Here is a 72,089-nt window from a genome sequence, read left to right on the forward strand (position 1 = left end):
ATGTATCCAGTATAGTATACCATTGTCTCCTGTAGAGGATCAGAGATGTCCAGTCCTACTGAAACCTCTGGTGACATACATTCAGTTAAAACTGGGTGGAAACTGAAAATAATAATAATAATTAAAATAACAACTTCACAGAACCAATGCAAAGCCTTTAGGGGAGTCCTGGTATCAGGATTGATTTTTAAAGCCCACTGATAGATCAATTATTGTGTGAAAACATTTAGACTACGGTACATGAGCTTGCACACTAGTTCTGTGTAACTGTTAAAGATGGAGTGCCACAATTTTTGTATTTTTCCAGCTTTTCATGTGTCTATGGGGTGACAGTACTTCATTAGACACCCTGGAGTCGTTTTTATGTCCAATGGTGTAATAACTTTGTATTTAGGGTTTCTTCCTGGAGGCTGAACCCTTGACGGTCAAACGGGCCAATGAAGTAAACACGGATAGTGTGACGTAAAAATATTGCACGCACACACGCACCTCCCCCTCTATACATATTTTTTTAATACGACAACCTCTGTGGGCGGAGCTGCCTGCCACATACACACGTGTGAACTGAACAGCGCAGCCAGTTTGCTTTTGCTGCTCTGTGTGTGTCTAACTGTGTGGCAGATTTTCAAACAGTCATTTCACACATTACCAGTTCACAGCAGAGCAGACTGTTTTTCGTTAGATTGGAAGCAAGTAAATGTTCACGTCGGGTACGTCCTCAGGAAGGAAACCACAACAAACCAGTCTTATACCTGCTCTGCTGTATAGTTGCTCTTGTTGTTCTCAAGGAGTAGGTTGTTTCTTTTATAATCACAGTGGTCGGGCTTTGATACATAGTGTAGTGTCACAGTGTGCATTCTTGTTGGCTGTTGTAGTCAATATGTATGTAGGTCCTAATACTTATACGAGGCTGTAAAGTCAAGAATTAGAAGTATGTTGTGTCGCGCTGGATGTCATGTTGCCATGTCTGGCTATTACAAGCGACTTGGGCTTGTTTTCATATAAGTAACTTTCAGGGGAGATGTGGTTGACTTGACCAATGATTCATGTGAAGGACCCTCAGATTAATATGTTGTTAAAAGGATTGGTGTTGTTGAAACGTTTTCATAAATATTCACGGCAATTTCTGTGACTTATTTTTGTGGACCTGGCCGCTTGTTTCTTTAAATCTGGCGACTTTTGCTGAAACTCAACGCAGTCAGATAAAGGACAGTTTTAATGCCAGGGTGCTTAGCTGGAGGAAATCAATAGCCTACAATATATTGTAGGCTAAATGATCTATCAAACTAATTGTTTCTGCTGTTAAACTATGATCGAATTGGATGATGAGCTGAGCTGATTGCGACAATAGGGTCAATATAATTGGAGGAAATAAATAAATGATTATAAAAAATCAGAAAAAACAGATCTGATATGGTATGGATGCATGGATTATATGCCTATACATGGATGGTGGCAGTATAAGTGCATAATGGTGCCTATACGATATCTCAGAAATATTGGAAGTGTTCACTTCTAACATTCACAAAAACATGAGTTTTTGTTACATTACAGACACCAATTTGCCATTTTGTAAACAAAAGGGCAGAGCCATGGGCTGTCCTTTTATAAGGAGGGGGAGGGACTAGGACAAGTGGGTGGTCTTAAAGGAGGAGGCGGAGGGACTGGATTAGGTGGGTGGTGCTATGGTTAAACTCACGCATACCTAATGAACTGGTGGGTGTGTCCACATAAAACCATCATTTTAACAAATACTGTACACTTTTTTGAAAAAATTATACCTCATATACACCTAAATACACCTGATGATCATGTTTAAGTGTGGGAAAAAATCACGGCACTCCATCTTTAAGTGATTCCCAACAGATTTCCACACCTGTTGTTTTGAGAAGCTGCTTGTTTCGGGCCACTCAACATCCTGTGTATGAGGCTCGTTAGATGCGCCCTAGTCTCTGGAGTCAAAGTGTTGACTCACACTCAGATTTGCCTTCCGTCATAGTCTATGCAACGGAAGCGCTGAAAATGATCAGGACTAAAAGTTAAAGTCATACTGTGTAACAATTCAATTAAACAAAAGTTATCATGTTCATGTTTTGTATCCCTCTGGATCCAGGAGCACCACCGATAGTTTTACATCACTTTTTTCGCCATGAGAACCTGGTAATTCAGATATAGATTTGATATAACTGGTATATTTCTCCCAGTAACCATTTCACATAACACTATTTGTAGTCACGCCATAATGATGCAGGCACCGTAAATATATTTTTTATAAAAGTGAATAAATACCATTTCTGACAATATTGTTGCTTTCAAAATAATCTTGGTGCTGGCATTCATTTTGGAGGAACTTGTTTAAAACTGAATTCTGGGAATCCCAGTTCTAGCATAACACTTCTGTGTTATTAAAAGGACTGCTAATGGATGTTACACACAGTATGACTTTAACTTACTGTATCTTTATGGTGTCACCTTACATTTTTATCCATTAACCACTTAAACCCGTTGACATGGGGTCCTCCAGTGGTCTTGCTCTTGGCCCTGTCATTTTTGCCCTGCATACTAAATATTTTAGCTAAAACTAGCAGATAAAGCTCACAATATTGTAAGGTTGTAGGCCTGCTATTTTCACAGAATGTTAGCATATTATTATGAAATGAGGCTGGTTAACAGCTGGACTTGGACAGGGTCAAAACAACAATAAATGGAGATAGGTGAAAGATAGGCATTGTTTACTGTATATCCTGTTACCCAAAAATGGTTTATTGTACTAGCAGCACTGAAGCCTTGAAATGTCTTGGCTTGGACTAACGTAGGCTTTTATTTGATTTCATGAATGAATAAAAACAAAAACTAATATCTAAAAGTACCATAAACAGATTTAAAACAGGATTAAGTGTAAATAGTGATGCATCATGAATAATCCTATGAATGAACCTTAATCTTAACGCCCTGACACTGAACGCAGCAGGCATAAACCACACTCACTTTGAACAACCGCTGTAGCCACACATGACTCGCACAAAATGCTGTTACTTACATTCCTTATGATTGAAAATTGAGTACCTTTCAGGTTATTGTCATTGTTTAAATTGCTTCAGGAAGTCACAGTTTCGCTCCCTGAATTTGGTCTTATGATTTAGTTCAACTCAGAATTGACTGAGCACTTACTTTCCTCCTCAGTATATGTAAGGGAAGATCCTGTAAGGTACACGTCGACAGTATGTCTCCCACGCCAGACCATATTTGGTCTGACATTGTCTTTCATCCCGTGCTTCTCGGTGGATCAGCAAGATGGTAAAATACACAACGTAAAAGTAAGGCAGAAGATGGGAGAATCCTACAAACCAAATCAGAGAACAGGGATTAATGGTTTATGGTTTATGGAAGCGGCACAGTGGGTTAAAATTCAGGGACAATAAAATAGATACAATATAATGGATTATTTTTTAAATGCGATCTTTGAAATAATATATTATAGGATAACATAGCCCATGTTATCCTATAATATAACATTCTAGTGTCAAGTTCTAGCTCTAGTTTCAGAGCTAAAACTAGAAAAAGTGCCCTTCTGGGCACAGGTCTCCACCAGGATTTCTTCCTCAGCCTAGTGGGAATATGCGTGCACAGTTTCATCGCAATCGGACGCTGCGTTGAGGAGTTGTGGCGATTTGTACAGCACTCCTGTGAACTTTGGAAGCCAATCTTAACCAATCAGGATGGAGTGTGAGAAATCTGAAAGACCGGTTTCGTTGAATGGCTCTAGAGAGACTGTGTACCAATTTGCGTGATGTTTGGACAAAATCTGTAGGTGTACTGTGCAAAAACTTGTTTTGCACAAAGCGGCCTCCTGGTGGCGCTATAACAGGCCGTTCTGGAAAGTTTGGGGCAGAGGTTCATCGTTGGCATCCAGGGAGTGTGTGTGCAAAATTTGGCATCGACCTGGTTGTTTTGCACAAAGCGGCCTCCTGGTGGCGCTATAACAGGCCGTTCTGGAAAGTTTGGGGCAGAGGTTCATCGTTGGCATCCAGGGAGTGTGTGTGCAAAATTTGGCATCGACCGGGTTAACGGTGGCCGAGATTAGCTGCTCACGGACACACGGACGGACGGACACACACACGGACGGACGGACACACGGACGGACGGAGTGCAAAACATACTCTCCCCACATGCCTTCGGCCTGGTGGAGACAATTATGCCTAAGCATGTGCAAGTATTGATACATTCAAATAGGTATATGTATGTGTGATGGACAAAATGTGATTTTTGAATTGTTATCTAGGCCTGTCAAAATTATTACATAATCACCTAAATCACAATTATTTTAGATTTGTTTAAGTAAAGCTATTACTTTAAGTATAAAGTAATGTTATTTGTCCTATCTGACCTGTGCAAGTTTTGTTTACAAAGCCTAAGAGCCAAACAATCTTTATTTGTAATGTTCCAATGTTCAATGACAGAAACATAATTAAATAATTAATCACAATCAATCATCAAGTAAATGTGTGTCACATGCTTGTACAGTAGCAAATCTACGTAGTGTATGGTTTTGTGCTGACTCACCACAGGGTAGAGTCCACGCCAAGGCCATCAGAAGGTCACCCAGGTAGTTAGGATGACGAACCAGGCCCCACCAGCCAGACACCAACAGTCTCTTCCCTGTTGCCGTGGCGATTGTTTCCAACTCTACAAGGACACCATTGAGAGGCTGACCATCTGAATCGCAATCCGTGTACCAGGAGCTACACTTGGCGGCTCACATGTACAGCAAGCACAAATTGCACAATATCTGCTCACAGAAACCTCCTATCACCACGTTCTAACTTGGGTTTTTTTTTTGGGGGGGGGGGTTTTGTAAGTTAAGGCCCTACTTGATCATACTAGAGCATCACAAAAGCATCAAAAGTAGCAGATATGCAAGCTCGAAACGCTGTGCGAAGCGGCATGTTTTGGGGTTGTAGATCTTCTGATTTTGATTTGAATCTTCTTTATATTATAATTGTATGGTCCATTTTTATAACAAACTGTAAATGCATTTTCTACCATGCTACCGGGTTTGATGTGTCTAGGTAGGTTTGATTGATTGATTGATTGAAAATGTTATTACAGTTTATAGAATGGGTACGGTTCAACGAAAGTACAGATCAATACAAAATCTGCTAAGAGGATAAAACCAGAAAAGCACTAAGATCCGTTTACATAAGGGTCCTCCATATTCAACACATCAGCACATTTAAAGACATGCAAATAAAATATAAAGTTCTATGTGAAAAAAAGAAAAGAAAAAGCATCACATTTATGTGAAACTTTATGTGTAAGAAAGAACCTATAGAGTGTGTGACATCATCATACCCGGAAGTTATGCGGGGACACCTACTGAGTGGCAAAAAAAACTACTTTCTCGCCTTGACTGGCCAAACATCCAAACAGAAAAGTCCTATCTGATTGACAGCCCACACATCCAAACACAAAAGTCCTATCTGATTGACAGCCCACACTGTACATCCAAACAGAAAAGTCCTATCTGATTGACAGCCCACACATCCAAACAGAAAAGTCCTATCTGATTGACAGCCCATACATCCAAACAGAAAAGTCCTATCTAATTGACAGCCCACACTGTACATCCAAACAGAAAAGTCCTATCTGATTGACAGCCCACACTGTACATCCAAACAGAAAAGTCCTATCTGATTGACAGCCCATACATCCAAGCAGGAAAGTCTGATCTGATTGCATTAAACAACGTTAAACGACGTTAAACTCACTTTATGCATGCACATACCCTCTATTAGTGATTTTCCCAAGGTCTGAATAGCAGAAGATCCGCATCTGAATATGTTCAGTGTGAATGTATGAAAACCTGAATAAAGCAGTCTTCATGTAGAGAAGAAAGAAAAGAGGCATTGAGAAAGAGACTATAAAGATTCACTCACTAGAGACACTGGGGTGCGTGGGGTCCCGACGAAATTGGTTCTTCTCCGAGTTGGATTTTCTGAAAATATAATACCCGACACCTAGCAACAGGAAGGAAATATACTGAACGTTAACATGATTCTAATTGATGTAAAAAAAAAACGAATAAAAACAAATGCCGTCATGATAAAATGGTAGACCACTCACTGATTACCATTCAAACCAATTATGACTGCGGCTCCAAGTGCGCTGAGGGACTGCGGGTGCACGACTAGAAAAGCAGCCTGGAGGCTGTAGGTAAAGGGAACCCAAGCCAAGTCCCCAAAGGCCAGCATGAAGCCAAAGCCATCGTGTACAATGTCCATGGTAGTGAGAACAGCTTCCTGTTGAACACAGAGGTGCATGAGAGTGGAGCACGTCCTACATGTACCTGTATCAACACTGTAATGTATAAATACTCGGTTACAAGTAAAAATCTGGTATTACAAATGTTTGAGTAAAGGTATAAAACTATTGGCATCAAAATATAATTCAAGTACTAAAAGTAGAAGTACTACTCATTATGCAGAATGTCCCATTTCACAAAATGTATAAAAATCTTTTGAAAATAATAGATCTACAAGCTCAGGTATTTTCAAATAGCCAAAGCCATCATGTGCCCAATTGGCCATGTCATTATAGGTGAAAATGTTGTGAGCTTGTAGATCAGCTATTTTCAAATAGCCAAAGTATTAAATAGTTGTTAAAGGAAAACATAAATTAGACTTGGATGGGCCTCTCACCTCATTCCATAAAGCATCAGATACATACAGCAGCTGGAACAAATTTATCAGTATCATGGCCAGGGAGGGGGAATCCCTTAGCTCAACCTCCTTCATCAGCATCCCGAAGTTTACGACCACCTGATTGGAATAAAGTACAAGAGAATACTGTTCAATAGAAGTTAAGTTAATCAAACTTATCGATTTTCAAAAATAGCAAGCCTTCAAGCTCACAATGTCGCATCGCAATGAGAAATATACAAAAAAGTAAAAAAAATATGGCATAAATGATTAATCATACTAATACATTTAGTAGATTATAAAAAACTATTAGAATGTTTTTGCATTGATTTGCACTGGTTGATTATTTGATTGATCAAAAAAGTAATTGATAGAATCATTGCAAAATAATCCATAGTTGCAGCCTTACTGTTTAATGTATGAAAATAAAAAAACAATACATAGACTTGATTGTCAAGTGGACTTCTCTAGAAGACTGGTGGACAAAATGTTTGGAATACTTTTCAACACTACAACAAGCTATTTTCATGACAAGCAACTCAGCGGTCGATGCAGTGGCTGTTCAAAGGTAACTTTGAATGAATGAAAAACTTTATTCTGAACAAATAATTAAAATAAGTGCAATATAGAAAACAAAAATAATATTCCCAAAGTATAAACAAACAAAAAAACAAAAAAAAACAAGCCACACTGGCCGCAAGTATAATTATTTTTTTCTCTTCTTTTTTTATTATTATTCTTTATTTTTTTTAACTTTTGTATGTTCAGAAAGTTGAAGAAAGTTGAAGTAAAAAACGTATATAACCCTACCCCTTTATAGCTTAATTTCAGCGTCATCGCTTGACGTCATCTCATAACTACCAACATGGTATAAACTAAAAAATTCACAACAGAGAAACCAAGTACATTAAATAGTGTAATAGTGTAAGTCATTGTATATGCACTATAATATATTCTATTCTATATATCATATTATGATCAATAAAAAATAATTTATATATTTCATATAATACATACATATGGTATATTAATATACTAGTCCTTACTCTTACCCGTTCTGATATATTTCAACTTGTATAATATATTTGTGTGTGTGTGTGTGTGTGTGTGTGACTGTGTGTGTGTGTGTGTGTGTGTGTGTGTGTGTGTGTGTGTGTGTGTGTGTGTGTGTGTGTGTGTGTGTGTGTTTTTTTATGAATAAAAACAGCAGTATAACATTAAAGTATTCTTCCAAATGCATGGTAGGGAAACGTTTTCATGGCAAGAGCAAGGACCGCAACATTTACACTTATTAGCCCACAGAGCCCCATTTGAAAAGTATCAAGGACCCCCAGTTTGACATGCACCTATATATGGACAGTCGCACAGATCCAATTTGCAGGTGGATTTGCGTCCAAAACGGTCTCAATTGTGAGCTTTGGCTTGAGAGAACTCATGGCTTTTGCAACCTGTGATGTTGTGAGCTTGTAGATTAGCTGTTTTCACCGGAGCGTGCGCTGTAGCCACTTCACGCTGTGTGTGTGTGTGGCTTATGTTCAAGACAGTTGTATCTCGTGTTGTGTTTATAGCGAACTGAAAACGGCCACGCGATGACGCACGCGCACACATACGCACGTGCGCACTCACAGCTTAAGTAGTTTACACACACACATGCTCACAGCGAAAGTAGTCTGCACACACACACACACACAACCTCTGTGTTGGCTGGGGGCGGTGTGAAAAAGGGTAGGTGCGTGGAAGAATGCGCTAGGGTCCTTGAGGCTGTTCTTCGTGGCATGTTGTTTGTTGTATGTATGTAGTAATTAATTTGTGTCGATGCGTAGGCTACTGTTGGGTCCGAGTTGTTTTCCTTGTGTGGGTCTGATGCATAGGTCTGATGATGCCTGCCTGGGGGCGGTGTGAAAAAGGGGAAGTGCATTGGAGAATGCAAGGGGAATGTTGCGCCGGAAACTGTGTCCCAGTATATATACTCTAAGGTCCCAGTATTAATCTGTGTCCTCCCAACATGCATTTCACTGGTGACACGTGATTTGCGGGGAGATGAGTTGTTCAGTACCCCCCTTGTGGCTGCGGGGGGTACTGCGCCCAATTCACTAATAAATTCATTATTAATAATGAATGTGTCAAATCGAAAAAAGGGCTTCGTTACGCCCTCCATATTCATAATTATGGTCAATGCCTGTGTGAAAAGTGGGAGTGATTGGTGCAGGCAGTAAGGAGTTACGCCACTGTTTCTGACAGACAGACAGACAGACACACACACACACACACACACACACACACACACACACACACACTCAGACATTCGGTTAATTATAGTATGATATATATATATATATATATATATATATATATACATACATACATACAATCAATTAAGTACAATTATCTAAATGATAAGTCAGTGTTTTGTAACTCTTCCTCTCTATACCTCTTAACCCATTCTGACCTGAGATCAGATTCATACGAGGTTTCCCACTGGACACACACTGGTCTGATGAACCCATTCTGACCTGAGATCAGATTCTAGAAATGTCAGTCGCTCTTCGATTTTTCAAAAATAGCAGACCTACAAGCTCGTATCGCGCCACTCGGTGGCGCGATATGAGCTTGTAGATCTGCTATTTTTAAATAGCTAAAGCATTACGTAATGCTGACACCAAAATGGGTGCCCGTTCAGAATGGGTTAATAATGTATTCTTTATATATATTTTTTAACTGGTTCACACTTGGGCATTGCTTGAGTTCCACATGCAAACTGTTCCATAGTTTTACTCCACAGATTGAAATACAAAATGATTTAAGTGTTGTCAGAGCCACTCTGGTAACTTTAAACATAGGCAGGGAAGCCTGAAAGACTATCCGACCATCTCGGCAATTATAGCAGTTAAACGGAGAAGCTCTACTTGATGCTATCCAGTGGTGGACAAAGTACAAAGATAAAGGTAGATACATAAACTCCTGGTCAAATATTACTCCACAAGTGAAGGTTGCTCAATCAAATTAAAGTACAGGAATATTTGTATTTTTCATGTGACGATCACAGTCTGTCACAGTCACCAAGAGTTCAGGCTAGTTGAGGAGCTTGGGACCATTCAGGTATCACACTTCTTCATTTTCTGATAGGTTGGCCATTCTTTCTTCCTGTTCTATTATCTCTGTTGATGGCAGGAAATCATTATTGCGACCTTTGGTCGCAGATTACTATGAAAAACGGCAAAATTAAAGTCCTACCCTACCTGGACCCTCATCATACGCTGTACGCTCAAGACACTGCCCCCCGCTGCCACCCTTAGATCTCCATATATGGAGCTGACATTCCATATGTTGATCTGACCTCATCAAAGCATGTGCACTCAAGACACACTCCATAAATGGCAAGAACAGAATTCATTCTATATGTTGATCTGACCTCAGATGACAAAACGCCAGCGCTCGCCAAGCAGTCTGCCATCACCCAGGCTGATGCCCTTTAGGGTGAGTTCACTTCTCCCCCTCAGGGCGTCTTACTGGTTAAAAGAAGAGATTTAGAGTACATATTCACGCTCTTAACACCTTCCTGGCAATAGACAGATGGAACTAGCCCAGGCAGGGGTGAAGAGCTGGCCGATAAGGAGGTAAATTGGCCATCAAACTCTATGATGACATGGTCAAGAAGAGGCCAGACTAGGCATTTGTGTCTGAAATACTCTTCTACAGTTTCTACAGGAGCACTTGTCCTTCGCATGTACTGTATCTCCCAGTGACCCTCATGGGCAACATGACAGAATCCACATATTCATTATTGTCTTCAGCAGAAAGCAGAACTATTTGCTGGTAGATTCTGCCATCAGCAGAGATTCCTGAACAGGAGCAGATGTCACAGGAAGAAAGGCCAAGCTCACAAGCAACCAAGAAGTGTGATCCTTGAATGTTCACAAGCTTCTCAATTAGCCTGAATAATATCAGTTAATAGTCTGATGTATAATAGTATGTACATTCATTGAACAGAGGTGATTTTTCTGAGAATATAAACCAAGACATGGGATGTGTGGAATTGGTCATTAAGACATTACTCATTTCCGAGTTAGTGCGGGGAAGACAACCGTGAAACAGGGAATGACATGCATCATGAATCTTGCTCCCGTTTCAAACCAAGCGCCACATTTAAGGTCAATAATAAAGGCTTGCTTCAGGCTGCAGGCAAATCTGATTCTCAAATCTTATCTTTAGGACTGAATATTCAGTTATTTGCAATTGATTAGGACTGAATATCCACAGTTATTTGCAATTGATCAGATTTTTGTATTCAGGCATCATTGACCTACCATTGACCTACAGTATCTGCTATGGTTGCTGTGGTAATGAAGTAACGACATAGGCGTGAGTAAGGCTTAACTTATACTCTGCAGCACAACTGTGTGGCTCGCTGGAAATATCAATCTACAACAAGCTTCATCTGCCATGTTCAGAAAGTGACAGATTTTCAGCTTTTCAGAATTTCCTGCATTTTTACTCACCCAGCCAATCAGACCAGGTCTTAGCTCACAGAAGTATTTAAGGTCAAAGTTTCCAATGCGGGGGTTTAGCTCTCGTCCCATAAAGAAATCATACAAGGGGTTTCCTAGACAGGACAGGACACAGGGAATAGGAACAACAGAGAAGCCACATGCTGTAAATAACTAGTAATTTCCATTCTAAATTTCCAAACCATTACTTTCAAGACATATATAGTATTCATTTAAAACACCTAAAAAATGATTAGTCTGCTTTGCTATCAACTTGAATGAATGTTTGCCTTTATTTAACCCATTTAGACCATATAGAAGCAATTATCATTGCTGTCGACAGAAACCTCTATGTTTTTATGTTTTAACTTTTGTGTTTTTTCATAAATTAACGACCTACTTGATGATAATACAGCATCACACAAAAGTATCTAAAGTAGCAGATCTACAAACTCGAAACGCAGCATGCTGCGTATTTTTTAGCTTGTCGATCAGCTACTTTTTTTTATTTGAATCCCGAAAAGGTCTCCACCCGACACAGACGATATATACATATACTGTATATATTCAACTAAAATGACACAGAGGCTTGAAGGTACAGTATAACAACGTATAGGTGTAAGTGTAACAGGCCTAAATGGAATAAGTGTGTGGTCAGTGGTTTTCAAAGTATTCTCACCTGTGTTTCCACCAACAGCGAGTGCATGGTTAGGTGCCCAAAAGGAACGTATGTAGAGGTAGAAGGAGAGAAGGTAGGATGTTCCAATTGAACACACTGCCAGGGGCACCAGAAGCTCAAATAGATAACCCAGAGGTGCTCCCAACGACAGCAACAGCATCAGCAACAAAACAGTGATGCACAGGGCATGGAAGCCTGAGGGAGAGAGACAACATGTAACGTTAATGTCTATTATATTAAACAAATGCTAACGTTCTGACAAACAGCCTTATATAATGCTGTATTACATACCCTGAAAATGACACTGAAGACGACTGTCAAAATGTTGGTGTTTAATAAACCCTCATTGCATAGTGGCTACGAGTTGTGCGACTGATTTTTGTTTTTTATGGGTTTTTTGTGGCTTTCGCCTTTATTTTATATTTTTTATGGAGGGACAGACAGTAGGCTGACAGGAAATGGGGAGAGAGATGGGGGGGGGGGTGACATGCAGTAAAGGCCGTCGGGATCGGGAGTCGAACCCGTGGCACACTGCCAGACTGGATTACCTGCCAAGGTGCCTGAACCGCTGAGCCACAGCCCAGGCCTGTGCGACTGATTTTTGGCTTAAGAATAGTACTTAATAATTAATAACAATACATAAGGGTGTATATAGACATAACAAAACATGTTATATAAAAATTTAAGAAAACCTCCAGTGAATAGCATAGAAATTCTGTTGAAAGGAACCATGAGGAATTTATGTATATATATTTGGCACTGCAATGTTTAAAAGCATTACAAATATAATTAAAGCAGATCATAACAAACATCATAAAAGCACAATATCACCCCAAAACCCCACCATACCATTTATGGGATACTTGAGGCGTGTTCCATCCCTCAGTACTAAGCCCTCAGATACCTACAGGTAAACATAGTCAAATCAAATCATTGCATATATTACACTACAGTAATAACATACACACCACATGCAAAATATGCCCAAACTAATATTTTACACAAAGAACTATTGGTAAATTACAAAGTGTAATTTACAAATTAAATACTGCTAGCGTTAATTTGTGGGTTGTGATTTTAAGCAGAAACAACTTTATCTTAAGTAAATAAATGTAATCCCAACTTTTTATACCTTTCCCACTGGTAGCATATACAGGAAGGCATGCAGGGCCAACCAGCCCAGCAGCAGTTTGACTGCTATAGGATCCCAGAGGTAACTGGGAAGGACAGGGGGCCACTTAAGCACACTAGCCTCCGGTGATCGACATACGCTGAGCAGGTAGAGAACAGTCAGTGGGAGGAAGATAGGAATGCACGTTGCACCTGAGAAAGAACACAAGAGATGAATATGGGGGGGGGAAGTTCAATACGAGAATTCTGTCCTTCATCTCTCCCTCTTCGTCACACACACACACACACACACACACACACACACACACAATATAACTAAGGCAGCCAAGCCTATAATTATCCTAAAGCAGTGGTTCTCAAACTTTAATTTCACCTGCATAATTCTGAGTGTTACAGACATGTACGCCGGGTTGTCTCTCAAGGAACCCTGAGGGTCACTGGACCCTACTTTGAGAGCCACTGTCTTCTAGACTCTAGAGCAAAGATTGAGGTACTATAAAGCTGACATGTGCAGAATCTGAGGAAGCATCTTGTAGAGTGTAGACTCACCTAAAGTGCCTCCGAATTCCTTCTCTGTGGCATGAGAGGATCTGTGTTTGACCGATTGACTGTTCCTCATTATTGGTTCTCTGGGAAAATTACAGATTTCAAGCAACAAAATTAAGAAAAGGAAATAATGAGGAACTAATGAAAATAAATAGATCATATTTCACTTAGTTACAATTTGTTACAGCAGTGATAGTGCAGTGAAAACTAGTGCACTTCAGTTCTGAACAATCGCCTCCTTCAAATACATGTTTGATATATTAGGCAATGACCCTATTTTAATTCTAAAGAGATATGGCAAAATGTACGTTCCTGTCCCTGGTCATTAAAGAGCCCACAAAGAAATACCGTAGTCTTGGTTCCAACGCAACGTTATGTGACTATACTGCCTTATAGTTTAATACATTTGACTTTTCGTATAAATCTATCAATTTTGAACGCAAGGAGGCGATGTGAAGAATTCACTACCTTTACCTGTGGAGTTGAGCTGCTCTTTTTACAACGGTGTCCATGGACACGCGCATTTTAATAAATACACAGTTGTGGGTAAAAAGCCATATAGCCTACGCATTATTATTATTAAAATATTGCTTTCACAAGGACACTGCAATGGTGTCGTTGGCATTATTATTATTGATATATCGGTAATAATACCCACTGTTTGGACGTCTATATTATGCAACATATCAGATGTAGCTTGATCCATCACTTGAATGACGACACGGAAATGATCTCAGAGAGAGATGAGATCTCAGCGTGTAGCGAGCGATTGCGCTGCTTCCATACAGTCAAATACATTTAATTCACTGGAATAATCAGTAATGTGTGATTTTTAATAAAGCAATAAGTGGTGATGTCTTACCGGTGTAATGCATGCATGGAGCTGTGATCAGAGAGGAACTTGTGCAATGACAAAAACGCCCCCAAACAGACGTTGTCAGCATTGAATGGCCTGTAAGCCAATGAAATGCTTCCATGGTCATCAGAAGAGCGTGGAGGAGAACCTTTGGCCAATCATGTATGTATGTTGGATGACTGGCGAGGCTCGGAGGCTGTTTCACACTATATCTATGGTTTCACAACTCATGCTTCATAAATGTATTTTAAATCCTTTAACGCTGCGATCTGGAACTTATTTTGCTGAATACAATCTTATTTCAACCACTACGTACGCCTATTGATAAAGTATGTGTCATACAATTTTAAATAAGCACATCTGCAGTAGGCTGGAATGCTGGATATGGTCGCCCATACACTTCCATTGATAAATGTATAGCCTTGTGTCGACACCTACTGGTTGACAAGTAGTATTGCCTGAAGCAGGGATTGAGATTCTGTATGTCACCTACAGGCGACACTACAGTATACAGTATACTACGAATACTACTATACAGTCTATGACTATAGCAGTGACAGTGGTTCCTAAACTGGAGGTCCCCAAATTATTTTGGGTGGTCCCCAGATGATTTACTTAATGTACAACATTGTTTTCTCACTCAACAGTAAACACACCAATATACAGTGTTAAGTGTATACAGGGTACCGTTACTACCGTATCTGCACATTTCACAACAAAGTTCAATTTCAGACCTGAATACCAAATTGGCCAAAATGTTTAATATTACCTCGCACGGCATGGAGTAGATCGGCTATTTTCACAATATCTGTATCTGTAGGTGGGGGGTATTAAAATTACGTATTGCCACTTTAACTCTGTAAGGAAAATAAAGACCCCAGGAAATCATTCAGAATGTTGCATCACTGTATTATTAATATAGATTCATTGCACATGGTAACATTACTCCTTAAGGTATATATGTGCAAGAGATTTAAGGAATAGAGAATGCAATTATGCTCATGAGAGCACAGAATAAAGTGTGCAGAAATACAATACATAGTCTTGGAATAGTATATCACATCATTCAACAGCAGGACTCACCCAATAATTCATTAACAATTTCACTTCCTTTAAGGTGGAGTGTACAACTTCATTTCAGCTTTTCAATAGGTTTACCTGTTCAAAAAGACAGCTCAGTCTGTATTCATACAACTTCTACGTGAATGGAATAGATGGACATAGTGACTAAAATGATGACATAATGCATTAAAGCATAAGCATGTAAAACAACAGAACTGCACTGAGATGTAAGTCCAAACAAAAACTGGACCTTTTCCAAATGTTGGGCTTTAATTTGTTGCCACTGAAGATGCACTGGTTGAACAAATCCAACATTCAAAATTAAAGTTCATAAGGTGCCTGCTGATAAAGCATGAATTGAATAAAATGCTGCCAAACTTCTATCTTCTTCAACTCGTATAAGAGAGCTCTCGCAAGCCTCACAAACATTAGAACAAGAATAGTTCCCCCTTCTGCCTTACTTGAAGGTGAGATACGAGCATATACCCCATTGGGCTGAATATAAGACTACATTTACATTTTAATTCAATGTTATTTTTCCACAAATTAGTCTTGAAAATGGGGGTCGTCTTATAATCAGAATAGTCTTATATTCGGAACAATACGGGTACTTTATAAACTATTTATTTTCACATATCGGAGACAATATTCTTCAGTCAAAGCGTTCAGTCAACCTCTCTCACAGATAACTTCAATCACGCTTTGCTCCATGGGGGCGGGGTCTAAACAGCGATGGGCGGTGCTTCCCACAATCTCGTCCAGCAGGAAATGCACAAGGTTCTCGTCAGAGACGAAGCGCCACAGGTACATTTGTAGATAATGGCAGTCCACCTGGATCTGCTGCAGGCCGTAGCGTCCAAAGGTGCGCAGGCGAACACACTCAAGGAATGTCTTCAGACTGATTTTTATGATTCCTGTGATCACGGAGACCTGATCGTAGAGCGAGAGAGTGTGTGTGTGTGTGTGTGTGTGTGTGTGTGTGTGTGTGTGTGTGTGTGAGATATAAAAAATAAATACAGACGGGGAGTAAAAAGACGTGGGAAGATACAGACAAGTATTATTAAAGCACTTTACGTTGTATCTATTGCAAAGGTTAGTCATTACAAAGTTCTGAGTGTGCTCTAGATGGTGTGTGTGTGTGTGTGTGTGTGTGTGTGTGTCTACGCCGGTCTACCTATACAGACAGATTTAGCAAGGGGTTGCTATCGTAGGCGTTGTTACTGTGTCTTTAGCTTACTTGATTGAAGGACTCTTCAGAAAAGCATAAATCGCATCCCACAGCACTTACCTTGTTGAACTCCACCGAGCTGAAGATGTCAATCCTCTCAGAGAAGAGCTTATGGATGTTATTTAAGAGGTTGGTATCCATGGGAGCACTGTCAACAGACAAATCAAATACCACTGGTTCAACAATCACCGAAATAAACAAGACTAAAAGCCCTGCCAGCAGACCATAGATAGTAGATTCTATTCTTTGGCCGAAGAGTGGTGCTAGAGGAAAGGCTATGGGGCCACATAGATGGCTTCACCCTGCAAACTCCCCTTTAGATTATGAGATATTCTAATCTGGTGACATTTTGGCACTAGAGAAAATGTCATGGGGTCACTCCAGGGAGCATTAATGCACTCAGCAAGTTTCCTTGCAAACTGCCCATTAGATTTTGATATATTGTGTGGAAAGTGGAAGGTTTGGCCTAAGGGCAGCACTAGAAGAAAGGCCACAGGGTCAGCAAAATCAGTAGGGTTCATTCATCCTTGCTGAGTGCAGTACATTTCATGTGAATCTGCCCATTACATTTTGAGATAGTGTGCAACTGGAAAGCTTGGCCTCAGGGTGGCACTCAACCTAGGGAATTTGGTCACCAAATGAATGTGCTCAGCAAGTTTAATGCCAAGTTGCCAACCTTGAGATATTGTGTTTGCAAGTAGTTTTGGCCAAATAGTGGCAATAGGCACTGTGGGCCACATCTTGTGCCATCACTTACCCCTTATCCCTAAGGTTATTTGCATTTTTTACTATTTTGAAAAACATTTAAAAATACAACCAGCCGATCTACAGCTCCATCTCACTGAATTAGAATATTTTGTAAAAGTTAATTTTCTTCTTAAATATAATTCAAAAAGTTAAACTTTCATATATTCTCAATTCATTGTGCCTAAAGTGAAGCATTTAAAACCTTTTTTTGTTTTAATCTTGATGATTATGGCATACAGCTAATAAGAATCCAAAATCAATGAGAAATGTTGACCATCTGAAAAGTATAACTCATCCATCGCCACCAGGGGGCGCCAAAAGGCCCTGAACGCCAGTTTCTATAAAAAAAATATTTTATTTTTATTTTTATTTATTTTTAAACACGTGTTAAAAAGGCGTTAAAGACGTCGTTGGCAGTCTAGGACGTCATAAAAAAGTCCTTGGCGATGGATGAGTTGCAGTTACTACTTGGTCTGGGCTACTTTTGAAGAAATTATTTCATCATTGGGGTGTGGCATGGTGGTGATCAGCCTGTGGCACTGTTGAGTTGTTATGGAAGCCCAGGTTTGCTTTGATAACAGCCGTAAATTAATTTGTATTGTTGTTGTCTTATGTCTCACACCTTCCTCTTGACAATACACCGTAGATTCTCTGTGGGGTTCAGGTCAGGCCAGTTGGCTGGTCAGTTAAGCACAGTAATACCATGGTCAGTACACCAGTTACTAGTAGTTTTGGCACTGTGGGCAGGTGCCAAATCGAGCTGGAAAGGGAAAATAGCATCTCCATGAAGCTTGTCAACATACTGAAGCACAATCTACTCTAAAAAGATGGCCGTGTTGAAACCGTTGTTAACTTTTCACTGTCAGTGGTCCAACACCATGCCCATAACATGGCCTAAATCAGCACTGTGTAGTTTTGGCTCTGTGGGCAGGGGCGAAGTGCTGCTGGAATATCTATTATATTGTACAGCACTGTGTGCCTCCGTACATTGACAAGCTTTATGTTGATGCTGATTTTTCTTTTCCAGCAGCACTTGGCACCTGCCCACAGAGCCAAAACTACTAGTAACTGGTGTACTGACCATGGTATTACTGTGTTTAACTGACCAGCCAACTGGCCTGATCTGAACCCCACAGATAATCTAGGTTGTATTGTCAAGAGGAAGGTGTGAGACTTAAGACTGAACAATACAAATTAATTTACGGCTGTTATCAAAGCAAACCTGGGCTTCCATAACACCTCAACAGTGCCACAGGCTGATCACCTCCATGCCACACCCCATTGATGAAATAATTTGTTCAAACGTAGCCCAGACCAAGTATTAACTGCATACATTAATACACTTTTCAGATGGTCAACATTTCTCATTTAAAAAAAAAAATTAGTGGTCTCGTAAAATATTCAAATTTATTGAGGATATTTTGATTTGTATTAGCTTACGCCATAATCATCAAGATTAAAACAAAAAAGGGTTTTAAATGCTTCACTTTATGCACAATGAATTGAGAATAATAAGTTTCACTTTTTGAATTAGATTACAGAAGAAGCTCTATATCAACATTGTGATCTTGTAGATAGTCTATTTTAAAAGGTTTCTCGAAATAGTAAAAAGTGGCAAATAATTTTAGGGATAAGGGGTAAAGGGGTGGCAACAAAGTATGTGGGGGTAATCCTAGGAATCATGAAAGTGTACAGCAAATTCCATGCCTATCCAGTATCCAGCCAATAGTTTTCAACTCAAGATTATCTTGGACCAAAATGGTGGGTGGATGGAATGATGGAGAGAGGATGGAATCGATCTTGTGCGTAAGGGGCAAATTTGAATATTTCCAAAATTATTATGTCAAAACCAACATCAAAACTGTTCCTGTGTGGGGAGGAAGGGGAGGATGTTGCCTGTCACAAAGATGAAAAGTGAATCTGAATGATATTTATACCACTTAAATGGTGTAAAAGATCGGTTTCTCCAGAATTTGCCGATCACAGATATGGTAAATTGACAATCGGTGGCCGATTATCGGCAGAATCCACCCTCATAGGTAGAATAAAAGTGTAGTGTGACCGTGCCCTAGCTGGCACCAGTGTTTTTCCTGTCCCTGCAGACATTTCTGCTACTGGTTGCCATAACATCCAAATTTCCCCATTTTCATTTTATATGATCGAAACTTCAATAGATGGATGTTGCATTACTTTAAAGACTACTACTTTTGGATTTGTCGATGCAGTGTATTAAGGCAAAAAACTGAACTGAAACTGAAGTTTCAATTGCAACATGCGACAATGCAACATTGTTTGTTTCTGTTCGGTCTGTTGGAAAATACACCTCTAATCTAGAAGACGGCGCACAACCAAGGTATACCACATAAGCCATGAGTTGCATACTGTATGTACCTTGGAGTGTAGCTGGCTGCATAACGTGGTTGCTGTCTTGAGCAGACAGAAAAAGTTCTCTTGCTAGAGTCACTACTGTGCGCCTTTCTCACACCTTCCTCATACAAAAGACCAACCTATAAGGGAAGCACAATCAAGTTAATAAAGGATTTATTCACTTCAGTTCTATAGAGCAAAGCTGTAAGATGCAAAAAGTAGGACTTGCCTTGGACTTGTCTACTGTGTGACTTTACTTACTATACAGTACTTGCCATTTGACTTGGTTGATTGTACTTTATAAATGGTTTATAAAAGGTACAGGCAGTACAACAATTTAAAAACACGTAAAATGATGACAAAAAGCCAGAGGCTGGCCTGGGCCGTGGCTGAGCAGTCCAGGCACCTAAACTGGTAATCCAGCCTGACGGTGTGTCGCGGGTTCGAGTCCCGAGCCCGTCGGCCTTTGTTGCATGTCTTCCCCACATCTCTCTCTCCCCCTTTCCTGTCTAATTACTGTACCCTATCAATAAAGGCAAAAACGACAAAATAATAATTGAGAGGCTTGTTTCTATTATGGTCCACTGTGGACTGCAGAGTTGAACGCAAAAACTCAATCAGATTTGACCCGGTAGAAACACTGTCACAAAGCAATAATTTATGCAAACAATGCACTTTTTAAATGTTCACTATCCCAGGCCTAGTTTAGCTTTCTGTTTTTGCATTCAGTTATGCCTTTCTGTACTGTATAGAGTAAGAAACTGGCTGGGTACTGCCAAACTGTATATCAGGGGTTGATTCTCATCCTTTGTGAAACAGAGCAGATGAGGAGAGATAATTACACTATAGTAAATGACAGCAATGCATTCCAGTAGCAAAATCGTTTTATAAACATTTTGTTTCAAGAGTCAAAATAAAATACAAATGTCAGTTAATTATGAAACAGTGGCAGAAATATTATGGCGGACTACCACAGTCTAGTTAATTAATGGGAAACACTGCTCTATATACAAAGTGTCTTGAGACAACTTGTTGTGATGTGGCACTAAATCAATAAAATGGGTTGCAGTTATTGAAATTGATTAAAACATTTTTTATTACAGAGAAAATGCTACCCTCAGGGTAGCATTTTCTCTGTAATAAAAAAATGTTTTACAGGGCAGTACCCTGTAGGAAGAATCTCTAGATTTTATGAGGGAGGGAGGTGGTATACAATTACAGTCTTTCCTTCAAAGCTATTAGATTAGAAACACATTCAGTGTCAAGCCTTCTCCTGAAATGTTGACAGTCACATAAAAACGGTAAAGAAATAATTCACATCACAGCTGACGGCAGATAACATCAATACACATAAAAGGTCACCTGCACATCGATTGAAGTAGTATCTTCCACGACTCTCTTCATCACAGCACGGACATTTCGAGGCTCAATGGTGTTGACCCAGTCTCGTGTTTCCACGCTCTTTCTCAGCATCTGGGAGATGATAAGGCCCTGGACCTGCAGTAAAGCCAGGAAAAACATTACTAACATGAGGTGTGTGTACTAGATATCAATGGCAAATCCTTTTTTAGGCTTTATTGGACAGATCAGTGAGTGGAGAGATAAAGAAACGGGAGGATGTACGTTTATAGAAGGGTGATAACATCTGGACCTGTACACAGTATGTTGTGTTGTGTTTTAAAGCTGTAATCCGTAAGATTTATGGCCTACCCTGGATTCAAAGTCAAACCCATGCGAGCACCAATGGTTACAATCGTATGATATCTATATACTTTTATTTGTATTATAATTTTTATCCCACGATTTTGTAACCCATTTTTCACCCCCGTGTCAATTATCTAATGTGATCCTGGGCTCTACACACGCTCCGCCAACCTGGTGAGAGCAACGGACTTGAAATCATGCTTCCTTCATGCATGAGTGTCCAAGTTGCTCCTGACAGGGGGGAGTTTCCCTGGTTGGACGTAGTGTGTGGAAGGAACACGTTATTCCAACCAGTTCCATTCCCCTCCATCAGGTGCCCCGGCTGGCCAGGGGGAGGCAGTATAGAGACCAGGATTACTGCATGTTTTTGTGAGGGTACCTACTAGGGGACACGGGGAGAACATGCAAACTCCAAACAGAAAGGCCCTTTCGATATCTATATATTTGATATGGTTTGCATTCCTTTGAATAAGACCTACAGTACAGTACCTTGACATAGTGGTTCAGTAGTTTCTGTGCTGCTTCTCTGGCCTCAGTGCATAATGTTGTGACTGCAGTCACAGGGCTGTGGTGCTGGTAAACAAAAAGAAAATATAAAAAGTCTACATTGGTATTGTCAGTCACCACCATGACAATGACGTAGAACATATATATAACAATATAAAAGGCCCAGGCCGTAGCGTAACGGTCTGGGCACCGGACTGGTGATCCAGTCGCGGTGTGCCGCGGGTTCGACTCCCGAACCCGACACGGCCTTTACCGCATGTCATCCCCCCATCTCTCTCCCGTTTCCTGTCAGCCTACTATCTGTCCCTTAAAAAATCAATAAAAGGCGTAAGCCGCAAAAAAAATATCTAAAAACAAAAACAAAAAAAACAATATAAAATAGAATAGAATGTTGTGAAAATATCTCAACAGATTGTAGGTCCCTGTACCTACAGTACTCTACAGCATGAAGTGCAATGACAGAATAAGCATAAATTCCTCTAGCGATGCTCCTGTAATCTTAGAAGATCAAGTAGACCTAACTGGAAAGTGATGATATAAGAATAGGGGTAGAGGCTAAGAACGTTTTAATTAATAATGCCAAACTAAGCCAAAGATATTAGATTGACGACTAGAGCGAAATGTGAGTAACTGACCTCTTAACTAATTGTTCAGGCTTGCTTCACCAGTATAAATACAACCCCTTATGCATGCTTCTAAATGTATTCCATTCTTTACATATAAAGTCTATGGAGGTGAAAGGTACACTCATGTTTGGATTTCATCTAGCAAAACAATAAACATTATCTTTGGGCATTAATCCACTAAAATTAGGAAAGCATCCGTGTCATTTTAGATTTTTGCATTGGCTATTAAAAAATGGTTGAACATGACCAACTACTAATTTAGAAGGCCTTTGTAGAATTAAATATGTAGAAAAGGAATATTAATGGGTTAAAGACAGCAACAGTAAGTTATCATTTTTGTACTGTATTGTATGGTAATGCATTGTATTGTGTATGTATGCTGCTGGTCTGTGTCTCCAAGACAAATTTCTCCCAAGGGAGACAAAATAAAGTAACCTTGAAATTGAACAGCAAGAAATGTACCTGAACGAGGAACTGTTCGTCTGTGAGTGTGAGTATGTAGGAGATTGTAGAGGTCTCATAGTCCAGGCAAAGCCGAGACAGCAGCAACAGAAGAGCCGGTGGTGTAGAACCTCCCTTTTCTCCGGCGCTCTCACAAAACTGCCGTGAAGACTGGCATACAAACTTTATGAAGCTCACCACCAGATTCTCACGGACACCCTGGCTACAGAATTCTCCCTATGAGGGCAAAGGGGGACACAAATATTAGGCCTATTTTTAGGACTGGTTTTAATTAACATACTCAAGGCAAAAGAACAGTTCATTGAACTTCCTAGAACATAAAACCACTGTTGAGCAATCAAATATATCCAGTGATTAAATAATACACAAATTGATCTAACAACAAAAAAAGAAACTTAGCTTCCTGCTTCTGGGAGGGAAATAAAACAACATCATCATTATACTGCATATTGTTTATCATTATATAAATTCATAAATATAATATTCACTGACCTTAAAGTAAGGCTTGTTGGAGAACGTAATGTCTTTAGCTGTGAAGAGATGCACCGAGGCCAACACCGACTTAATCTGATTGAGGATGGATGCCGACAGAGAGGAGAGAAGCTCCGGTAGGCTATTGGGGCCGTCTCTTCCAGAAGCTGCGCCCCCTAGGAGAGACCCACCTGCGGTAGATGAGGTGCCGGCCACCGTGAGGCGTGGTGCGGCCAGGGCCTGCCTCACGTCTGTCAAGCTGTCCAGGTAGAACCTCTGGAGAGCCGCGAGGTACTGCTTGAGCCTCTCTGTGGCCGCGCGCACCACAATCTCAGTCCCCTTGTGTGGCACAGTGGAACCTGGCAACAGTTTGGTCACGGCCTGGAGCCTGCGGTGGAAGCGGTCCAATGCACGGACCAGGAGGGAGTTATCTCCAACCCCCTTCTCTTCCTGTATCCTCCGCTCCACTAGGGAGAAGTAACAAGCAGCCAGGTCATCTACGAAGGCATTGAGCTTGCCGTTAGCCATCTGAGGGATGTTCTTGGACGCCAGCTCTCCGGTCTGAGCGTGATTGATGAACAGCTCTTGATAAGACGTAATCACCAAGCATAAGCTGCTGACAAATTCATTGCAACCCCTGTCAATGAATTCCAGAATATCAGTCTTTGAGCTTGGAGAGGTCAGAGTGCTGGCTTTGGGGGACGAATCAGAGGGAGTTTCAGGAGCTGCAGCAGAAGATAGGGTGCCAGCGGTTGATGTGTCTGAAGCTGATGGATAAGGTCTTATCTCTGCTTCCAGGCCCTGGAGGTCCAGCTCCAAGCGGCTCTGAGCATGGCTCAGGAACTTATCACACAGTTCCTCGGCTGGTTCATCCAACTGTAATAGCAGCTCCACACACTCTGACAGGTCCCTGGCACTTGTCCCACCATCCCTATGATCAGAAAGGGTGATCTGAATGAGTGATCTGTAGGATAACAGCATGCTGTATGGTTGTGGATATTACTATTTTACGTTAGCTCCATGCCCACAAGGAACTGTTTCAAAAAATTACACTTCTCTCATTCAGCTACAGTATCTGATCGGGACCGGATTGGTGAAAATAAGCACTGAAACTCGACAGTAAACAAACATTCTGATTTGCTTGTGTATTTTCCTTCATTTAGACAATTTATTTCAACTAATGTTGAAAAACTGCTAAGCACATCTCCATCTGGTGCACAATTGAAAAAGTGCCTTCGAGAGAAGAGACAAAATCATGCATCTATTAAAACTGATTTCATATGATACATAAAACACATCCAAAATTGGAATACAAGTTTGCAAAATTGTCTCAGTCGGGTGTAAATGTCATATCTCCAACACAGTTACTTTTCAGGATTCAAAAGATTGAAAAGCTCAGTTTAAAGCTCATAGATCTACTACTTTTGTGCGTTAAGGAAATAAATAAATATGGAGATGGGGTAGGGTGTCGTTGTCGGACCAATAACCTCAACAACAACACATTTCTAAAAAGTAAGGAAATGGGCTCCTAAGCAAGCAAGGTAACGTGTGACCACTATGACCACTAGTACAACCACATCACTGGGTGTTCTTTTTTTGTTTGGTCAAATTATTAACCCATATGACCCATTACATATACGTTGTTATACTTTTCACACGCCTCTGTGTCACTTTAGTTGTTGCTACACATTGCTGTTGTGGGGCAGAAACATCTTATCTCCATAATCAAATTCGTCATAAATGAATGCTCTACTTGATCACTGCAGCAGCGTCATACAAAAGTAGCAGATCCACAAGCTGGAAACACAGCGAGGAGCGACACATTGAGCTTGTAAATCTGCTCTTTTTTTAATTTGAATCTTGAAAAGTAACCGGTTTCGTCATGAGACTCTTTTCACTTGACAGAGACGATATATATATAGCAAAACATTTTCTTTTTTTACTTTTAGTTTTTCAGAAAACATAGGATTTAGAACACGTTTTTAGAATCAAATGGGTTCACATGCAAATGTGCTTCCATTCCTTCACTGAAGATGGCATTATTTACAGTAGGTTCATTACCACAATACACACCTGAACTTCTGCCGAAGCTCCTGTGCCAGCTTGTCCATGATGGCATGGCAATCATCTTGAATGCACTTGAAGGAGGGTAGGTGGCTGTACTGTTGCAGCACACAGCGGGCGCGGCGATGGGAGCTCACAGCCTGGGCATAGGCCTGCAGCTCCAGACACTTATTCAGTCTCGCGGGCAGCTCAAACAGAAACTGCAGCTTACGAAGGAGAGTGTGCACGCCTGGAGCAGAGCAGGGCAGAGAAGAGGAGAATTAGAAATGGAGCTGAAGATAATAATACTTTTATACTACAATTATTACAACCAGGGGATTTGGAAATTGTGTTATAACATGAATGATGGAGTAGAGTCTCTCTGCTGTATATTGCACACGGATACAAGAATAAATCAATTTTAACAGCAAGGGAGACACAAATATATATATTGGAGTGGAACAAATAGGACAACTGCCTCTATGAAATACCAAACTAGAAAGGCAAATTGCCCTTGGTCTCCCTCACCTGACAGTTTTGTTATCTGTGTGTGCTGGTCCTGAAGAGTTCCACTGATGCAAGCACTGAACTCTGTGATAGCAGCCATGTTCGCAGAGAGGCAGTCCATTTCATCTTCCATCTTCTTGAAGTCGTTCTTCATCTTTCTTATCGTGTCTAGCAGGATGGATGGAGGCGTCAGGGTTTAATAATCACCCCTTAATAAAAGTCAGTGCCTTTGGTGTTTTACCAAAGGCAAAGTACCAAAATATAGAGGACAAACCAGAGGCACAGTAATAACACAAAGGATAGCTTAGAACAAGGGATAGGATAGCTACATAAAGAAAGGTGCCGATGCACGTTACTGTGGTGTGATATGAGCACATCAGAGACACGTGTGTTTTATATTAACATTACTAGCGGTCCAGGCACATGCCACATAATATGCTCTGGCCTGACATTGCATCATGTGTTCGAGTCCCTTTCATGAGGACCTTTGCTGCAGGTCTCTCCCCCCTCTTTCCTGTCCATCTTCACTTGTAACTACAATATCAAGGAAACAGGAGGGGGGGAAAAAAGAACAAAAAACATTGCTGGATTTTTGGACAAGCACATGTCACCAGCACTAAGGCATTAAAATAGTAATACTATTCTCACAATGTTTACAGTGGAAAGGGTTTTCTCCCTTAACATAAATCATTATCATCTAATAAGGAGACCCAGAGCGAGACAGCTCAAATCTTTGGTATGAGAAAACATTCCAAGGAACCCTGTTTATTGCAAACGCTTGTGGCAAACAACGAGGTGCATTAAAAAGCATTGTGTCCCACACCAAACATAATAAAACATGTTCTTGGAACTTAAAGGATGACTTCACTCATTTTCAAGTTATCTTCATATAATTGGTCGGTCCTAAGGCCTCTTTTAGACGGCAACAGTCTCCATATAAAAGTCCCGATGCGTTCTCATTTTTTATTGACCCTTTACACATAGGGTACACACTACACAGTACACACACTTTATGAAAACGCTATGTCGCTAGGTGGCAGTAACGGGCTGCCAAATAGACCAGTCACCCACGTACAAGAGTACAAGAAGAAGAACCAGGTAGCTTCACCTTCACGCAACCCTATCGGGTAATAAACATATGCGTTGTGAGCCAACATGTCATAGGTTTTACGGGTTCACCGTTTTGCCTGTTTACATGGAGACGGGAGGAAACGCCGTTATGAAAGATTTCCACTTTGTTTCACCTCCTGAAAACACCGCTCTCGTCTATAGGGACATCAGGAAACGATTTTCTATGAACACCGTTCTCATGTAAAGACCACCCAATACTCATAATATGGTACCATTTCTGTCTACCCCGTCTGTCTGTCTCTCAGAGGAGGGCTGTGGACAAACCTGCCTACCAGTGACATCATCAATGGAGAATCCAAGCTAATAGAAACTGCATGCTATCAAGTCGGCCGAGCTACACAGATCGATTTTGTGTGTTTGTGCGTGTCTGTGCGTATGCGTTTACGGTGCGCGTACAGCGCGTTTGAATAAATCCAATATGTCAATGATGTCACTCAGCTACACCAGACCAGACACACAGATAGTCAGATACCACGGGCCACGGATACGCATGCTAAAAAAATAGGATTGGTTCTATTTTTACAAGCGTATGCCCTCATGCGCGCGTATATTGTCTCCCAATGTGTATTTTCCATTGGGGTCCTCTTGTACTCATTTCATCAAAATAGTACAAAACTAAATATGAATATCTATAAAATATGAAGTAGGATCCCAATGGAAACAATAGAAGAACACGCACACACAACACTCATCTGCTCCAATAGATTTATTAAATATAACAGTTTTGGTTGTACATGCCATGTTATAATGTATGCACCCACTCACTGGAAATATTTTGATATCAAGAGCACTAACATGCACAACCAAAAATGTTATATAAGAAATGCCCGTGAATGTGGTGATTGCGGTCTAGGTTATGTTGGTAAGACCAACAGGCTTTAAAGACATGCATTGCTGAACACAGAAGCAGTTCTAGTATCCAGCATCCATTTCTGATTAATTGAAAATGGCAGACCCTGTTGTAAACAAGTGCTTTATGATGGTGTCATCCACAGTAACAGTTTTTGTATTGACTTGTCCTTCAGTTTGTAATGTACGTATATGCATACCGTTAATAAATCAATCAATCCAAAGAGCCCCATTGCAATGCACTTCATGTCCGCTAAACATATGTGGGCCCCTCTCATATATCAGGGGAACATGTAAAATGCCCTAGAGACGAGGAGATGTCAATAGATTGCTGCGGTTGTGATTTAAGGGCAACAGTCTATGAGGCATCCATTAGTCTCCATATAAACCTTGGGATGGTGGCGGGTGTGATCCGTCGGGTCGCAGGCGTGGAGAACATATGCCAAATTGCCACCACACAGTGATGTATTACACATCTTCTGGAGTTTATTACACACACACACACACACACACACACACACACACACACACACAAAATGATATACACGTATACAGTAGGAACTAAGAACAGTGTACAGTATGTAGTAGATTATATGGATAAGAACAGAAGGAGCAGGAACACGCATGCATTTCATATTGCACATAGCCAGTCCCTCTGCAGTAGTAGACAATTATTATGTCATGGTTATCAATATGCTTATGCAGATAAATGTTATGTCACTGAGTCAGGCAGCTGAGGCCATTTATGGGGGGGGGGGGGGGGAGATTTATAAACACGAGGTCACGAATGTCTCCTGAGAAATTAACCAGGACTTAACTGCTTTATATATAATTCCATTATTGTAACCATTATTTAAATCTCATTGCACAAGATAGGCACAAGTATAGGCTAGCTGATTATTTAAATTATTTTTCCTAGATTTTATTAATCATGATGTCCATTTGTGCTTTTCCCCCCCACTGTTGTGGATTATGTAAAATGTTGAACACTGTAGCCTATAAGCCTATGTATTTGATTATTTGACCCGATTACCATGTTGCGTTTGTTCCAGCCACTGATTGATAACGTGACCTGTGGGTGTATTATTTAAGTGGGTGAGAGACTCACTCACATCTTGAGTTTGACGAGAGATGTGGCTGAAGAGCATTGGCTTCAAACGATCGTCAATAAATTGTATTGGAGCAGATGAGTGTGCATGTTTATTCTTCTTTTTCTGATTCACTTTCCAACCCAGGACCTCAGTGATGTGCATATTCTATTAGTTTACCGGGTAAACGGCCGATTCTTGGAAAGTTAGCATGCTATAATTTAAGCCATTGTTCTCACATAAACCCATTCAAGACGGAAAACCTGTTCTTGTTGCCATGTACAGTATAGCAGCATAACATTTCTGTAATTTTTTCATAAATAATAAATGTTTTTCAGAAGGGGTTTTTAGAATCGGATCAGTCCTAAATGGGTTAATAAAAAAATACTAATAATTATTGAAAATTTGAAAACCTGCCTAATGACGTAGGAAGAAAATTGTACCATTGAATCATGAGCATTAGTGACGACTAATGATATGAAGATAGGTTGGAAATGGTTGAAGTCATCCTTTTTTAGTTTTTACTATAATTTTTATCCCACGATTTTGCAACCCATCTTTTCACCCAGTGTCAATTATCTAATGTAATCCTGGGCGCTACACTTCCTCTGCCAACCTGGGGGGGCAGCGGACTGACCTCATGCTTCCTTCTATCTAGTCCAAACTTCTTCTTTTCACCCGACAGGGGAGTTTCCCCAGCCGGACGTAGCCCGTGGAAGGTACACGTTATTCCGACCAGTTCCTTTCCCCTCCATCAGGCGCTCTGGCTGGCCAGGGGGAGGTAGTTTAGAGACCAGGATTACTGCATGTTTTTTGTGAGGGTACCTATCCTAGGAGACACGGGGAGAACATGCAAACTCCACACAGAAAGGCCCTTTCGCTAACCCCGCCTCGGGTATGGGCACTGATGACGCAGAGGAGAGAACACACCCCTAGCGCCCACAGCGTCCCCAGCTGGAATCAAACCCAGGACCTTCTAGCTGTGAGGCGACAGGCGACAGCACTACCGACTGTGCCACTGTGGCCCCCTGTTGAAGTCATCCTTTAAGCATCTCTGGTTATTTTTTTTAGGAGTGGATGAATGGAACTTAGGAGTGGATGAATGCCAGTCTTTCTGACAGGTTCTTAAACTATGGGTCAGGAACCTAGTGGGGTCACAGGAAGGTGATGGTGGTTTTTAAAATCGAGTTAGTCATTCATTTTTGTGAAGAAACGGCAGGTGAGGTGGGTTTATGAATATGAAGAAGACTTTCTTCATATAATTGGTCCTCACTAATGTTCATGATAAAATACCACAATTTGATTTCTTCTCCGTCTGTGTCTCATAGGACATAGGCAGTTCAGAAACCTGTCCACCAGTGACATCATCATTAGGCAGATTTTTGAGTGGTGCAACCATTCCATTACGGAGCTATGTTTGTCCCTGGGTCCCTGCCTGGGTCCATCTGTCCGAGCACGAAAATACCCCACAACTCTGTCAATTCTCGACCGTTTCAGACGTGGAGCGGCTCGCTGGAACCAGGCTGGCACCTTGGGAGCGTTCTTGGGGGTCTGGAATGTTCCGAGGACCCCCACACGCTAACTGTCATTTCTCGACCGTTGCGGACACGTGGCGGCTCGCCAGAACTGGGCCGTTCCTCTGGGTCTGGAAGTTCCGGGGACCCCCACACAGAGTTGCACCACTCACTTCACAAGGGTGTGATTTTCTTTTTAATATTTCGATTTTTATTATCGTGAGAACAATGGCTTCCATTATCACATTGCAACTTTTCAGGAATAGAAAGCCTGCCGTTTCAATTAGCTTGGATTCCCCATCGATGATGGGTGGACGGGTTTCTGAACTGCCCACAGCCCTCCCATGAGACACAGACAGAGTAGAAAAAGATTCTGGCATTTTATCATGAACATTAGTGAGGACCAATTATATGAAGGTAGGTTGAAAAGTGAGTGAAGTGGTCCTTTAAAGCTCAAGCGATAAACAGTAAACCACTAGAGTCATGTCACCTGTAGCAGATATGAACTTGTTGTAGTTTTCGTACACCAGTGTCTGCATGTCACTGTCCAAGGCTCGGATCTGCTTGACCATGCAGCTCTCCTGGTCCATGAGCTCTCCAAGGGAACACTCTCTTCTAAGCTGTGAGGCAGGCAAGCAGGCACACACACACACATATGCATGATTAAATATAGTCACTTTTTAACATTGGCAACAAGAGTGCAAATGTACAACTGGACCATGTATTTAAAGCTCAGTCAGAAATGAATATACCGTCCTGCACATTATATTATCACTGTAAAAACATAATCAGGTATTGAGAGGATTTTTGTATTGAGAAAACAATCAAGCTCAGCTGACAACTGTTGACAATCTTTTGGATTTAATTTAATTGTTTTCTATATAAAATATATAGCACACAATGGGTGCCACTGTGTCCCCTATTTGGCTGGTATTCCATAATGGAATATGAGCCATTTTAGGGCTATATAGGTTTTTGATTGATTGATTGAAATATTTATTAACAGTTTGCAGAATTACAGTACATTTCAAGTACAAACTCAATACAAAGACTGTTAACTGTGAGTGGACGACCCAATTAAGCATTACACTTGTTTACAACAGGGTCCACATTGTTCAATTCAGGTGGCACCCCCAAGTGACGTCGACACTGGTATACTTACCTGTATACAGGTAACCTGTATACCCGTCTATAATGCAACCACGCCATACTTGATACTATACTTTCAACATTTAGCCATTAATAACATTACCGTATTTAGCCCTGGTCCAGTGGGTCAGCGAGTCTCGCCCTTAGTCGAGTAGACAATTGTTGTACTACAGACTATATTATACACTACTAAACATTTATGTTGGCTACATTGTAGTAGTAGATATCAGCTGGTACTAGCTACCTTATTGAGATAAACATCAGGGTCGAAGTGCGGCCCGTTGATATCACAGGGATCCAGGGACTCTGGTTGATCCGCGGCCTTTCCTTCCTCGTTCAGTCCGTAGTAGAGCTTCAGCATTCCGTGAACTCTACGCTTTCGTGATTCGGCGTCGACTTCTGTCTCCATCGTGATCTAAGTGAATGAACTGAATGTAGCTGACTGGGTTAGCTACTGTATTCCACACAGCAGATGACACAAAATTGTCAGCCAAAAAACTGCGAATTTAACGTAAAAGGCTAGTTGGCTTTAGATAACTATAGAAAATCTACAAAAACTGCTTGACATTCAAACACGTCTACTAACCGCTACCAGGTCGTTTCAATACACCATTTAAAAATATGTAAGCAACATCTTGCATCTTAGCTTGACTGACCTGCAGGATGTTACTTCCGGGTTTGTCACGTATGGCAGCGTCACCAGTCATCACAAAGAGGGCGGCTACAAAGAGGGTGTATGTAGATCGAGTCGACTGACTGTCTGGTACTGTAAATTAAATTCTGAAACACTTGTAGTTCTACTTAGGTAAAGGGCTAATCTGTAAATCTCTGATCGATACATAAACACAAACATGCATCTGATCAGGGCATATCAAACAACGTTCATTAATATTAATTAATTTCTTATAAACAAACCACAGCACATCATTTTTACCAGTCAGTTTTAATAAACAAGGATATTAAATATCAGCAACAAGAGTTCATTGCAAAGAATTTTTTGGCAATTGTAAAAGTTCAGTATTGCCTTGAGCAGTCCAAATGTCAATGAAGGAAGTTTTTTTCCCTTTCAGGTTTATTTCATTGTACTTTTTTAATTATTATATTTCATACAATGTTCCATCGAGAAATAAAACTCAACACAAAAAGCATCCCATCTTTCTGTCAGCTAAAATAACCAGCCCACCGGTCAGTTTTATTTCAACAAAGGTTTAGTATACTACTACGTAGCCTACATTGTATATTGTTGCAGTAGTTTAAATGACAACTTTGGGTTTCATGGTTCATGTTTTAGGTTGTTATTAGAGAAAGTAAAAGGTTAGTGTTAATTTATTTTCTTTCATTTTAAAGATTTGAGCCATTTCTTCATTCGGAACAAGTGCTAAATATGTTTCTTTTTAACAACATTTTACAGTGATTTCTTTAAGAAATTACATCAGACCACAAAATATTGCAGGGTCTATTGAATGTGAAGGAAGGTGACAAACAGTACGACAATAGTACGACAGCCCCCTAGGTTCCAGGTGTTCAAACACAGAAAAAAACTACTGTGGCCAGATGTAATTTCCTGGGGTCTAGTATAGGACTATAGTAAATAACAATAAAGAAATCTCCCTACATTTTTGTACAAAGACACATATTTAGCCACTTGTTCGAATGCCCTCGGCCCGTCAAAAATAGCTAAAAACACTAAAACGAAAGAAAGCAATAAATGAAAAAAATAAATAACTCAACTTTTATTTTCTCCAATAAGCTAAAACATGAACCTTGGTTGGAAAACAAACAATTTAACTACAGTAGCTGTTTAAGTTAACCGAAGTATTTGGGTTATTTGAAAGGATTTGGTATCCCTTTCTCTCCTACCCAAAAGGGTTAAATACATTCGCTAGATAATATAATTAGAATGATTGATAAGCCAGCACTTGTGTGATGAATATTGTGGTTTAATATGTGGAGTGGACTATTTTATTTTGATATTCTCCTATGTATAATTAACTCCATGGTTTAAGCGTAATTCAAATATGTTTTCCTGCCCGATAACTTGGGGGGAATTGATTGCCTTATGTGATGTATACAATACAATAGCTTTACAATAGGAATTTGAAAGTAGTGTCCTTGAATCAGTTTGATGCATCATTTGATTGAATATGTATGGCAGGTAGCGGCTAAATTTATTTTCAGTAACTAGCACCTGCAAAGATAATCCCTGGTTCATGGGCATGAAAACAGTCCCATGTCAGCCAGAATTGGTACAAATAAAAAGGCACTTTTTTATATTTCTGTAAAATGACAGCTTTTAGAAAAGGATCCATAAAATGACCATTTTATGAGTAAGAACACTGGCATATATGAAAGAAAACAGTAAAAACATATTCTCATGAAAGCTAGCAAACAATACAAAGAATTAGCAGATGTACAACCATTATATACAGTGTTAGTATTAATAGTGCAGTATCATATCACGTGATGTGCAGTGTGTTGGAATGCCTATTCTACAATGTAACATGCGTAATGTTGGGATTCATTTAGGAGCAGTACATCAGACTGTGGCTTTTACATCAGTAAGGTTACACAACTTGAGTAAGTGAACAGACACAAAAAAACTGCTTGCATAAACAAGGAACTGGGGCCAGTTACATTTAAAGATTCCTTCATCTTGTAAGAGCACATACAGTTTAAGTGGAATAGGCAGCACTGTAAAGTTATAAGATATGCATCTGTGCATATCAGTGGAAGGAAGCTCCCTTAAGGCTCATGTTTTAAGTGACACAATGTACGAGTAACAATGTGATTTCAAGGAGGGTGTCACGGTTGTCACCCAACCATTTCCAAAACAAAGAGATTTGGTTTTCCATGATGTTGATCCCTTAAATTGTTTCCATTGTATTTTTGTCATAGATTTATGTAGCTAATGTTGTCCTTTGTATTTATCAGTACAACAGCATCAGGACCCAAAAGTTTGTCAATATGTTTCAACCTTTCAATAGGGTCACAAGTGAAAATGAGCAGACCAAGTATAGAGCCCTGTGGGGCCCTGATCAACAAAGTACTGAATATGTTTAAGAGAAGGGGGAAAAACCCCTCCACTGTACACATTGTGAGACATTGACGAGGGAATCAACGAGGGAAATCAGTAACACTGATATGTACAAACGTAGATGAGCTTGAGTCAGTTTCTCAAGTGCTTCAGATGTCATGCATTGCAGCATGAGTATAGGTTTGTTTTGGTAAACAGACTGAGGTTTGAACGGCATACACTCACAAGTCCTTGGATGGTTAGTGTGGGTCATATTACATTTCTTCGCCTCTTCGTTCACACAGTGGTGTGAAACAGAAGTAAGCCATTTACATTCATTTTTCAGATATTTTGAGCTGGCCGTAGCAGATTTCACACTCCTAAATAAAATTATTTGAACTTTACATGGACATTATATGCATGTTATAGCTAGTTATGCAAACTAGCGTGCTAGTCTTTGGTGTGAAAATTACCTCCAGTTCAATTTCATTTATGGGGATTGTTAGCCTGCATATTACAGTTTAGTAACAGGATAAAAAGTAAGGAAACAGAAAATGGACTCAAAATAATGCAAAACTAAACTGGGTGACATGTTCCTTTAAAACATGTTGAGCAACATTAGTCCCATTTTCCTTTTTCACTTCTGATTACATTTCCTCAGTGTTGCACATACTTTCCCCCACTGAAAGATGTCCTCATGTGGTGTATTTACTTTTACCATCCTTTGTGTTTAAGGTCAGTACATAAGCCTCAGTTGTCTCCACCAGTTATATATACTTTTATTAGGAGTTATTTTATTTTGTATATATTTTTGATAGTCTATTCTGCGCTGCTGCTTCACGTGTGGCGTTTCTATTGCTTGTTGCTTGTAACTCGGGCGTTTGGAAGCATTTTTAGGCGAGTGACTTGCATTTTCATCTGGGAAGAAGCACTTTGAGGACACAGCCTTAACCTTTTTCCTTAATGTAAAGACTTGTTTTCTTAAGCTTTTTCTAGTGTCTGCTGTGCTGAATGATTGTTCTGTATTTTATATTTGTCATCAAAACAGTGTTTTCTTTTTTTTTTTAAGTGAGTCATTTTCAATTTCCAAGTCCTGTAGAGGGCTCACTTATTATCTCTATGACTGAAGTCTGCACAAATAGGATTGCATAAAGAGGGAATATCTGTGGAGTTCTCTGTAATCTGTGCCCTTGCCTGCTCTCACCTTGAAATGTATGTCTTCCTGAAGGAGAACAGTGGGATAAAAGTTCATTTTCAATTAAGCCAACAGCCATAGTCATGTTACCTCAACCTCTGAAGCATAATTGCTTCTTAGATAATTACTTTTTTCACATTGCTCTATTCTCTTAATATACACACACACAACTTTAAACAAATTATTTCCATTCACACCTAGATCCCTCTCTTGGTCCGTTGCATTTTCGTATTGTTATGAGTTGCTAACCCAACCTTCTGAAATGTCTCTGGTCTTTGAGTAGCTTGGAGCAGAGCTGGATCTCATGGCTAACCCTGTTCCAAACTCTCTGCCACCTGCACGGCAGAGTATGAGGTTGCAGGTGCCTGTCGAGTGAAGAAGGAAGCAGCTCTTTTAGGCTTCAGGCGTTTTATTTCCTTACCTGGAAGACAAGAGTTTTTTTTAATGAATGTGATAAATATATTACTATCAGTTTCTGGCTCCCAAGCTCAGCTCAGCTGCCAACATGGTGCGTCATGCTTGGTGGAATTATCCACAGAGAACAAGATACAGTAAGTCTGCCTGGAATGTCTTGTACAGGTCTACGGGGTGAGGAGAGTGTAGAAATCTGAGATGGGAGATGACTTCAAGAGATGGCTCTTTGTGGCTACAGTAGAAATCAGTACTGCTGTACGGTGCAGTAGTTGACAGGACTAGAGATATTAGATGGTAGGAGTATAAATGAGATGAATGGACTGATGAGATGAGTTGGTACAACTAGTGAAACAAGATATGACAGGTGAAATGACATGTTAGGACTAGTGAAATGATAGGACAAGAGAAGATGAGAAGCAGAGAAGATGAAGAAGAGGATGATGAGCAGCAGAACTATAGAAATCTCATCATTATCAGGACTAGGAAAATAGGAGTTTTGGTTGGACTAATGCACAAAATACTGTATCTATGAGGCTGAAGAAATGTACGCCTGATTCTTCATAGCCTGGCAGTCACTCAACAGCACGTGACTCACCGTTATCCACATAGCTAATGGTGTTGAGTGAATGGACCCGGCTGCACACCACACTGTTTTGGCGTTGCAACTTCCCACGACGCCCACGTCCTTTCGGCACGCCACCGCCATCCTGCGCTGCAGCCTGATGGGATGGGCTAAAATCGCCGTCATTTTCTGCTGCTGCAGCTGCTGCGTCTCCGGCACTTTCAGATGCAGACCTCAACTCCACACAGAACTCAATAAGGCCACTCATGAGCTCAGCCTGGAGACATAATACAAACGCGACAATTAAATCTAGTCCTTCACGATTATTGCCACATACTGTAACAATGACATTGTAAATAAATGCCATTGCAAGAATAGTGTCAAGACACTCGCAATTTTTACACTTTTGACTAGATTTAATGTGGGCTCTATTTATCCATATTTGGTAATTTATGTAATTTCAATCTGGTGTCCCAATTTATGTGCTATGTTTGATAGAAATTACTTGTTTTGAGTAGATCTTCAGTAACTTGTTGACAGGTGTGCCTTCTTCCTCTCCATCAAATTCTAGCCACAGAATATGAGAATCCCCCTCGTCCTCAGGGTAGCTGTGGTCCCAGGACAGCTCACTGAAACGAAGGCCAAGGAGCACATGCTGCAAGGAGAAAAGAACAATCTTCTGAATCTGAATAGATTTTGTGGGAATTCACACTGTGTGTGTGTGGTACTATGAATATCCAAGCATACATAAAAGTAGGAGCATATAGAAATATTGCGTGTTGATTTAACTGCAATGCCACACAAAAGCAAAGAGCAATAATGTTTGTGTTTTAAAGTAAATCGATTTGTGATTAACCACTTCAGCCCTACTTTATACCTTTTATTGTACAACAGTGTTGTAAATAACGAAATTAAAATGATTTAATTAAAATCTATATGTTTGATTAACTGTTGCACCAATATACTACAGTAAGTGCCCACCTTCTCTTTGATATCCATCACGTAAACTCCATCCAGACTGATCCCAACATTGACCGCTTTGCGCCGTCCTCTTTGCAGGATTCCTTGGACGGGCTTGTCAATCTCTCCAAAGAAGAATGCACACCTGTTTAGGTTAAGTTGAAAACTTTAAAGACACGCCAGATTGCAGAAGTTGCCGAACCTATATTTTGTGTCGTCATTTTTTATCTTCTACATTGTTACCATCATTTTTCATGAATTTGTATCAAGGTGGCCATCAACTGTTTTATGTACTGTACAACATTGAGAGGTTGTACAAAAAAGGACTTTTAGGTCTTTTAGACCAGCAAAATTGCCATGTGATCTTCAAGTTTGCTAAATCTCATCTGGAGACAAATGACTCACTTGTAACACATCTTCCCGTTTTCATTATGACACTGGGTTTTTAAATCCCATGATATTGCTTTGTATTCTATAAGGGTGTAATGGGACTTCATACCCGTAGTAAGGCAGAGAGTGGCATTTGCTGAGGTACTGGCGAAGGTGCTGTAAGGACTCTGGTGAGTTGCTGGCAGACGTGCAGAGCTTTTTGTATTCTTCCAGCAGGTTGTGCTCCATGCCTGCATGGCGGCTCCCTTTCCCTCGCAGAGCAGAGAGAAGTCCACCCGACCCTGGGGTAACGTGTGCAGGCAGGAAAGATGATAGCTTCTTCTCCCTTTGGCAGGTAGATGGCAGCCAATTAGTCCACCAGTTCACAAAAAATAAATAGACTGTATCCACAAGTTGGTCAGTTAACACCGATTCAAAACAAAACAGATTCTGCTGACAACCTCCATTCAAGTGTAAGATTGTACCAGGTCATGCTTAATTGGTAGCAAGCATATAAAAAGAGCTTCTGTGAGAGAAATCCAGCACCATGCACTTGTGTTTATACCCTCAAATTCAGGGATTTAAAACCAGAGACTGAATTGATTGTTTACCCGTTTCCAAAAGTCATTCACAACTAAAACAATCCAGAGCTGTTGAGAGTTGGAACACGAGATTAGCTCCAGAATCTGACAGACACACATACACACATAGAGCCTGTCATAGATGGCCAGGCTATTGCAACGCCATGCAGTAAAAAGAGTTGGATATAACTAAAACATAATTACGTACATAGGAGCATAAATCAGTAAAAGGTGGAGTGGCTTATGGCTTTAACCTACTTCAAAATAGCAGTTAGTTTCTGGTTGTCCAGACCAGATCCCTCATCGAGAGCAAGAGAGAGAGCTCCAAGGCCTGTCCACTGCTCTGGGTCACACGGGTAGCGACCAGAGAGAATGTTGCTCCTGGCTTCATCATACAAAAGTCTCAACACTCCCTCATCATCCATCTGTTAAACAGTGACAGTAACAAACAGACCTTTAGAAGGAGAATTATCGCAGTGCTACCAGTCAGCTTGTTATATCAATTGATTGTGGGTGTTGTGTAATTTATTGTAAATTATAAGACACAGAGAGAAACGGTTTCTGAATGAATAGTAACAATTTCCTTTCATTGGCATTTATGAACAATAAAACTGTGAATAACTATTATAAAGAATATTTGATAACAAAACATTTTCCCCTTTAAACATTTTAAAGGGGGGAAAAAGTGTTAATTGTACCTGTAACTCTTTAGATTTGGGATAAAACACATTCCGCCTGTATTGTAGACATGGTTCATCTGGAGGGAAATAACAGAGGTGTATTTTATATTTTAATCAAGAAAATATGTAAATCATGTACTGTATGTGTATACACAGGCATATGTATGTGCACTCTGTTTTTATTCCTGCACTCTGTACTGTACGGCACAAACTTGGTGTGCCTTTTAAAGTTCTCTATAAAGAATTAACTTTTTCTCAATCAAGTGTGGAAGATTTTCAAGTATTTCTAAAGGTTCATGTCAATACTGTTTGAAACAGTTGGGTGTTGACTGTTCTGGATTCACATACGCAAGCTTCAGCACCCGTCGGAAACCACTAGAGAACCAGGCCCTCTGACACAGACACACCCTCACCTTGTGATATGTCTTCTTCTGAGGCCTCAGTGAAGCGATATAACAAGTCTTGCCACTGTCGACACAGTTTGTACGGTTGGTGTCTCGGTTTTAATTGCAACTCTGAGAATATGGGAAAAACAAAATAAATCATAATAGCCCAATTAAGCAAAATCTTGGTTACCTTGCAAGATCATCATGTCTACGCAAAACAATATTCAGTAGACAAGAGTTGGGAGGATGGCTAAAGATGTTATGGTAAAAATACTGTAGTTAAGAAAATAGCACTGTAGATGGATACATATGGGCCTCTGGAACCACGCCATTACATCTTTAGACCATAATGATTTACTGTGACCACTGTGGGTCCTGTCTGTCCATAAATGAAAGGATATCCTTGTCTATCAGCAACCCCAACAAAACAGTTAATATTACAAATTAATAGTCTCACATGACGATCTGTGATTTCCGCCATCTGGTGACATTTAATTCAAAATAACAGGCTTGTTGGTTTTCAAAGCAGTTGCCGCAGATTTGTTAGCGGCTGTTCTCGCCCCTACATTGATATTAGTAGGTGGAGATCTCTCATCGTCTGGCTACGCGAGACTAGCGTATAAAACATGTTAAACACAAATACATTTCATGAATGCTAATTGCTGCCACAATGTTTCCTTGATGCTGATGCATAAATTAGGCAAACAAGAAAAGAAAAAAAGCGTATTACCAAGCAGGGGAGAGCAGAGCCAGAAGGCGAAAGCATCCTGTGCTGAGTCAGGTATGTGGAGAGCCTCACGGACACTACGGCCCAATTCCTGCACAGTCACACCACCTACCCCTTCTACACACAGGTGCACTGCACTGTCACCCACCAGGTAGATAAACACATCTTGAGCTGTGTGACAGACAGACAGACAGACAGACCTAGTTTCAATCATTTTTGCCTGTACGGACATGCCTAAAATAAACAAATCTGGATGAAAAGGCTATCTTCAAAATTCTAAGTAAATGTGAAAAGTAAAGAAAAGTCATACTGAGCTTAAACGTGCTTACAACAAAGATTCAATTTCAAAATAATGCAGTGAGGACTGGAGGGCAGCTTTGTCCCTCTAGTAATAACATTATTATTATTTGCAGTGCTGTACCACGAGTAAGTGTTGCAGAGGAAGCAATGCTTCCTCTCTGTGACTGATCATCTGATGCTTCTGGTGGAAACCCACATTCATCGCCTTCCATCTCTAGCCTGAAACACAAAGAGCCACATTCAGAAATGTGTCACACAATATAGTATTGTTGTTGTGGAGCACTCGCTCTCGAACAGTCCATAACCACAGCATTACTCATGCTTGCAATTAGTTTGTCGAACAGATGAAATTGTATGCATGCACAGAAAAGGTGTCTCACGTCGCCTATTAGTTGCCATTGATTGAATAGTAATAATAATAAACTTGCTGTGTCAGTTACTGATAATTATTTAGAGATAATCTAAACTAATTTCAAAAGTAGCAATACATAATGCCACCCTTTATGCGATATCACAGGAAAAACTGCAGCACCACATAAAAGTGCAGTTGTTGTTTACCACACTTCCTGATGAGCACAGCACAAATATGTAAGCACTGGAATGTAGTGTTTATAATGAAGTTACTTTTTGGCATTTTCAGTTGCTCCGTTTCAACATGGAGCCTGCAAATCTTAAACAGGCTCAGAAGATTGAATTTAAGAATACAAACTACATCCACCAGATCCAGTATTAATCAAATACATAAGACTGAGCAGTGAGTAGGGCATTTAGCATGCCCAAGGGTTTCCCAAACAAGAGAAATGCTGCAACTCTAATTATGTTGGTACTGCGTAAAAATCATTGCATGCCAATGATGCTGAGCTGACTGACTGGGCCTTGATGTAGGTTCTCTTTTGAAGTAGAATTGGCAGAGTCCACTCCACACCACTCTCCTTGATATTAGATATTAGTGATATTGAAAGACTTTATAAGGGAGGAACAGAAATGTAAATGTACATGTGGCTTTGGAGACAGTAGTCTTAAAATGCTGACTGAGCATATTATATTGTCAGTAAGAAGAACCACTTTGTTCAATTCATCATAACATTTAGAGACGTACAAATAATATACACTTCTATAGCCAAAAACAGGAAATCATCATAGAGGGGGTAAAAAGATAATCAGACCCAAAATTATATTTAGCTTAGCTTGTCATTAGACTAATGCATTGGACATAGTCTTACAATCCAGTGGCTTGATCTTAAAATGTTTTACAATAAAAGTTACATGATGGCTTATGAATATGATTCAAACTAAGGTGTAAATGACTCAGACTTATTACATTTGACTTGCCCTTTACTCTTTAATATTGTGACTTTACTTGTTTAAACAGGGTTTAGGACTATTTGACAGTCACCCAGTTTTAGAGTAGACTGGAATTTCCAGACAACCAACAAAACCACAAGGCTCAGTCTACGGTTAACTACATATGCCTTACTTCAGCTATTCCAAGGAGATCTACAAGCTTTGAACATTTTTGAAAAATGTTGAAGAATTGTGAGGAGAAAAAAAAAGAATATAATTAATTCACCATTGATTGACATGCCTAGCCTTGGATCAAGACTATAAATAATGTTAGTTTGATATAAATATATTAATGATATGCTTGCAAATGTCAAAATCGATTACATCTATGATTGATGATACATAATACAATAGATATATGATAGTCTTATACAATTAAGGCCCATGATACATGAATGATATATGCCCATGATGTGGTATTGTCAGATAATCTTTGAAGATTTTAATTTAATCTACCCATTTTATCCAGAGTGGGTTGCAGACAATTCAAATTTCAAACAAAGTGAAAACAAAAAGAACAAAGGTTAACGTTAGGTTCAATCAATAACACAGGAAGTCAGGAACTAAACACTGAAGTCTGAGCGCCCTGCAAGAGGACGGTCTGCTACTGCTACATTTTTTCATGATTTATTAACTATTATTTTGACAATGTTAAGCCTGTGTAAAATCAAGCAAGTCGTTGTCAACAAGGACCAATAAGAAATAATAACGATCTACCCGGCCATTATAAAAAATACTTTATAACAACACAATTAGGAAAAAGGGAATTTTGTGGCATTCCACATTCTGGATTGTGTTATTGTGAGAAGCTGTTCATTAGCAAGTAACGTACAAGCCAAGGTACAAAATGTTTTCAGCGCCTACTCACCCTTTAGTACCTGTGAAATGATCTCCTCTCACCGCTTGTTTAGGTCCGATGCAGCCAGTATGACAGAAACTTCAAACTTACATAAATAAATAAAGAGGTATTTTAAGTTAGCTGCTGCTCGTTAGCGCAGTTGACTGCTAGCTTTCCCTATGAGCTTTCCTTCCGGGCAACTGCCTGTCCTAGGCAACTGCAACAGTTACGATGATGTGTGACAGTGTGACTCACGGACTCACGGTCGATTCGTCTATTTTGATCCAAACCTGTTTGGGGTGTGACAATCACCACATTCTATCAATAATAATAAATTAATAATGCAGGGGGGGGGGTCATATTATTAAACAAATGTAAGGTATAATTTAAAGAGCTGACTGCGAACAACATGGGATGTGTACACAGTAGTAATATTGTCAAATATATATTTTTTCAGAAACACGAATATGATAAGAACTACACGAAATGATGAATGAAAACGTGTCTTTGCCAAAATTGGGTCGAAAGAGCCTGATCCAGAAAAATGATCTGATTTTTCAGTGGAAATACAGAAGCGTCATCAAGTCACGTGATCAAAGCAGGGAAAACAACGCCTCCTCCTCGTCTATTTAGCACCACCTCCAACGGCCAGTGGTCGGCAGTGTGGTTCTCCCCAAAATGATATGTAGACCTGTAGGATTTGTAATTTTTGTATTGAAAATATGTGGAAATAAGTGAAAATATGTGAAAATAAGTGCATCCACAAGAGGTTACCTGCTATGTGGGCTGTATTCTTGACAATCTCAATGTCACTAAAAACTATAAGCTTCAGACCTCCTAAAACAAACTGATATGACTACGTCTCGGTCTCATCATTGACCCACCTAATTCCAACACACTTTGTTAGTTTGGGATGGCTCAGGCCAGGGAAGAAGACAAGGTTGAGCAAATATCAATGGGATTGGTATTTAAGAGGGACAATGCCCTCAATACCCTCATACAGTAGGCCTACATGTCAAACTACTTCTCCAAAGTGAGTGACACCCACAACTCTAGAGGAAGCGGTCATGGTCTGGTACCAACTAAGCTTGCATGTGCTGCAAGGTTAGGTACCACCCAAATTTCTGAACAAAGAAAGGTGTTAAAATCCTCATTCTACTACTGAACTCTGCCACCACAATGTGGAATGCTCTGACATCATGCACTAATGTGTAACACTGGTTTCTTTCCAAATTGGCCTGAAAAACATCTGACCACAAGGGGAGGTAAATGTAAGTTTCCATCTGTTTTGTACATATGACCCTAATTTCTTCAATGCCTTAACCCTTATCCCTAAACTTCTTTGCTTTTTTAGGGGTGCTATAGTTTTATTGTTCTTGTGCTTTTGTCCGCCTATTTTAACTACTCAAAAATGTTTTTCAAAATAGTAAAAACAACTGGGGAAAAAAAGGCAAAGAAGTTTATGGATAAGTGGTAAGGGACTGATGACAATAGGACCCATAGTGTTTGTATTTAAATTGTGGATGACATGTGTTTAGTGTGTTATCCTTTTAGTCTTACTGGCTGGTTTACAATTCTGACTAAAGTATTCAATCAATATACATGTCATACAGTATAGAATCAGAAATTGCATAGTTGGCTACCACATATTTGGCATTTTTGTTGTATCTCTACAAGTTAAAATATCACTGAACTTGTCTGAACTTCTCCAGGGACTATTTTCAGCTAGACGTTTGAAATCAGTCCTGGCTTATTATCTTTTTTTATGGATTTAAAGGAGAATTCCATACTAGAAGGCAAATTCTTACCTTTATTTGTAGTTGTTACGTCCCCACCAAAGAGGTCCAGGTGTTATTTTGTGCAAAAGCGCATTATTGGCTATTTCCCCTGATATTTTGATTTTCTTTTGTATCTCTTCATAATGTAAATAGTATCCCAATTAAGCGGCACACTTTACTACTTATTTTGATGGAAATAAGCTAATTAGCACAAAACCCCAACCACCATTGAGGGCTTATGGTAGGGGAAATAGCCAATAATGCACTTTTGCACAAAATAACACCTGGACCTCTTTGGTGGCGACGTAACAACCACAAATAAAGGTAAGAAAGCCTTCTAGTATGAAATTCTCCATTAAAACACAAATATATTGTTAATTACACAAAGAATAGCCACACAATGAAATGAATTGTGTTGGATTGGACGTCCCTGTAGCCTACTCAAATGAATGGTGCATGGCTTCTTAAAATAAAATAAAATAACCGAGGGTGATCTTATCATCATACATAAGTCAATCAAATCATGACATTCTGTGCCACAAACACATTTCGTGTTCAAACACATTCCATGAAACACACTCAAAAACAGTAATGCTTTGGAAAATGGTCAGTAGCGATGTCAAGAACAGAGAGTCATAGTCAATGGCCTATGCTCCTTTAAATTGTACAATAGGACATCGATAGTACATCACACTTGACATGTACTGTAGTAGTGTAGCAGTGTAGGATTGCTAGGCCAGCAGGTTGAGTATTAACCTATGGGATTAGCATCGTTTTGAAAGGTGTCAGGGATAGAGGACACTCACAGCTTTCACTGCATTACTGACACATGTCATCAATCCTTTTAATCCTTGTCCAGGTGAATTAGGGTGAAGTAGCAGACAGAATGTAGGGTGTCATGGGAGCTATGGAACTCTGGGCCCACTGGCCGAATTCCACACAGGACCCCCAGAATTGATCAAACAATAAAACCTCTACCTACCGGTATATATACCTGTCAACCTTGCACTCCTGGAATGTTCCTACGGTTTCACTCCTTGAATGTGTTCTCACACAAAATGTGTGTTTTGGATCAACCAAAAGAAGAAAAGTGACACCACCCCACAAGGCAATTAGAAAGTTAATATTTTAATACATATACAATGTTTCTTTATTACAATGTCATACAGTACTCCTGCTTTGCAGTAGAGCGGTGTGTCTCATGTCTCTCTCTCTATGATCAGCGACACCATCTTTTATGTAAAGAATTAAAGATATATACATCAATATAATTTATCTGAAACAATTGTGTAATTTGCCAAGAGATTTGTGATTGATTTTAAAGAGGCTTTATTAGAAATTGTGATAAAGACGGTACTGCAGTTTGATATAATATACTCGTATGGAGTATATTGACAATTAATTATGGAAAATAGTGCTTGCTTTTCTGGATTAAAAGGGCCATGGAGGTTCAGCCAAATTCAAAATTCAATGTGAATCCTGAATCTGAATATACCCCAACACTAATTATTTAATTTTTCTCCCCCATTTCCCTAGCCTGACTAGTCTGAATTTTCATTTTGTTCGCAAGGACATATTTTGGAGTGGTGCAACCACTCCAAAGAACAGCAATGTCCGTGTTCACCTATGTGTTGGTTCACCTATGTGTTGGTTCACCTATGTGTCCGCCTATGTATGTGTTAATGAGCACCAGTATGACTATTAGTACCAGTAGGGACGCTGTTGTGCCAGAAACAGAGAGAGATAGTGCTGCACGTGCTGCACTGTTGCCTGCTAATGAGAGAGAGAGAGAGAGAGAGAGGAGAGAGAGAGGCCGTCATAGGCAGACCTGTATCCCGAGAGAAGACAGACTATGCACCCACTGCACACTAAATGAAGTGGAAACCGAGCTACACTTCCTAACCATCTGTCCATTGTACCAAGACATCAGAGACACATACTTCCCACAGATTACAACCACACACGGAGATTTTGAAAACATGACCAATGACAAAAAACTCCCATATCTGCTGGGCGAAGTACAACAATGTGCAAACACAGCAGCAAGATTTGTGAGTTGCTGTGATAGGAGAAGGATATCAAATGGAACACAACCACCGTAAAGACTAATCATTGTGTATATTCCTGCACTATACCTGCATCGAGTGATCTTGGTACATAGAAGTTGATCTATTGAAGATTCTGACAAAGTACATAATTTTTGTTTTGATTGTATTGCTGTATTGTTGTATTGTTCTTTCTGCTTTGGCAATGTAAACGTATGTTTTCTCATGCCAATAAAGCCCTTTGAATTGAATTGAAATTGAGAGGAGGGGGGGGGGGAGTTGCACCACTCAGTTGTGATTTTTTAATGGAAGCGATTCAGGGCTGGAACCAGGCTACCATTTCCCCCCATTTTTCATATTTCTCCCAATTTAGTCTTTATGCCGATATACCCAAACACAACACACTATCCCTCCCATTTCTGCTCCCTGCCAAGCATGCACCCTAACCAATTTGTAGGTGGCGGTTCTGCAGCTACAGAGAATGCCATCCCCACCTGGCTTTCCACCCACAAACGAACATGGCCAATTGTGTTCGTTGGAGCACCTGGCCAAGCCAGAGGCATCGCGGAGGATTGGAACCCCAGTCTCCACGGTGGTGGACAGGAGCTTTACCCCTGCTCCACCCAGACACCCCGTAACACTAACTCTGTGTGTTTCTCAAGTCGTTAAACAAATGAATGTGCATCATAATAATAATAATATGAATACTATTATTATTATTATTATTATTATGAAGATGATGATTATTTTATTTATTTTTTACAGATACAATAATGTGATTTTGCGTCTGGTCATCATATACCACCATTGGATTTTATTGTCCATGGTGGAAAAAAGGACATTCATTCGTCGCCTTCATCCACCGAGTTCAGGTGGAGGATTGTCAGGACAGGCTTGAGATATTCCTTGATAGTCTCCTTTAAGTCTTTCTCCAGCAAGTACCCCTCTGTCGTAGACTCTGCGTTACTTGCTGTTACTGACTCCATGGAAGTCTGCAGGTACCGTACACTCACCAGCACAGATCCCTGGGAATGGCAAGGTGGAGAAAAGTGGGATCCAGTTAAACATAGCTTTTTTATAAACTGGGTGCAGCAACCGGTAGGACAAATGTGTCTCTGATTGGTAAATCATAGCCTTCTGTAATGTCTTAAAAGTATAATAATACATCCACTGTATATTACAGTCAAAATGAATAAAATCATTTTCATTTGAAGGTTCCTGGATCATGGCAGTTTAATATGTTGACACTGACCAACATTCTAATTTCCCTCTAAATTATGTCCAGCCTTTAGAACTACTTTAGAGGCCCAGGCCGTAGCGTAACGGTCTGGGCACCGGACTGGTAATCCAGTCGCAGTGTGCCGCGGGTTCGACTCCCGGACCCGACACGGCCCTTACTGCATGTCATCCCCCCATCTCTCTCCCGTTTCCTGTCAGCCTACTGTCTGTCCCTTCAAAAAATCAATAAAAGGCGTAAGCCGCAAAAAAATATCTTAAAAAAAAAAAAAAAGAAAAAAAAGAACTACTTTAGAATCATCTGGGAACGTTTTAAAGAACAGTGGGGTGTCCATTATCTCCCTCTAGGAGTCATCGGACAATAATATTACCAGAAACACATAAAGAGCTAGCCCTAAATGATCAGTGCATGTCTGAACCACATGGACCGTACGGGACCATGTGTGAGTTATTATGGGATACCTTGAAAATAAAAAAGTTTGAGAACCACTCTACAGTACTGGACTGCTAATGTGTCATAGTGTCACATACATATTCTGAAGAATTGGGTCTTATGATCAAACATTATGATGTTATGTAAAAATGAAATCTAATCAGAGAAGGCCAAGTCTTGCCACGGACACACATTATGTCCGTGTACGGATATATTGATGACCCCTGATCCCCTCCAGTAAGAAAGGTACTGGAGGGAAAACTCAGGAGTACAGGTTGGAGAGGCAACGAAAGGAAGGCATTGTCAAAACTTTTTTATTTTATTAGATACATTTTCCTACCAAACCCAGGGTGAATCGAATATCTATTGTTGAAGCTTTTCCCATGCACAATGAGCTCAGAGACACACAATTATGCGGATTGACATAAATCACTCATGTATAGTGGAGTGGTTCTCAACCTATTCTGGCCGTAACCCCACAAAATAATCATATTTGAAATGGGGACCCCTCCCACCCTGATAAGCACTTGGAATGTAGGAGTTGAGGCATTCAATTTAGTTTGACTATAGGTTCCACGGATAAATAGGTTGAGAACCACTGATGCAGTGCAAGTACAGTACCTGTATCAGGAAGACAGAAAGTACTCCAACAGAGATGGTGGTCATCAGGTTCCCGTAGTAGCTGAGTAGGGCTTCTCTGCAGCCTCGCAAATAGATGTTGAGCTCCTCAGTCTTGTACTCATAGTTGTAGTGAGCAGAATTGTTGGTGAGTTGGTTCTGGATGCACGGCCGTGGGGAGGCTGGGTTACAGCAGCTGAAGGGGACTGAGTCCAGTAAGTAACGGCCTTCGATGTTGTTCTTAATGCGTCTGGAAGGGACAAGACAAAAGTGGATTTTGTATGTTTTGTTCATTTTGAGATGAGAGCCATACATCTCAATGTTGTTTACCCATGTCTTTGTCCATGACTTTGACATCATGGCACAATTATTTGTCATTTTCATTTCATGTACATGAAATGTCATACATAGATAGTCATGTGGTTCTAATGCACTACTGTGTACTATTTGCTGACCAAACTACTAGGCCTATTACCTTGAGACCAGATAACAACTCTGATGCAAACCAAGATACTTAGGGACAACTTGATGGACTGAGTTACTCACGTTTTCACTTCCTCAGAGTTGTAGTCAAGAAAACGGTTACTGATCCACTGGACTTCGAACCAGTCCTTGTGGTCATTGTTTCCGCAGCAACGGAAATCCATCTGTACGCGATCTACGGTCTGTTTCAGGAAGCAGCGGCCAGGGGTGTCCGTATCCTTGTAGAAGCGGATGCCGTTCTTCAGACCAATCCTCAGGGAACTTGACAGGCTGAACCTCATGACAAAGCTCAGGACCACAGACAGTAACATGAGGACGGTGAAGAAGCAAGAGATGCCAAAGTAGGGCTTCAGGAATTTTTTCCAACTAGGGAATCTGCCAACATCTAGGGCATCCTGACTGATACGGCCGGCAAAGTAGTTGATGCCCATTGATACCAAACCGACAATGATGAGGGTGTTGGGAACAATATTAATATCAGAGTTGGCCATCACCTGTAAGTCAGACAGAAGGCAAAGGCAACTTATTAATTCATCTTTTCAACTTCAATGTTTCTTGAGGTGCCTTTAAACAGTTTATTTTTCTTGAAATGTAAGGCCATGCATGTCAGTGAAGACGGAACACAATGACAAAGGTGCATGCATTGGATGCATTGGATGCATTGGTCATCTGATGTCTTATGGCCAATTTATGTAACCCAAAGTAGTGGATATGAGTATGACTAAAGCTCACTCACTGCATTGAGTCATACAAGTTAGCATTAAAGGACTACTTCACCCATTTTCAACCTAAAACGTAACCACAATGTCGTGGGTACACGACACTCCAAAGATATAGGGCTTAAATGGTATAAACAAAATGTACATATTGATTTGATTAATCACAAAGAAATCTGTGGAATAATCACTGTGAAAATAATGAATAGTTGCAGCAGTGTACCTGAAGAGAACATAATAATACGATGAAACTCAACGATGAAACAGAAACAGGGCCTGGTTTCCGGGGGCAATTTAGATTTTGATTTGGGACGCAAAATCTTTATTATGACATAACCTATTCTAGTTTATTTTGATGGCATATCACCTGCTTGGAAAGGGCCTTGCTGGCCAGTTCAAAGTCTTACGAGTGAAGGACACCAGGGTATTGATATCAGGACTCCAAGGATTTGGAACAATCTGCCTGAGAAGCTTAAGTCTAATTTATACTCCATCGCACAACCATGTCGCTAGCAAGCAGACCAGAACTGATTTCCAGCTAGTAAATCAGTATGATCAGTATCATATTCTCTTCAATAGTGAGTTTAAATGTATTGTCCACATGCCTGTTTTATTTGTGGATCAATTGATGCATTTACCATTTTGTTTAAGTTCACATCAAGCGTGATAACTATAACTATATCTACATAGTCTAAAGACATTTAAGATTACTATTATTTATTTATCATTTGACAACTTGTTATAATTTTGATGTTTATTTTATTTGGTAAATAGTAAATGGTGCATTTATATAGCACCTTTATCCAAGGCGCTTTACAGAGATTGTGCATTACATTCACCCATTCATACACCGATGACAGAGGAAACCATGCAAGGCACCAACCTGCTCATCGGGAGCAATTAGAGGTTCAGTGTCTTTCTCAAGGACACTTCGACACTAACTCTGGGGGAGTCCTGGTTCGAACTGGCAAACTTGCGGTTTCCGTCACTCTACCCCCCTGCCACTGCTGCCCCTATTTGCCTGTAAACTGTTGAATATAACACATATAGTTTTAGGACATTGAATATAGTTTATAACGTTATTATAACCTAAATTCACTATTGCATCAAGGGATAGGGCTACCTATTTTTATTATATTCATGACTGGCGGCCCCAACTCCCCCAGAGTTAGGGTCGAAGTGTCCTTGAGAAAGACTCTGAACCCCTAATTGCATGTTGGTGCCTTTCATGGTTTCCTCCACCATTGGTGTATGAATGTGTGTGTGAATAGGACGGTGAATGTAATGCACAATCTAAGCGGCTTGGATGAAAATATATATAAATATATATATATATAAATGCACCATTTACCATTTATGACTGAAGAAGGTCAGTAGACCGAAAGCTTGCTAAATAAATACATTGATTGTGCGCAGACCTGAGTGTGCGGAGCTTCCTTAATTTTTGACTGCAATTATGTAAAAGAAACACACAATATTTGTTACATATAGTAGCCTATATAATATTTAGTTGAATCTAAAATTCAATAAGAAATCAAAAACATAAAAACAAATTATAATATACCATAACAGCTACATTAAGATACAAAAACGTAACACTACAGGTACTGTACCTGTTCTCTTTTGCGAATCTCCGTCTTGAGGATGCAGCCCAGGGTAAATGTGAAAACCGCAGCCAATGTGGCCACCCACGACAGCATCCACAGGCCCTGGGCCAGCTTCACCCTCTTCTCAAAGGGGAACTTCATCGGCTTGTACACCATGGTTGCAGCAAGGGGTTTCCCTATGGGTTTCAACAGAAGGAAAAGGGGTGAATGTGACAAACAAAGGATGAAGGCGCTGCCTGTGACACTTCGTCCTATATATCTGTGGGGAAATGGACGTGACTGCAGAGACTAATCACCTGCACTAATACAAAATGCTACAGGAGAATTAATTCAAATTAAGATCCACAAGCAGAATTAGTTGGGGGAAGAATTAACTGCTAGTCTTGGGAGTGCTTTAAAAATAAAAAATAAAATCAAGAAGGAATTGCGAATATCCACACAAGAAACAAGTAGCCATAATCCCAAATGTAATCGATGTTAATCCTCAGAGAAATCTGTGAACCAGAAAATCTTGGATCTTGGATACATTAGGTGATAGTGTTGAAGTTCACCTGCTTGGTGGCCCCAAAAATTGCTGAAAAAAGTCCAGATGTCACCTTAGATCACTGTTCACTATCCGGTGTTGCCACACTGGATTTGGCAAAACTGAATGGCTGGAACTAATCCCTAACTATCCTATTAAACTGGTCTGTGAATCCAGGCCATTGTCTGCTCAGCACACCTATTCACTTTCAGATTGCAGAGGGGGGCGTGAGTGACAAAACAAATTTACAGGCAGGTATATGATAGGGAGATATTATTAGGTCTGATATGAGGAGCATTATATACTGGAGCTGCTTGTGACTGGTGGAGAGCTGCTTGGAGTTGTTCCCCCATGACATATCCACACCAGATCCACAATGTATTCATTAACCAATACAATCATCATACTATAATTCTAACAATGTCTGTCTGCCTGTGTGTCTGTCTGTCTGTCTGTCAGAAACACTGCCATAGCTCCTTACTGCCTGCACCAATCACTCTCACTTTTCACACAGGCATTGACCATATGAATATGGAGGGCGTAACGAAGCCCTTTTTTCGATTTGACACATTAATGGGGCAAATATCTCACAACGGGTAAGGGCTAGTCTATAAAACACAGAATTTGTTGGGGCCCATATTCACTTAAGCCTAATTTACATTTAGTAGTTTGGCAGTGTCACATGGCAAAAATAGCTGATATACAATATCATGACACGTCGAGAATGATGCGTCACATTGTGAGCTTGTAGATCAGCTATTTTCTCCCCAAAGGTTTTGAGGACACACTTGTAATGATGTGCCCAAAATTGGTTGAAAGTGGTTACGTTTTCATCCCTATTTGGCACTCCTAACGTTTTGTGATATTACAACTTCCACTGACATGCACATGCATCCATCTGCACCGACATCCATCTGTGCAAGTGATGCAAGTGCAAGTAAGAAAACATTTCTGTACTCGTTAGAGTGCTAACGTGTAGTAATCCGGAAGTGAGTTTGCAGTTGTAATTAGTGTTCACTGGTCCAGTTCCAATTTTGTCAACATGTTTTGTTTTAATCACTTCAAATTTCACTTGTTTATATTGTATCCTGTATGAGTTCTCTCATACAGGATACAGTTGGGAGTTCCCCATAATTTATGTTCTGTTCCGAGATTGTCAGACCCATTTGAACAAATGTTTTTTATGTTTTTTGTAAAAGTTAAGTAAAAATAATAATACTTCAATAACTTCAATAGGCTACATGTGTGCTTGTGAGAAGTGTGTTTATTTGTTGATATTATATGTGTGAGCATATAGCTTTCGGGGAGGCCTACATAACAATCTAACAAACCTTTGTCCATCCACAGTAGTAGTCCTCATTGGCTTTGGAGAAGGGAAGGTAGATTTGTAAAGAGAGCAAGTGTTGATTATCCTTTCTAATACCTACTCTATAAGATATAAGAGGCTCAGTAGCTCATTATGCGACTCTGTTTACATACAACATCCTAGTTAGTGAATGCAATTGCACACTCAAGTAATAATGTTTGGCTTTTAATTACTATTTTAGTACTATTACACAATGGTCAAAGCCATTGTGGGTTTGCTATTATTTCACAACTACTATTACACTACTGTAATTTTAGTATTACACAATTACTACTACTATACACCAGTAAGACGCCTGAGGGTGAGAAGCATGCACGTGTTCGCCTCGTTGACATTGTAATTGGCTAGCAAAATTTGTGGGAGGGGCCTATGTAAGCGATTGCGCAACGTGCTGTCAGGCCAGAGCATATACTGTATGTGGCTACGTGGCATGCCACATATGGGAGGGAACAGATGGTGGAGGTGAACGGAACACTGTCCTCCCCCTCCCAGTGAGCTGTGGCGTTCCACAAGGAAGCATACTAGGGCCTTTACTGTTCCTATATGTTAACGACATGACATCAGCTTGTGGCTGCAACTTGTTCCTGTTCGCAGATGACTCAGCAGCACTGCTGGTCTCGAAAAGGCCCTCAGTTCTGAGCTCGGTAGAATCTGCACCTGGCTCGCTGATAACCAACTATCTCTACACCTGGGAAAAACTGAATCCATTCTCTTTGGTTCAAATAGTAATCTCAGCAAGGCTGATGACTTCTTGATTAGAGTGGGTGACAATATTATCACACGAAAAGATGAAATTACTACCTAGGTTCCATCCTGGAGGCTAATCTTTCCGGTGATAAAATGGCCAACAACGTAATCAAAAAAGTCAACCAAAGAACAAGATTCCTATACAGGATCTCCTCACTGGTCAACAAAACACCTTTTAGACCCTAACAGGAGCCCTCGTACAAGGTTTATTCGACTATGCATGCACCTCCTGGTACCACAGCACCTATAAGGCCCTTAAAACAAGGCTCCAGACATCCCAAAACAAACTGGTCAGGCTACTACTTGGCCTCATCCCTGCCAACTTTGACAGGCTAGAATGGCTTAGGGTTGACGACAGAGTACAGCATCTTGCAATGGGTCTGGTCCACAAGATTCGCTACACCACCAAGATATCCATGACAAGTACCTGTCTAAATACTTCCTTAATGTCCACACCCACAACACCAGAGGGAGTTCAACAAACCATGTCCAACCCAGAACAAATATGGGACTAAATTCAGTTCGCTCCACCAAAATGTGGAAGTGGAACGCCCTACCAACAGTCATTAAGACATGCAAATCCCTTGACTCCTTCAAAACCGCTCTCAAAGGGCACCTACGGACAGCTGAAATTCGAAACTGGCCCCCGTAAAATCTGAATCCCCCACCCACCCCTTTCCCCCCTCACTGTATATGTTTTTTTCCCTTTTTACCTCCTATGATGATTTTCTGTTTTGACTATAGCCTATAGTTGTGTATATTCGTACGTCTCTAAATGTTTTGATGAATTGAAAATGGTGGGCCCTATTGTAAACAAGTGTAATGCTTTATGGTGTCGTCCACTCACAGTTAAGAGTTTTTGTATTGAGTTGTACTTGTACTTGTACTGTAATTCTGCAAACTGTTAATAAATCAATCAATCAATCAATGCGCCTGGACCGCTAGTCCAGCGGGCGCCCAATTTTACACTGTTGCATGTTTAGTGGAATACATTTATAGATGAGTTATTAAGACAGTTGGAGATGGAAACCCTTTTCCATCTCATGATGAAATATACAGTACATAGGATGAAACACTATAACACTTGACTGGAGACTCATGGTAAAAGAAAATGTTGATTGTAAAATAACTATGACTTATTTAAGTATAGGGTGCATAGGCCATTGACAAATGTCCATTTCATTCATTTCTTCTTTTTTGAGTGGTGCAACCACTCCTATAGAAACAGCAAAGTCTGTCCCTTCCTATGTCTGTCTGTATATATGTCCATATATGTCGGATTTTTGTTAATATAGTCAAATAAATGCAATTGTTTATTGAGTGTACATTTTGATTTTTTTTTATTTGTCAATACATTGATGACAATGCTTTATTGTCTTAATGTTTAATGTGACACAAGTGAATCAGTTGGAATATGTACTGAGTCAGGTTTATTCACATACACACCTGTGTAGTCATGCTTGAAACCCATGGCAGAAGCCTGCAATAGAATGAGCGGTAGATACTTGATTTATCCTGCGGGAAGCCTGGGTTCAAAAGTACAGTAGGTGGTTACACTGGGAGTTCATCCAAGGTTTTCCCAGTGGGGTGGAGGTCAAAGAGGGGTGATTTGGCCAGGGAAGATTTCCCTTTGGCTGACCAGTTCTGTAGAGGTTTTTTTCATGCAGGAGACAGGGTTCACATCCATGTGGTTACACAACATATAATTTAGGAACTTGGCTTCGTATTTGGTATTTTATTTGAATCGGTTACATATTATGATAACATGATTTACACACCAAGCTACAATTTTGAAATTAAAGAGAGAAAGAGCTTACAGCAGAAAACAAAGAGATTGTTTTTGCATTTTTTTTACAGTGCATTGCAGTTGTACATAAAATATGTAAAAATTCATAATTGTAATAACACAAATATATACGATATACAAGATGAAATGTCATGCAAGAAGGGAATAAATACAGAGAAGATATATGTTTTCTACTCAAATTATTCATAGTACACTGCTTCAAAGATGAACTGCCAGCTTCTTTAAGAGTGAACTAGACATATAGTTTATCACTTAACGGCTAATGTAAGCTCTCTAGATACTCTATTCACACACACACACACACACACACAAGGTTGCGTGCACGCATCCGCCTGGGTGACAGCAGACTGCTGGGCGAGTGCTGGCGCTTTGGCATGGGGGGTCAGATCAACATATGGAATGAATTCTGTACTGGCCATATATGGAGCGTGTCTTGAGTGTACAGGGTTTGATGAGGTCAGATCAACATAATATAGAATGTCAGAACAGGTCAGCTCCATATATGGAGATCTAAGGGTGGCAGTGGGGGCAGTGTCTTCAGTGCACAGGGTTTGATAAGGGCGCAGGTAGAGCCAGGCCTTAATTTTCGGGCCTGTTGAGAACTCTAGTTTTCGCCGGGGCAGACCCGTCTAGAGTTTGAATGGACAGGTATCTGTCAAAAGGGGACATCGAAGAGGAAGGATGGATGGGGAAGGATCAACATATGGAATGTCAGAACAGGTCAGCTCCATATATGGAGATCTAAGGGTTTGAGGTCAGAGTACAGAATCATGTGTATGCTTAGAGTATATTTATACAACAGCCTGACACAGTCCTCATACTGTCCACAATGATTGTCTTTGAAAATACCACAACCAAGAATTGCATTACTGTGAGTCTGAAATATTTCTCACATACAAATAGAACTGTAATAGAGCAGAGATTTCTATTCATCGTCAAACACATAAGAAATAATAATCAATCCGTGGGGGCCTATTTGTGATGCAGAATGATTCTGCACGTGGATGGAATAGAATAGTACCCATAGAAAGTGATTGGGTCCAGAAGAAAAGTACTGTAGGTGGTGTTGAATACAGATCAGGGTGCTTATGACCTATCTTTACTATTTTATATTTATGAGTTGTCCCTTTAATCCACGTCTTAAGAAAATGCATTATGGTTTTCAACATTGTATTATGCTACGTATCGAGAATTGTACTCTATAGGAGGTAGAACAGGTGAGATTCAGGCATGCAGTTTGAAAGGAGCCTGAAGTAGGGGAGACAATTTAAATTGTGGGTCCCATAAAAATATATTACATCATGGTAAATGGTGATTCCAGTAAGTGTACTGTATATCGTGCACAGGTTTTACCGTCAGAGCTTTGTTCGCCCTCCTTCTAGACGTATTTCCACCACCTTGTCCCGTCTGTCACCCTCACTGGGCAGCATGTCACAGATGAAGTCATTTAGCATCTTCTGGGCCGACTGCAGGCCGGCCAGGCTGCTCCCTGGTTCTGACTGACAGCCGCCCGTCATTCCCCATCGGTGAAGGGTCTCGTGGTCTGAGTCTTCAGCAGCTTCCTTCTCTGCACGTTGGAGGTCCTCGAGGCTACCATACCGGACACTGCAGCCGCCTTCGTCTGTCACAGCCGCCTCGGTGAGAGCACCCGGAGTGTTCTCAGGGTACACGCTGAGCTGGATGCGAGGTACCTGCAGTGCAGGTTGAGCATGTCGGCCGATAATACCCTCTCCACCTGACCCTGTGTCTGCATCCCCCTCTCCCTGCCTCACCCAGAGCCCATGGCTTTTAGAAGTCTGTTCATGGGGACCCCTGTCTGACCCCGCCAATACAAATATTGGAATGCCCTTGCCTATCTCCGACCAATCAGATTCCTCTTCCTCTGGAACTGACCCCAGTGGTTGGTCCTGCTGTCCATTTACGGCCTTTCCAAGATTATTACTGTCCATAATCTGCCCTGGAGGCAGAGTGACAGGCACAACACATTGACTGATGGAAATATCTGACTTGTAATCGTGGTCAAAGCCTCCGTGTTGCATCGATGTTACCTAAGGCCATTGGGGAGAAATCGAATGATTTATAAAATGGATTGGCCTTAACTACTTAATCCCTTATACTTCATTGTATTATAAACAGAAAGAATATCTACCAGCTCACAATAATGATGTGGAAAAAAATAAAAAGAAAGGTGTGTGTGTGTGTGTGTGTGTGTGTGTGTGTGTGTGTGTGTGTGTGTGTGTGTGTGTGTGTGTGTGTGTGTGTGTGTGTGTGTGTGTGTGTGTGTGTGTGTGTGTGTGTGTGTGTGTGTGTACACACAGTTTGCCTTTCTTACTCTGCTCATATGTTTTGGTGAAACTCTTACTTTAAGTGTCTCCATTGTCGTGGAAGTTCTTGCATTGCCAAGCTGTTCTGTTGGTACTGAAAAACATTGATTCAACGCGCCTCCTTCCACAGTCTGGAAAGAAAGAAAATAAGGCATGAAGGCAAGTTATGGGTTATGTCCTTTTTAGTTTCACATGGAAGACATGAAATAAAATGTAGTGCGGATCTCACCGTGGAATGAAGTTTCTGATCTGGGAGATTATTGGTGTGTGGTGTGGAGTTAAAGCTACCATGAAATCTATAGAAAGAGAAAGAGCAACATGATTTTCTTTACACAAAAAAGGCAAAGATAGACTGCAAACTCAAATGTTCTGTCAAAATGTATACGGTATGTATAGTTTTAAAAGCAAAACATTCTGACACCCTCTATGGACATCCTGCTGAATTACAAGTAACAGACTTAATTATTCACATAATTAGGGCTTTGTAGCTGTTTATCAGCATTTAATTAACCACAACTGAGAGTTTTGAGAAAATAGCTTTATTTGAACCTTTTAAACTTTTCTGTGAGGCTGCTAAGCTCCTTTCGTGTCCTCTGAAGTTCTAGCTCCAAGAGCTGGTGGCTGCTCAGAAATTCTTCACCCAAACATTCAATTTTCTCTGCTGTCTGGAGCAAGCTGTGGTGCAGAACTTCATTCTGCTCCTGCAGGGTCCTTTGAGCACCAGCAAACAAAAATACATACGATATGAAAACTAAATGGAATGAGTGAGAATGTAATATCTCTATTGAGTTTGTGTTGATTTCATTTAGAACCCCCTCAAGGAACGCCGAGGGTGCCTGGACCCCACTTTGAAAACCACTGCTGTACAGTAGGCCTACACACTGTTCTAAAAATTAGAATTTTAGAATAGAAATCTTAAAAATTAGAATAATAAGAATTGCATTTTAAAATCCATGCTAAATACCAAAGTAATGTGAGAAATATCTATGAATACAGTATCATGTCTCATATAATTAGAAAGGATAGATGAATTTAACTTACATTCTTCTGCAGAGATCCTGTGTCGTACCCTGTGTTGAAAATGCACAAATATTTATTTTAGGGTTTTATAGTTAATTTTTAGACTTTTTAAGTGAGAATGGCAATTGATTTTTAAAGCTCCAACATGATCGACTGGGGAAACCAATAGAGAAACGTGTGTGTGTGTGTGTGTGTGTGTGTGTGTGTGTGTGTGTGTGTGTGTGTGTGTGTGTGTGTGTGTTCTATATTGTTCTTACATAATGAGGAGCATGCTTGATTACAAATCAATAGGAAACCAAATGAGTGGAACAATCTTACATAAGAACTCAATCAAAAACATAGAAAATGACAGTATTTAACAGTGGATGTACTGTACTGTGACATTGGACAAGTGGACATCGTTAGGCCTGTCACAATGTATTACATAATCGCCTGATCGCAATAATTTGAGATAATCGCAATTAGAATTAGAATATTTATGTATTGGTACCACTTTGTCATATCTGACCCATGCCATTTTTGTATACTAAGGCAAGCAGAAAGTTCAATGGCAATAAATCATTAATGGCAATTATTTGTACGTGTAATATTGTATAATATTGTATCTTGTCAATCTCAAAAATCCAAACCAAACTTCATGTAAAAATTATATTGACGACATTCACACAGTGGCAAATTGGCTCTTACAGTAAGTCCTACTCAGGGTGTGGGAAACCCCATCCTAGTCAAAGGGGTCATTCAGACCACAGATTCTTCTCCACAACGTGCTTATTTACGCTCTGTATTGTGACGCTTTTGCATGCAGAGAATAGCAGATGTACAAACTCAGAACGCATCGTATCCGTGGCACGTTGTGAGCTTGTAGATTGGCTATTTTTGGAACGTGATACCATCATACACCAGTATAAATCGGACTTAAAAAGGGTTTTGTCTAGTCTGACAGGACTGGACAGGAGTTGTCTCTGTATTTAATGTGATAGACCTCTATACAAAATTTCTTTACCAAAATTAGGCGATCTACAAGCTCATGATTTTTTCTTGTGATGTGTTGTGAGCTTATAGATCAGCTATTTTTGGCAAATGTTCGCCCCTGAATCAGGATGCTACGGTTCAAGTGGTTAAGAGTAAAATGGCTGCTGAATGAATAGGGTAAATTGTACTACTGTACCTCATCCTGACCGCAGGGACTGCAAGTAGTTGTTGAGGAATCTGTCTTGCAGGAATGACACTCAAGATTCCCTTCGAATGCTGGAGAATGACCCTTAGATTGGCTATGGTGGCTGTGGAAATGACCCGTCTGTGCATTCAGGGCATGGTGACGGTGACGGGGCTCGGTGTGACTGGAGTGATGGTGACCGTCTGATCGTTGGGGAGAGGACTGGTGGCCGTGTTCAGAACCTGAGAGGGTCGAGGGGTGGACGTCTGACTGAGAGGTGCGATGCTGATGATGAGGCTCACCACGATGGAGCTGCAGCTGGGAGTCTGACACGGCAGGGTTATGAGACTCACAATGGTTGTTCTGGGAATGTAAAGGACTGGGATGTGATTCAAGACCGTGACTGAGATGATGATCTGGGCTGTGGTGCTCTGCATGGGGATGGTGGTCTGCATGGGGGTGGTGCTCTGCATGGGGATGGTGCTCTGCATGGGGGTGGTGGTCTGCATGGGGATGGTGGTCTGCATGGGGGTGGTGGTCTGCATGGGGGTGGTGGTCTGCATGGGGATGGTGGTCTGCATGGGGGTGGTGGTCTGCATGGGGATGGTGGTCTGCATGGGGGTGGTGGTCTGCATGGGGGTGGTGCTCTGCATGGGGGTGGTGCTCTGCATGGGGGTGGTGCTCTGCATGGGGGTGGTGGTCTGCATGGGGGTGGTGCTCTGCATGGGGGTGGTGCTCTGCATGGGGATGGTGGTCTGCATGGGGGTGGTGCTCTGCATGGGGGTGGTGGTCTGCATGGGGGTGGTGGTCTGCATGGGGGTGGTGCTCTGCATGGGGGTGGTGCTCTGCATGGGGGTGGTGCTCTGCATGGGGGTGGTGGTCTGCATGGGGGTGGTGCTCTGCATGGGGGTGGTGCTCTGCATGGGGATGGTGGTCTGCATGGGGGTGGTGCTCTGCATGGGGGTGGTGGTCTGCATGGGGGTGGTGCTCTGCATGGGGGTGGTGGTCTGCATGGGGGTGGTGGTCTGCATGGGGGTGGTGGTCTGCATGGGGATGGTGGTCTGCATGGGGGTGGTGGTCTGCATGGGGATGGTGGTCTGCATGGGGGTGGTGGTCTGCATGGGGGTGGTGCTCTGCATGGGGGTGGTGGTCTGCATGGGGGTGGTGCTCTGCATGGGGGTGGTGGTCTGCATGGGGGTGGTGCTCTGCATGGGGGTGGTGGTCTGCATGGGGGTGGTGCTCTGCATGGGGGTGGTGGTAGGTGGGGCTGTGATCTCCATGGCGATGAAGAGAAGTTTGAAACAGGTGCTCTGTAGTGTGATGAGTTTTACCGCCGCCATGGTGATGATGCCATTGGTCTCTAGGGTGACGGTGATGTGAACTTTGAATAGAGGTATCCCCATGGTGATGGGGATGAGATGGGCTACAGTGATCTCCATGATGACAGCTAGTATTTAGGTGGTGTCTTTGGTGATGGTGTACACTATGAATGTGATGGGGTGAGTCTCTCCTAGAGTGATGGTGCCTATGGTGGCGGTGCATGAGTTTGTTATCTTTATGAGATTGACAACTAGAATGGGAATGTATGCTAGTGCAACTGCTGAAGTCAATGGAGTCTGTACTGGCAGGCCAGTTCATCTGGGGTCTGGGCGTCTCCATTCTTCTTTCCATATTAGGTGAGGCCTGGCCTGAACTGCTTGGTCTATGAGTGTCTGTAACACCAAGGGTGGTGAGCCTCTGTGGGCTGAGAACCTGCCGAGTAATCTCATTCAGAAATTCAGAGAACTTAAGTTTCTCCGTTACCAAGTCTTTTCTGGCTTCATTCTTTCTCCTCGGAATGTCATCTTCATTGTCAGCTTCCTCTTCTTCACGGCAGAGGAGGGCCTCCATTGACTTAGCTTTGCGGACACTTCCCTCTTTTCCTGTTACTGTAACTCTTGAAATCCTCTGCTTGTTCTTGTCGTTGCTCCTGGCGTTGCTGAGGTGAGACATTGGCCCTGTAGCTCTGGTAGGGATTTTCAAATGAACTTCGTCGTCTATCAAGGGCGTTGTGTCATCCGCTTCGTCAAAGATGTCAATGCATGACTGTGAATGCTGGGGCTTATTTCTCTGTGGATGTTTGCGAAAAGACTCAATGTAGCCGTCTGAAGACAGCGAACAGGAAGAGGATGAACTGCTGGAGGAAAATGAAGAAGAGGAGGAGCCAGTTGAGGAGGTTGCTTTAACTGGAGTGTGGGAGAACCCATCAGCAATGTGTTTTTGTTGACAACCGTGGTGATGAACATTTTCAGTCTTGTCAGCGTGATGGTGGAGGTCATGCTGGTGCTGGAAAGGACAATCCTCTGCTGTTGAATGGGTGCTATTGCAAGAAACCAGGGTGAGAGTGTTATCTTAAGGGGTAATTAAATGCTAGGCTGATTTTATAGTTCGTTTTCCAATTAAGGTTAAAAACTAGGGCAGATTAAAAAATCCCCCTTTAATTCTATTAATTAAAATTAATTGACACAAACTCCCATAATGTGGCTCCCTGCTATTTTAATAATCAAGAATAATATTAAATACTGTAATTGAATGAGCCCGTTATCACAATTAAGCACAGCTAGGTTGGATGTATTAATTAGAAGCTCATTATTCATGTTCATACTTACCCATGATCTTCGTTATCTTCTGAATGATGGTGGTAATTAGGATGATGATGATGATAATGACCTCTGTTCTGTTGGTGGGGAAGGAGATTCTTGCCCTGAGATCTTGGGCTATTCATCTTTCCACATCCATGGTCCACCTCATGGTAGTCATGAAAGTCATCCTGATCAGGCTTGCTGCACACGTTGCCTCTGCTGTCCTTGTGAGGCAGTACAGGTGTAAAATACTCCTCCATAACCCTGGTGTTGTCTCTGAAACCAGGGCAACAGGGGAGCCTAAACAAACATATCATTGATGTCAGGTGGAAACCTAGCTTGTACTGCATCATCCAAAACGGTTACTTTTCAGGAAATGGAAAGGAGACTGAGGTTTTCGCCAGCTCTTGCATACGGAAGAGCTATCATTTAGTCAAAAACTATTGTTAATACTTCTCTTTGGTTCAATATTTATAAAACCCACAGACACACAAAACCACACAAAATATAATAAAAAGATGAAATATGGATACAGGTTTTTGCTCAACAGCAACGATATTCTCTTCAGTGATTTTGTTTTTGCAGAATTGCTTCTGGTGTGCCAAAAACTTTAGTTTTTTTTCAACCAAGATTCATGTTTTAGGTTGTTATTAGATATAGTAAAATATGAGTGTTAATTATTTTTCTTTCATTTACTGCTTTCTTTCGTTTTAGTGATTTTAGCTGTTTTTCACAGGGGGGGCGGGGGCATTCGAGCATGGGGCTAAATATGTATTTTTACTATTTTTTTACAAAATGTTATAGCGATTTATTTTATTATTATTTACTATAGTCCTCCTAGACCCCAAGAAATTAAATCTGGCCACAGAAGATCACAGGATCTACTGAATGTGAAGGAGGCCTACTGGGGGGAAGCCACACTGTGTGTTGTATAGGCTCAATATGTCAGTTTGACACGTTCAGTAGATCCTGTGATCTTTTGTGGCCAGATGTAATTTATTGGGGTCTAGTAGGACTATAGTAAATAATAAAAAAAGAAATCGCTAACAAATTTTGTAAATACATATTTAGCTTTAGCCCCATGCTCGAATGCCCCCGCCCCCCTGTCAAAAACAGCTAAAATCCCTAAAACAAAAGCAAGCAGCACATGAAATAAAATTAACACTCATCTTTTACTTTCTCTAATAACAACCTAAAACATGAACCTGGGTTGAAAAAAAACTAACGTTGTCCTTTAAGTCTATCAGTCTTTTGACATTCTTCTCATGACTCGGATGCAATATTCAGATTTTAATTTCATATTAACGTCGTGATGAATTAGTACAGATGAGAATCTAATTAATCATAAGGCAATTAATTAAAATTACTATTTCTAAAATAAATCAGATTAATTAGTTTGACCTGAGATTAGTTCACTCCTAAATTGCAGTACAGAAAACACAAAAAATCTACAACTGATTTGATCCCCAAGGGAAAATGTGTTTCTTCCAGCAATCAGTAGCAGGATAAAGATAGTATTCATAACATTACTGCCACCCCATTAGGGGCCAGTAAATCATATATGGCAAATGCTAATTAGTAATTACAGTCCCGTCTGTCAAAACACAGTCAAGTCAGCAACAATGTGATGAAATGTTTTAATAACAAGCCAACATCTGTTTCTAGCAGCGTCTAACTATTAACTGTTGTTTTTCCAAATAATTATATACATACCAGCAGTTGAAGGGTAGCTGTGCACACAGACGTCAGGAATTAGCCCATATATTTATGTTAATGAAATGACCGTAATGCCAACACCAGTGCTGAACTCTGTCACAGAAGGCATTGAAATAACTTGCGCAAGGTGCTCGATGATGTTTTGTACCAGGAGATCAATGACGCCCTTCCTCTTCCTCTGTTGATCCCGTTTTAACTGGGATGCACATGCTAAACACATGCACATCATCAATACGTACTCTGTGTTATTATTGGCCACACAGCAGTTATGGATTACTATACTTTGAGGCAGGACTTTACTTTATACTTCTACTCCATATCATCTCAGAGGCAAATATTAGATTCTTGGCTATTATTGAGGTTTGAATGTTTTTATTTTTATATTGCACTATTGTTACTTTTACTTACTGTACAGGTAAGTAAAAAGAAGAGAAAATAAGTATTTATTTACTGCAGCAGAATATCAACTTCTACTTTGATTCAAAAGCATGTATGGCAGTCATTACCGACTATATTGTATATCATCTTGTATTTCTACCAGCTGGAGCCATTTTCCATTTTGCAATTTTCTGCATCAATAATCAACTCAACCAATATCTGTTCAGTCAAAATTTGGTTATATCCCAGTGAATAGAGCCATGAAGCTGTTAGCTAAAACAGCTGACAGCTCAAATTTTAATATTACACACCAGATGTAGAATGCAGATGGTTTGGGGTTGGAAGTAGATCTGTGGGAGTTACATGTAGAAGGTCGCCTCAGCTCACCCAGGCAACATGTAGAAGAGTCCCTCAGTAACTTAACCCCTAACAGCTCTGCCCGTGCCCTCATCTGAATAGCCGTCTACTGGGTGAAGCTGTAAAAAAGACCCCACCACGAACCGACCAGAAAATTATCCGTTTCGTTTTCCGTTATTGACATGGCTGTCCCTATTATGTCAGTGCAGTGATCAAACCAATAACTCACAAAAGTGAGGATTACATTTTAACTGCACTGCATTCCAGTAGAATAACAAAGACAATTACACCCATGAAGAAGCATGCTTTAGAGGCCATTTAATAAACTCTGAGGTTATATACAAATAAGACATTACAGATTTGTGACAAAGACATCTGTCTCTCATTAATGTTGTAATCACCTATTGTCGTTGCCCACGGCAGCTTTCCCTGAATCAATGAGATAGGCCACAGCTCAGGCCAATTCATAATCAATTTCAACTGCACTGACATGACCACCCAGGAGGAAAGATAATCGACAGTCCATTAAAGCAAAACACACTAGTGCATTCATAAAATAAACCGGCAGTGTTTGACAGCAAGGTTACTGGTTCAATTTGCCATACCATTTGGGTAATATTTGGGCTTCCCGTAAAAAGCAACCACTGATGGGAGGGATGTGCTCTTGAGCAAAGCAATTAACTTTGAGTTACTTGACTGGTCTGGAGCAGCTTGAAGAGTGTGATTATTTTGGAGAGCTGCCAGGCATGAATGCAACTATGATTGTGAGGCAAAGCATTGCTAAAGGTCACCCGTTCTGCTCAACAAATTCTGTTTAAGGATTCCAAAACAAATACCACATTAGGTCTGTTGTCCTTCTGTTGTCCTGCTGCAGCCAAAGACTGGATCATTCTATGAAAAACACACACTAAAATTGGACAATTTTATCTCAAGAGGCCTTTTGCCAAGCTGCCATTGTAAATAAAAATGTGTTCTTTGCCTGATTATATTACATACTGTACTGTATTAAAAAAATACAATAAAGTCCATCTGTGATCAGTTAGGTTTCAGAGGTACAATAAAGCTGTGGAACATAGGGATGAGCTCCAGAGAACATTGGTGGTAGTGTCTAAACTGGTGAAATGTACATGCCACTTCACTATTATGTAATAACTTTGCAAGCACGTCACAAAATCAGCTGATCCTAGCTAGACGACATTTTGTTTAATACATTCATCAGCATGCACTCACCTGGTTCGTAATGCCGCCATTTATTTTTTACTGCACCCAGCAGGTGGATCCTCTTTTACAGCATCACTAATAACAATGAAAACATTTAAATGTGTAGATTCTGTATTTAATTAACAGTTTGGGGGAGAAAGGAGGAAATATTACATACAGTATGTATGGGAACCGTAAGCAATGCACTGTATATATTATAGAAGTTAGAATTTCTGAAGTAATGCAAACACCCAGTAAGAGTGTAAAAGTGTGATAATCCCTACAAAACTCCTGAAAAAATTGATAGAAGGATACACAACTGACAGTTCAGCAGAAATTACATTTCTTCAGTAAATTTTGTTTTTTGTTACCATAGATAAATCTCAGATAAATATATTTTTTGTTACTTAGAAAGTAATAATTATTTGACAGTCAGAAAATGCACCCACGTCACCCACATTTTCAATCCAACGTCAGTTAGTCAGCCTTTGCAAAAATGAACACACACTTCAGAACAATTATTGCTTTCTGTGAAGTTATGTAGTCACAGACACGAATGAATTGTCCGACTTTCAGGCAGCACTGCTACGATCGTAATTGCCAATCTGCTAGGAGATTTCCTTCTGCTTTCTGTGCACAAGGCCAAGGGTCCCATGCAACCACCTATTGCCAGATTGGAATGAATGTCCATTCTAAGGTGCATTGTGTTCTCGGCTATATTCAAGTTGGGGTGATGGCTCCCTCTGCTGGTCCCATCATGTAATAGAAAAAGTCTCATTTCAGCTGATTCTACACAGGCCAAGGCTGTGTAACACACGCACACATGAAAAAGCGACAAAATGGTTCAGTTCGGCCCAATGCGGATATTGGGGTTTTGGAGAGGATCTAAATTGGGGTCCGAGTCAGACGAGGCACGTCCCAGTTTAGCCATGATAATGATGAGCGTAAAGAATCCAATAACTCCGATCAGAAGGAGCATGAAGATCCGTTGTTTCAGTGTCAGAGAGGACCTCTTTCCTGTTCGGTTTCTGGAAAATGAAGACAAGACATGATGAGATGAAGCTCGAGTAGCCAATAAGTTGATACAAGAAGCAATTATGCAATTAAGTAGTAAGTAGTACAAAAGTCAATGAAAATATGAAATTAAAACAGGAGGCAAATATAAATAAATGAAATAAATTAAAGGCAGCAATTAAAGGACAAAACTATTTCATACTCAGGTCTGAATTCTGAACACTAGACCTTGCCATCTCAATATTCTGCCAAGCAACACTGTGGCTCACTCTAGTCGAGCCACAGCAGCGATGGCTCGGCTAGAGCGGTTTTAACACGGATCGTTTGTTTACATCGACCTCCATCGTGATTTGACATAATTTGTCCGGAGATTTCATCATTTCTGGCGACAGGCACAATAGAAAAAATTACTATCTCTCTCCATTAATTAATCACCATCTGGTTGTGTTTATAGCCACTCAGAGAGGAACTATTCGCAGCCAACCTTTCTTCACAACTGCCCATATTGCGGAAATTAAACAATATAAATCAAATTGTATTAATTACATAAGGCCATCTCTGGTCTGGCCCCATCCTATATCTCAGACCTATTTCAGCCATACAGTATGACTATGTACCATCCCAAATTCCTGACTAAAAAAGGGAAATTTGGCTTTTTCATTCAGAGCACCAACTCTCTGGAATGCCCTCCCTGTGGAGATCAGGCCCGCAGAGTCTGTGTCCCGGTAAAAATCCCTCCTGAAAACTCACTTTTATAAATCTACCTTTATTCCCCAAATGTTTTAACCTATTATGTCCTACTGCATTCTCTGTGAAGCACTTTGTAGCTTTATTTTGAAAGGTGCTATATAAATAATAAAGAATATTATGTTATGTCTGACCGATCACATACGATATTCCGCTAGCAGAGATGTTCGGCTAGTTAGAACATCTTGGAGGTGCAAGAACTTCCAAAAACAATGTACTGCCTAAATATAACTGCAATACAGTAATATTTTTTATTCTATGTGTTTTGTGAATGACTAACTTTTATTAATAATTTTGTTACAAGGTACTGTATAGAGCGTCGCAGTCCCCTTTCATGACGACGCCAGGCCCAGAAAATTATTCCCAATGCATTTTTCCCATAGACATTTCAAAACGTATTTATTTAAAGACCTTATAAGCAAAGTCAACTCGAGTTGTTAATTAATAAAGATAATCACTCACTTCAGGATTTGAGCAAACCAGCTCAGAGTAGGCCTTCGTCGGTACTTGTCATCATCAATGTCGACCTGTGTGGCAGAGTTGTGACCGACGTCCCGAGTGTCATACACCTTTCTTGGAGATGATGCTGGGAAAACATTGTTATAATTATTTAAATAATTAATAGCATATTTGATCAATAGCCTATTGATAAGATACATTTACCATGATCAATCTTATTATATGACCACATTTTGCTGTTTGATAAGGAAAACAAAAAAATTGGTCTTTACACTTTAAACTGTGTTTAAACTGGGTAATGACTTCAAATATCTTAACGTTGAATTAAAAAACAGAAGTCGGATAACAGTGAATGAAACTAGAGTTAAAAAGCAATTAAGAAAACAATAGTGAGAACTTTCCAATCTCGTACCTGCATGCATTGTGATTGTGTCACAGGGTGGTGGGGCAGGATTGAAGTTTATCACAGAGTGTTCCTGCATAATGGGAGCCTCAACATTGAGATGGAGACCTCCATGGTCTTCCTGTGCTGGGGGTGGAATGGACGCCGGGGCTGCCATGGCATTGGAGCTGTATGTGTCCATGGTGTAGACCTCACTTGTTTCTCGCGCAGCTGCGTTGGAATCAAAGTAAGCGTTTTCCCTCGCAGCTGCGTTGGAATCAAAGTAGGCGTTTTCTCGTTCTGCTGCATGGGAATCAAAGTAGGCATTTTCTCTTGATGCGGCATTGGAATCAAAGTAGGTGTTTTCTTGTGGTGCGGCATTGGAATCGAAGTAGGCGTTTTCTCTTGGTGCTACATTCGAATCAAAGTAGGAGTTTTCTTGTGGTGCTGCATTGGAATCAAAGTAGGAGTTTTCTCTTGGTGCTACATTGGAATCAAAGTGGCATGAGAGTAAGTGTGATAATATTGAACACAGTATTTATTAATTATGCATTATAATTGACATGAACCCTAGCGTCCCTATTCTTGGTATATCATGGCAAAAGCACTCAGCCAAAAGTGAACGTTCAGCAAAAATAACATATCTAAAAGTGAGCTTGTAGATCACAACACTATTTGTTTCACAGCAACGTGTATAGGGTTTAAGTGGTTGTAAGCAGTGGTGTCATGCTCGTAGAAGGCAGTACCACACCGTGGTACAAAAATAATTGTGACGTGCACACGCAGGTACGGAACAGAGTGGTGCACGTGCGTGCACGCTAGAAGACGCACCTAACCTCGGGTCACGAGACTTACTGTACCAAGACGCACCAACCACCATGTACCCAGTGCCGAGTACCCCCCCTTAGGCTATCAGCTGTGTGTTGCTGATGCTGCGATTGCGCACATGTAGGCGTGTGCGAGTGCATGTGCACGTGACATTCCGTGGTACAGAAAAAAATCACCATTACACCACTGGTTGTAACTTGTAAGTAATTACTATTAAGGATAAAATATTGTAATTTCAATACATTTTGCTCTCTTTTGGTTGTACATACAGCGATTACTCACCGTCAAATGTGGACCAATCCGAAAAGTCAGCGGCATCACTTGGGGTGCTCTCTTCAAGAACCTCTATTGGCTCTTCAATCTGTCAGCAGTCATCAAGAAACATTTACACATTTAGGGCAAGGGTATACGCATAAATAAACATTCAAGGAATGCTTCTGTAGGTGCCATTCAAAATCATACCCCTAGAATAAGAAATTGCAAGATTACTTTCATACTGTACATAACGTATGTAGCTAAAAGTGCTGTGCACTTAAGTGCACTTACGTACTAAGGGAATTGACCAAAAGGTTGAATTGATTAGAGGTGTGTGTGTGTGTGTGTGTGTGGGAGGGGGGGGGGGGGGGGGAGGGTCTGTGATTTACTGTACGAACGTTGAGTTGAGCCGACAATAAAAGTTTAATTCAATATACAAGCCCTTACCAGAGGCAGTCCCAAGCCTGCTCTGGCCCAGTTGACTTCGGACAGCTGTTCCTTCAACATGTCAGCCACTGGGCTCGCCAGGTTGGAGGGAGGGAACAACGGGCCCTGGCAACTGGGACACTGATATCCCGCCGGAGCAGTGTGCAGTGGCAAACGGGCTGCCAGGTCATTAAGACAGGACCAGTGGAATACATCTGGAGAAGATATAAAAAATAAACAGTGTGGGGGGGAAGGCATACTATACTAAACAAATAGTAAATGCAACATTGTCTGGGAAGGTCTTTCATGTGAATAAACTGTTGGGGTTTTGTGTGTGCGCACATTGTCTTTTAAAATCAAGAGTGTGTACTGTATACTGTAAACTAAAACTAAAGCTCTTGCTATGAGTCTAACTCCCCTCCTTCTGGTAGACGCTGACTCCGACGGTGGTTTGAAGGTTATTCTATAGTTGCACTTTATTGTAGCAACATTGAAACAATTGAAAAAGAAAAGATAAATGCTCACAGGCAGGGGTAAGGAGTGTGTCATGTCAAAAGAACAATGCATGGCTAGTGTTTGAAGATTGGTGTAGCAGGCATAAACAAGGATTCACTATAACTTTCACA

The 72,089-nt window shown here is 40.6% G+C and overlaps 5 protein-coding genes across 10 annotated transcripts in view; all 5 read right to left on the bottom strand.

The window, feature by feature from the left end:
• Positions 1-3,017: 3,017 nt before the first annotated feature.
• On the bottom strand, positions 3,018-14,525 carry tm7sf2 (transmembrane 7 superfamily member 2). Its single transcript, XM_083788429.1, has 11 exons — positions 14,404-14,525; positions 13,545-13,624; positions 12,997-13,187; positions 12,714-12,768; positions 11,865-12,059; positions 11,198-11,301; positions 6,699-6,818; positions 6,131-6,299; positions 5,937-6,017; positions 4,564-4,686; positions 3,018-3,340 (listed from the first exon to the last, which is right to left on the bottom strand). Exons 1-11 carry the CDS (start codon positions 14,418-14,420, stop codon positions 3,180-3,182), a joined length of 1,296 nt encoding a protein of 431 aa, XP_083644555.1. The 5' UTR covers positions 14,421-14,525; the 3' UTR covers positions 3,018-3,179.
• Positions 14,526-15,308: 783 nt separating this feature from the next.
• vps51 (VPS51 subunit of GARP complex) lies at positions 15,309-32,499 on the bottom strand. Of its 2 annotated transcripts, XM_083772691.1 has the most exons (11): positions 32,097-32,499; positions 31,194-31,323; positions 26,143-26,289; positions 25,645-25,864; positions 23,593-24,502; positions 23,101-23,316; positions 21,995-22,078; positions 21,164-21,298; positions 19,826-19,941; positions 16,748-16,835; positions 15,309-16,389 (listed from the first exon to the last, which is right to left on the bottom strand). In XM_083772691.1, exons 1-11 carry the CDS (start codon positions 32,259-32,261, stop codon positions 16,129-16,131), a joined length of 2,472 nt encoding a protein of 823 aa, XP_083628817.1. In that variant the 5' UTR covers positions 32,262-32,499; the 3' UTR covers positions 15,309-16,128. The 2 variants fall into 2 exon arrangements, with proteins under 2 accessions (XP_083628817.1, XP_083628818.1); XM_083772692.1 differs by lacking the exons at positions 15,309-16,389; positions 16,748-16,835; positions 19,826-19,941 and adding an exon at positions 20,129-20,306 and having other exon boundaries at positions 21,152-21,298.
• A 1,656-nt stretch (positions 32,500-34,155) lies between these two features.
• frmd8 (FERM domain containing 8) lies at positions 34,156-43,768 on the bottom strand. 2 transcript variants are annotated; one of them, XM_083779974.1, is made up of 11 exons: positions 43,262-43,768; positions 41,161-41,258; positions 40,743-40,910; positions 40,040-40,141; positions 39,645-39,703; positions 39,205-39,371; positions 38,496-38,711; positions 38,018-38,141; positions 37,542-37,691; positions 37,070-37,313; positions 34,156-36,481 (listed from the first exon to the last, which is right to left on the bottom strand). In XM_083779974.1, exons 2-11 carry the CDS (start codon positions 41,249-41,251, stop codon positions 36,369-36,371), a joined length of 1,434 nt encoding a protein of 477 aa, XP_083636100.1. In that variant the 5' UTR covers positions 41,252-41,258; positions 43,262-43,768; the 3' UTR covers positions 34,156-36,368. The 2 variants fall into 2 exon arrangements, with proteins under 2 accessions (XP_083636100.1, XP_083636099.1); XM_083779973.1 differs by having other exon boundaries at positions 43,252-43,768.
• Positions 43,769-47,674: 3,906 nt separating this feature from the next.
• rom1a (retinal outer segment membrane protein 1a) lies at positions 47,675-52,293 on the bottom strand (the record flags this gene model as incomplete). The annotated part of the gene is made up of 4 exons (XM_083766561.1): positions 47,675-48,069; positions 49,335-49,581; positions 49,878-50,308; positions 52,144-52,293. The coding sequence occupies 4 exons, from the start codon at positions 52,291-52,293 to the stop codon at positions 47,887-47,889; spliced, it is 1,011 nt and encodes a 336-aa protein (XP_083622687.1). The 3' UTR covers positions 47,675-47,886.
• A 14,180-nt stretch (positions 52,294-66,473) lies between these two features.
• The window catches only part of zfpl1 (zinc finger protein-like 1), a 10,783-nt gene continuing 5,167 nt past the window's right edge, over positions 66,474-72,089 (bottom strand). Inside the window, exons 4-8 of one of the 4 annotated variants that reach the window (XM_083773541.1) lie at positions 71,485-71,678; positions 71,065-71,143; positions 69,985-70,254; positions 69,576-69,699; positions 66,474-68,380 (exon numbers count right to left, since the gene is read on the bottom strand). In XM_083773541.1, coding sequence (XP_083629667.1) covers positions 68,197-68,380; positions 69,576-69,699; positions 69,985-70,254; positions 71,065-71,143; positions 71,485-71,678 — 851 coding nt within the window. In that variant the 3' untranslated portion in view covers positions 66,474-68,196. Of the gene's footprint in view, positions 68,381-69,575; positions 69,700-69,984; positions 70,438-71,064; positions 71,144-71,484; positions 71,679-72,089 lie in introns of all 4 variants that reach the window. The other 3 variants (XM_083773540.1, XM_083773539.1, XM_083773538.1) reach the window with 3 other exon arrangements.

Source organism: Protomyctophum parallelum (assembly GCF_964188405.1).
Source record: "Protomyctophum parallelum genome assembly, chromosome: 1".
NCBI classification, from domain to species: Eukaryota; Metazoa; Chordata; class Actinopteri; order Myctophiformes; family Myctophidae; genus Protomyctophum; species Protomyctophum parallelum.

Coding starts and splice junctions, on each gene's coding strand:
- vps51 (XM_083772691.1), bottom strand. CDS start 32,261: ATGGAGACAGAAGTCGACGCCGAATCACGAAAGCGTAGAGTTCACGGA. Junction 19,942..21,163: donor CTACTTCAATCGATGTGCAG/GTGACCTTTTAT, acceptor CTTCCCTTATAG/GTTGGTCTTTTGTATGAGGA. Junction 16,836..19,825: donor GCAGCCAGCTACACTCCAAG/GTACATACAGTA, acceptor GTCTGTTGACAG/TGCTCCCATGGATACCAACC.
- tm7sf2 (XM_083788429.1), bottom strand. Junction 6,300..6,698: donor CTGATGCTTTATGGAATGAG/GTGAGAGGCCCA, acceptor TGTGTTCAACAG/GAAGCTGTTCTCACTACCAT. Junction 6,018..6,130: donor AGTCATAATTGGTTTGAATG/GTAATCAGTGAG, acceptor TCCTGTTGCTAG/GTGTCGGGTATTATATTTTC.
- frmd8 (XM_083779974.1), bottom strand. CDS start 41,251: ATGGAAGGCGATGAATGTGGGTTTCCACCAGAAGCATCAGATGATCAG. Junction 38,142..38,495: donor CACTCTCTGCCTTACTACGG/GTATGAAGTCCC, acceptor TAACCTAAACAG/GTGTGCATTCTTCTTTGGAG. Junction 37,692..38,017: donor TGATGGATATCAAAGAGAAG/GTGGGCACTTAC, acceptor TTCTCCTTGCAG/CATGTGCTCCTTGGCCTTCG.